At 44.5% G+C, this 55,352-nt stretch overlaps 2 protein-coding genes across 3 annotated transcripts in view; both read right to left on the bottom strand.

Moving 5' to 3' along the window:
* Positions 1 to 5,020: 5,020 nt before the first annotated feature.
* LOC110522715 (protein mono-ADP-ribosyltransferase PARP6) lies at positions 5,021 to 33,166 on the bottom strand. Of its 2 annotated transcripts, XM_036969213.1 has the most exons (20): positions 32,763 to 33,166; positions 29,220 to 29,361; positions 26,585 to 26,734; positions 22,707 to 22,801; positions 22,455 to 22,515; positions 19,931 to 20,088; positions 18,478 to 18,627; positions 18,061 to 18,199; positions 14,481 to 14,612; positions 12,532 to 12,627; positions 11,973 to 12,065; positions 11,756 to 11,881; positions 9,548 to 9,613; positions 9,327 to 9,443; positions 9,047 to 9,159; positions 8,893 to 8,965; positions 8,206 to 8,355; positions 8,002 to 8,065; positions 7,709 to 7,793; positions 5,024 to 7,445 (listed from the first exon to the last, which is right to left on the bottom strand). In XM_036969213.1, the coding sequence occupies exons 2-20, from the start codon at positions 29,220 to 29,222 to the stop codon at positions 7,349 to 7,351; spliced, it is 1,968 nt and encodes a 655-aa protein (XP_036825108.1). In that variant the 5' UTR covers positions 29,223 to 29,361; positions 32,763 to 33,166; the 3' UTR covers positions 5,024 to 7,348. The 2 variants fall into 2 exon arrangements, with proteins under 2 accessions (XP_036825109.1, XP_036825108.1); XM_036969214.1 differs by lacking the exons at positions 7,709 to 7,793; positions 8,002 to 8,065; positions 8,206 to 8,355 and having other exon boundaries at positions 5,021 to 7,445.
* A 12,580-nt stretch (positions 33,167 to 45,746) lies between these two features.
* LOC110522714 (potassium/sodium hyperpolarization-activated cyclic nucleotide-gated channel 3-like) overlaps positions 45,747 to 55,352 on the bottom strand; it is a 55,762-nt gene continuing 46,156 nt past the window's right edge. The window contains exon 8 of the mRNA XM_036968570.1: positions 45,747 to 47,436. Coding sequence (XP_036824465.1) covers positions 45,827 to 47,436 — 1,610 coding nt within the window. The 3' untranslated portion in view covers positions 45,747 to 45,826. The remainder of the gene's footprint in view (positions 47,437 to 55,352) is intronic.

Raw genomic sequence — 55,352 nt, 5'->3', positions numbered from 1 at the left:
GACATTAGACCGGTGGAAATCTGTCCTTTGGTCTGATAAGTCCAAATTTGAGATTTTTGGTTCCAACCGCCGTGTTTTTGTGAGAAGCAGAGTAGGTGAACAGATGATCTCCGCATGAGTGGTGCCCACCGTGAAGCATGGAGGAGGAGGTGTGATGGTGTGGGGGTTCTTTGCTGGTGATACTGTTGGTGATTTTATTTAGAATGCAAGGCACACTTAACCAGCATGGCTTCCACAGCATTCTGCAGCGATACGCCATCCCATCTGGTTTGCTCCTATTGTACTATCATTTCTTTTGTTCGACAGGACAATGACCTAACACACCTCCAGGCTGTGTAAGAGCTTTTGACCAAGAATGAGAGTGATGGAGTGCTGGATCAGATGACCTGGCCTCCACAATCACCCGACCTCAACCCAATTGAGATGGTTTGGGATGAGTTGGACAGCAGAGTGAAGGCATTGCAGCCAACAAGTGCTCAGCCTATCTGGGAACTACTTCAAGACTGTTGGAAAAGCATTCCAGGTGAAGCTGGTTGAGAGAATGCCAAGAGTATGCAAAGCTTTCATCACGGCAAAGGCTGGCTACTTTGAAGAATCTCAAATATAAAATATATATTTGTTTAACACTTTTTTGTGTTACTACATGATTACATATGTGTTATTTATAGTTTCGATGCCTTCACTATTTTTCTACAATGTAGAAAATTGTAGAAATTAAAGAAAACCCCTTGACTGAGTAGGTGTGTCCACACTTTTGACTGGTACTGTATATATATATATAAATACACACTGACCCCAAACTTTTGAACTGTACTTAGAAATGTCCTTGTTTTTGAAAGAAAAGTTTTGTCCATTAAAATAACATCACATTGATCAGAAATACAGTGTAGACATGGTTAATGTTGTAAATGACTATTGTAGCTGGAAACGGGGTATGTACATACATACGGTCACTGTGAGGACGACATCATCGATGCACTTATTGATGAAGCCAGTGACTGATGTGGTGTTCTCCTCAATGCCATCGGAGGAATCCCGGAACATATTCCAGTCTGCGCTAGATACCCAAAACAGTCCCGTAGTTTAGCATCTGCTTCCTCTGACCACTTTTTTATTGATTTAGTGTGAGTTCAAGCCCTGGTCAGGATGGAATATGAATTTTGTCAGATAGGGTAATTTGGGGATTGAACCCAAGAGGTTGGTACCCTGGGTGGTGGTACCCAAAATCATGCAGGGTTTCTGTGCAAAACAGTCCTGTAGTTTAGCATCTGCTTCCTCTGACCACTTTTTTATTGATCTAGTCACTGGTGGTTTCTGACTAGTTTTTACTTGTAAGCAGGAATCAGGAGGATACAATTATGGTCAGATTTGCCAAATGGAGGGCGAGGGAGAGCTTTGTACGTGTCTCTGTGTGTGGAGTAAAGGTGGTCCAGAGTTTTTTTCTTCTATGGTTGCACATTTAACATGCTGATAGAAATTTGGTAAAACAGATTTAAGTTTCCCTGCATTAAAGTCTCCGGCTACTAGGAGTGCCACCTCTGGGTGAGCATTTTCTTTTTTGCTCATGGCGGAATACAGCACAGTCTTAGTGCCAGCCTCTGACTGTGGTGGTATGTAAACAGCTACAAAGAATACAGATGAAAACTATCTCGGTAGGTAGTGTGGTCTACAGTTTATCATGAGATACTCTACCTCAGGTGAGCAGTAGCTCGAGACTTCCTAAGATGTCGTGCACCAGCTGTTGTTTACAAAAATACATAGATCGCCGCCCCTTGTCTTACCAGATGCTGCTGTTCTATCCTGCCGGTGCATCATATAACCAGCCAGTTGTATGTCGATGTTGTCGTCGTTCAGCCACAACTCCATGAAGCATAAGATGTTACAGTTTTTAATGTCCCGTTGGTAGTTTAATCTTCCGCAGAACTCATCTATATTATTCTTCAAAGATTGCACGTTTGCTAGCAGAATGGAGGGAAGTGGGGGTTTATTTGATCGCCTACAAATTCTCAGAAGGCAGCCCGACCTTTGCCCCTCTTTCTCCGTGTCCTCTTCACGCAGATCACGGGGATCGGGGCCTGTTCCCGAGGAAGCAGCGTGTCCTTCGCGTCGGGCTCGTCAGTGTCGTGAAAGGAAAAAGAGGATTCTGCTAGTCCGTGGTGAGTAATCGCAGTCCCGATGTCTAAAAGTTATTTTCGGGTCATAAGAGACGGTAGAGGCAACATTATTAACATTACATTAAGTTATGGTCTCGGTAATCCCCTTGCCTAACCCGGTAAAACTACCTGACTCACTCTAAGCCCTGTACGGCCCAGACGATCACTATCCATGATTCCCTGTCCTTGCCTTAGCCCCACCAGGATTGTATTTTTCCCTGCATCAAATCAAATCAAAGTGTATTTGTCATGTGCGCTGAATACAACAGGTATTTTACCTTACAGTGAAATGCTTACTTACAGGCTCTAACCAATAGTGTAAAGTAGGTATTAGATGAACAATAGGTAAGTAAAGAAATAAAACAACAGTAAAAAGACAGGCTATATACAGTAGTGAGGCTATAACAGTAGCGAGGCTACATACAGACACCGGTTAGTCAGGCTGATTGAGGTAGTATGTACATGTAGATATGGTTAAGGTGACTATGCATATATGATGAACAGAGAGTAGCAGTAGCGTAAAAGAGGGGTTGGCAGGTGGTGGGTGGGACACAATGCAGATCTCATTGGCTAACCGGGCTCACTGGTTGGTCGGCCCAATTGAGGTAGTATGTACATGAATGTATTGTTAAAGTGACTATACATATATGATTAACAGAGAGTAGCAGCCTTCAGCCTTGTCGTCCGACCACTGTCCAAGAGTCCCTCTTCCTCTCCCTGCCCTCAGCCATGTCGTCGGACCACTGTCCAAGAGTCCCTCTTCCTCTCCCTGCCCTCAGCCTTGTCGTCTGACCACTGTCCATGAGTCCCTCTTCCTCTCCCTGCCCCCAGCCTTGTCGTCTGACCACTGTCCAAGAGTCCCTCTTCCTCTCCCTGCCCTCAGCCATGTCGTCTGACCACTGTCCAAGAGTCCCTCTTCCTCTCCCTGCCCTCAGCCATGTCGTCTGACCACTGTCCAAGAGTCCCTCTTCCTCTCCCTGCCCTCAGCCATGTCGTCGGACCACTGTCCAAGAGTCCCTCTTCCTCTCCCTGCCCTCAGCCATGTCTTCTGACCACTGTCCAAGAGTCCCTCTTCCTCTCCCTGCATGTGAGCCATGGCGAATCCAAAGAAGTTTCAGAACTTGCTCCCCTCCTTCACTCGCATTTCAAGAACGCCTGCTGCCAGTCCAGGGATAGTACGGGGATAATACCTAGTCATTTATTACAAAGTCGCTCAAACGGCGTGTCAAAAGATATACACAGACACCTGGCTGGAGGAACCTGAAATTGAGTAGTTCAAGGCAAGTTCAGAGAGGCATTGTGTATTTCCTTTTCACAGGTTTGGCAGCAAGATAACATAAGATCATTTTGGATTTAGACAACATTTTGTATCGAGGCCATTATTAATATCAACAGCCCACATAGCCTATGGCTCGTAGGTCTACTTGTCTCCCGAGAGAGGGCCATCTGGTGTTGGGGAAATGGCTGTCTGGAGGCTGTGTTTTTGAGGGGAGCGGGACGCAAGGTGAGCGTGGTGAACAACTCAGCAGTCCCCATCCTCATCACACCTCATGTCCCTCACTGTGTGAGTGACCCAGAAAAGGAAAGGGATTTGGCACATTATCAATTAGTAAGATGATTGTACTCAAGTTCTTCATTTTACTTGGTTAGTAGTAACATACTGGAAAAACGTAGTTTGATATTTGTCAGAACATACGAGTCTTTCATCTTTCTCTTTTCTGGTGAGGAACCACACTCTTAGAAATAAAAGGTACTAAGTAGAACCATACAGGGTTCTTCAGTTTGTACCCATAGGGGACCTCTTTTTGGTGCTGGGTAGAACCCTTTGCACAGGGTTATATCTAGAACCGTCTATGTAGGGTTCTTCAAATAACCCCCTGTATATGGTTCTACCTAGAACCCTCTATGTAGGGTTCTACCGAAAAACCTTTAATCTTTGGAGGGTTCTTCCTAGAACCTTTTTTTCCCAAAGAGTTCAGCTATCACTTCACCTTTAAGGGCACTGTTCTAGTTCAGTTATCACTTCACCTTTAAGGGCACTGTTCTAGTTCAGTTATCACTTCACCTTTAAGGGCACTGTTCTAGTTCAGCTATCACTTCACCTTTAAGGGCACTGTTCTAGTTCAGCTATCACTTCACCTTAAAGGGCACTGTTCTATAGCACAGCCAAAAAATTCATAGATGTTATGTCTCCACTTATAACCCATTTGATGTCTTTATCTACAATATCGCCAAGCTATTGTTCTGCTTCCTTATCCAATAGTATGCAATACTCGCTAGAGTAGTAGAGTGATTTGACATGAAGCAGTTGCTGTGGCCCTCATATGGAAAAGGTACAGTGTTATAATGCTGAAATTATTCCTCACAGAATACACACACACACACACACACACACACACACACACACACACACACACACACACACACACACACACACACACACACACACACACACACGGCTAACTACGTGTCTGTATCTCCTCCTTGTGGACATTGATGACACTCCACTGTCCTGTGAAATGGGAGCACCTGGTATATGGCACGTACTGTACACTATCTCCATGGCAGCCTGCAGTGCTGAGCATCCCCACCTTGTGGCAGAGCACTGAAATGGTTCAGTCCATAGGTTAGAGCATCCTGGTCCTGGGGGACCCGAAGGGGTGCACATTTTAGTTTTTACCCTAGCACTACACACCTGATTCAAATCATCAAGGCCTTTTGATGAGTTGATGATTTGAATCAGCTGTGTAGAGTTAGGGCAAAAACAAAAATGTGCACCCCTTCGGGTCCCCCAGGACCAGGGTTGAGAACCAGTGGGTTAGAGAGACTGGGTCTGAGTAGTGATTAAATGGTTCAGTCCGCAGGTTAGAGAGACTGGGTAGTGTAGTGATTAAATGGTTCAGTCCGTAGGTTAGAGAGACTGGGTAGTGTAGTGATTAAATAGTTCAGTCCGTAGGTTAGAGAGACTGGGTAGTGTAGTGATTAAATGGTTCAGTCCGTAGGTTAGAGAGACTGGGTAGTGTAGTGATTAAATGGTTCAGTCCGTAGGTTAGAGAGACTGGGTAGTGTAGTGATTAAATGGTTCAGTCCGTAGGTTAGAGAGACTGGGTAGTGTAGTGATTAAATGGTTCAGTCCGTAGGTTAGAGAGACTGGGTAGTGTAGTGATTAAATGGTTCAGTCCGTAGGTTAGAGAGACTGGGTAGTGTAGTGATTAAATGGTTCAGTCCGTAGGTTAGAGAGACTGGGTAGTGTAGTGATTAAATGGTTCAGTCCGTAGGTTAGAGAGACTGGGTAGTGTAGTGATTAAATGGTTCAGTCCGTAGGTTAGAGAGACTGGGTAGTGTAGTGATTAAATGGTTCAGTCCGTAGGTTAGAGAGACTGGGTAGTGTAGTGATTAAATGGTTCAGTCCGTAGGTTAGAGAGACTGGGTAGTGTAGTGATTAAATAGTTCAGTCCGTAGGTTAGAGAGACTGGGTAGTGTAGTGATTAAATGGTTCAGTCCGTAGGTTAGAGAGACTGGGTAGTGTAGTGATTAAATGGTTCAGTCCGTAGGTTAGAGAGACTGGGTAGTGTAGTGATTAAATGGTTCAGTCCGTAGGTTAGAGAGACTGGGTAGTGTAGTGATTAAATGGTTCAGTCCGTAGGTTAGAGAGACTGGGTAGTGTAGTGATTAAATGGTTCAGTCCGTAGGTTAGAGAGACTGGGTAGTGTAGTGATTAAATGGTTCAGTCCGTAGGTTAGAGAGACTGGGTAGTGTAGTGATTAAATGGTTCAGTCCGTAGGTTAGAGAGACTGGGTAGTGTAGTGATTAAATGGTTCAGTCCGTAGGTTAGAGAGACTGGGTAGTGTAGTGATTAAATGGTTCAGTCCGTAGGTTAGAGAGACTGGGTAGTGTAGTGATTAAATGGTTCAGTCCGTAGGTTAGAGAGACTGGGTAGTGTAGTGATTAAATGGTTCAGTCCGTAGGTTAGAGAGACTGGGTAGTGTAGTGATTAAATGGTTCAGTCCGTAGGTTAGAGAGACTGGGTAGTGTATATGGATTTTTACTGATTTAACAAGTAATGGTTAAACAATCCGCCAAACTTTAATACAAAAATATGGTCATAAGAAATGATTATAAAAGTATTGCACGAGAATAGTCATGTTCTTATACAAACCACTGTTCGCTGTATTGTGATATATGTTTTAAAGGCAAGTCAACTCCATTGTTTGTTTTTTTTAGAGGCAGTTGCATGATGACCAATGTGCAAAGCCTAATCGTGTTATAATCACATTATAATATTCATAAGGGAAAATCCCTCCACATCTGTCACATAGCAAATCCTATTGCCTCTAATGACAATGAAATATGACATTCCCTTGGAGGTCAATAGTGATCAGGTCTCCATGTGAAATTTGTGTGACTGCCTTTTGTAAGGACACCTTTCTTTCTTTCTGTGTGGAGCTCCCTATTGGTCCATGCAATATTCTGAGGTCTCCCCATTGGTCCATACGATGTTCCAAGTTCCCCATTGGTTCATATGATATTCAGAGTTCCACATTGGTTCATATGATATTCCAAATTCCCCATTGGTTCATATGATATTCAGAGTTCCCCATTGGTCCATACGATATTCCAAGTTCCCCATTGGTTCATATGATATTCAGAGTTCCCCATTGGTTCATGTGATATTCAGAGTTCCCCATTGGTGATATTCAGGGTTGGTCCATATGATATTCCAAGTTCCCCATTGGTTCATATGATATTCAGAGTTCCCCATTGGTTCATGTGATATTCAGAGTTCCCCATTGGTGATATTCAGGGTTGGTCCATATGATATTCCAAGTTCCCCATTGGACCATATATGATATTCAAAGTACCTCATTGGTCCATACGATATTCAGATATCCTGATTTATGTGGTCCATGTGTAACCAGGCCAGGGCAGCCCAGCTCTGCGGCATTGTAGTAGTGTTTCAGTAGTGTTTAAATGGTAAGAGTCCCCTATCCTCACTGGGTCCATCTGTGTATCCCCAGCCAGACCCATACTGTACATATAGCTGTCTCCAGCCAGACCCATACTGTACATATAGCTGTGTATCTCCTGCCAGAGCTATACTGTACATATAGCTGTGTATCCCTGGCCAGAGCTCTACTGTACATATAGCTGTCTCCAGCCATACTGTACTTAAAGCTCTGTCTCACATGTCCTCCTCAGATAGGCTTAGTCTCAATCGCCCGTATTATCTCTTGCTCAATCCTTATGTCCTGGGTGTTGATGTCGGCATCTCCCACCTGGCCGTTCTCATACCTAAAGAGAGAGAGAGAGAAAGAGAGAGAGCGAGATAGAGAGAGAGAGAGATTTTGGGTTGTGTTCATTAGGGCACGAAACATTTTTAAACAGAAAATGTGTTTTTGGACAAGTCCATGGTAGTCGCTCCCTGTTTCAGTCTGTTTTCTTTCATTTGGTGTCTAATAAACACAACCCTGATGTATGTAGTCCTAATAGCTGTGTTGTGTTTCAGTGAAAGGGGATTGAAAGGTCAGTTTAGTTTACTGAAGCTCCATGCTCACACAAAGAAGAATCGTGTACAGACGTGGTCGGATATTGGACACACCCACGTGTCCCCATGTTTCTGAAGGTCCTTTGATGTTATCACTGAGGAAACAATAATCAATCTATCAGTCAATCGATTGCTTTATACATTTTATAGACCGGGGGGGGGGGGGGGGGGGGGGGGGGGGGGGGGGGCTCCACGACAGACTATTGGGAAAAACCTGATTCATAGACCAATCAAATAAGCTTCAGGCTACAAATGCAGGACAGTCATGTCTGTTTATTTTGATGATTTTGATGTTTTCTGTACCTTCACAAAGTGCGATGCAGTTTAAATTCCTGCTCTGAAGAAACCTGGACTGGCCCTGTCTTTCCTGGAAGGACAAAGAGTTACTGTAAAAACACATTCAATATAACTTGGAACAAAATCATTTCTTTACTTAGATGTGCCTGTATGTAATTCTGTTCCAGTAGTCTGTTTTGTTGTACAGTATGTCAATGTCTTCAGATGTACCTGTTGTACGGTGTTGATACGGTTGTAACGTTTGCCCAGCTCCTGTTTGGTGGTCACGTGGTGCTGTCCTTTACCCATTCCTGAGTATCCATATGAGACGCTAGAGACAGGACTCAGGTAGATACCCTTCCCGTACGTAGCACCATGCAGCTTGTACAGGACATTTGAACAAAGGGTGAACTGAAGGACATTTGAACAAAGGTTGAACTGAAGGACATTTGAACAAAGGTTGAACTGAAGGACATTTGAACAAAGGGTGAACTGAAGGACATTTGAACAAAGGTTGAACTGAAGGACATTTGAACAAAGGGTGAACTGAAGGACATTTGAACAAAGGTTGAACTGAAGGACATTTGAACAAAGGTTGAACTGAAGGACATTTGAACAAAGGGTGAACTGAAGGACATTTGAACAAAGGTTGAACTGAAGGACATTTGAACAAAGGGTGAACTGAAGGACATTTGAACAAAGGTTGAACTGAAGGACATTTGAACAAAGGTTGAACTGAAGGCAACCATTTTATCAGAGTTGAAGGGAAAAAAAAAAGTTGTTCTTTTCTTTTTTTAACGTTTTAAAAGACTACCATATCAGATAGACAGGAGATCTAGAATTGTCGTCCCTTGGCACAATTATCTACGATTACATTTTTTAGAAATGAATGCGTTTGTTACTTTGAGTGTTACATACCTGCAGTTTTGTGCATGAGGCGTTGACAAGTCCATTTCTCAGAATAGAATGCCAGTTCTCTATGTGGGAACCACTGGAGAAACAGAATGACAGAGATGTTCGAGTGACTATAAAATGGTGTGTGCATGTGTGTGTGTGTGAGTGAGAGACTTACTGGAATGCGAAGGTGCTGCCATATAGTTTCCTAGCGACCCGGAAGTGTGCTTCTTTAGCAGGAGGGCTACTGGTTAATAGGAACTGATGTGGAGTGTGCATGAACTTCAGTTGCTATGTAGGAGGCGGAACAAAAATAATTAGGGAAAAGAAAAACGCACGAGAGAATGTTCGGTGTATAAGGGTGAAGCTGGACATGTGGCTGACACTTTGAGCAGAACAAAATCTGACTTGAGTACAGTCAGGGGAGCAACTTTCACAGCGGTATTGTCCCAGCGTACCCTGTTCAGCGGGAGCTTGACAATATGTGATCTGTTGCTTGATGTGATCCATTGAAGCAGAGGGTGAGCAAGAGGATCTATGGAGTCCATCTGTTTCTTGATTGATGAATACGGACCCTGAAAAACAGTTTGTGATCATACATAGTAAAGTGAATGAGTCGGTAGATGAAGAGACATTTGAAAACGTTTGAATGTGTGACTTCATTGGTTGCGTTAGTCACCTGGGTCATCTCCCTGATGGTCATGATGCTGTCCAGAGCTTTCTGCAGTCGATCGTAGCTCTTCTTCTGTGACAGAAGTAAACACGTTATACAGGTTAGTTTCAGTAAAAAGGAAGACCTGTAAGAGATACTTTTAATGGTCAGACATTCGGTGCGCACTGTAAAGTCTGCTTCATCAGCCAGGTCTCACACCACTGTAAAGTCTGATTCATCAACCAGGTCTCACACCACTGTAAAGTCTGATTCATCAGCCAGGTCTCACACCAATCAGCCAAGTCTCACACCACTGTAAAGTCTGCTTCATCAGCCAGGTCTCACACCACTGTAAAGTCTGCTTCATCAACCAGGTCTCACACCACTGTAAAGTCTGATTTATCAGCCAGGTCTCACATCACTGTAAAGTCTGCTTCATCAACCAGGTCTCACACCACTGTAAAGTCTGATTCATCAACCAGGTCTCACACCACTGTAAAGTCTGCTTCATCAACCAGGTCTCACACCACTGTAAAGTCTGATTCATCAACCAGGTCTCACACCACTGTAAAGTCTGCTTCATCAACCAGGTCTCACACCACTGTAAAGTCTGATTCATCAACCAGGTCTCACACCACTGTAAAGTCTGCTTCATCAACCAGGTCTCACACCACTGTAAAGTCTGATTCATCAACCAGGTCTCACACCACTGTAAAGTCTGATTCATCAGCCAGGTCTCACACCAATCAGCCAAGTCTCACACCACTGTAAAGTCTGCTTCATCAGCCAGGTCTCACACCAATCAGCCAGGTCTCACACCACTGTAAAGTCTGCTTCATCAGCCAGGTCTCACACCACTGTAAAGTCTGCTTCATCAGCCAGGTCTCACACCACTGTAAAGTCTGATTTATCAACCAGGTCTCACACCACTGTAAAGTCTGCTTCATCAACCAGGTCTCACACCACTGTAAAGTCTGCTTCATCAACCAGGTCTCACACCACTGTAAAGTCTGATTTATCAGCCAGGTCTCACACCACTGTAAAGTCTGATTCATCAACCAGGTCTCACACCACTGTAAAGTCTGCTTCATCAACCAGGTCTCACACCACTGTAAAGTCTGATTCATCAACCAGGTCTCACACCACTGTAAAGTCTGCTTCATCAACCAGGTCTCACACTACTGTAAAGTCTGCTTCATCAACCAGGTCTCACACCACTGTAAAGTCGGATTCATCAACCAGGTCTCACACCACTGTAAAGTCAGATTTATCAGCCAGGTCTGCAGTGAGTTGATGAGGTCATGTGGCCTGAACAGTGTGCTAGTCCAGTACCTTGGGACTGAAGGCCAGAGACTTGGTCGTTGTATGGGTCGACCTCAATACCTTGGGACTGAAGGCCAGAGACTTGGGGTTGTATGGGTCGACAACAGTACCTTGGGACTGAAGGTCAGAGACTTGGGGTTGTATGGGTCGACAACAGTACCTTGGTACTGAAGGCCAGAGACTTGGGTTTGTATGGGTCGACCTCAGTACCTTGGGACTGAAGGCCAGAGACTTGGGGTTGTATGGGTCGACCTCAGTACCTTGGGACTGAAGGCCAGAGACTTGGGGTTGTATGGTTCGACAACAGTACCTTGGGACTGAAGGCCAGAGACTTGGGGTTGTATGGGTCGACAACAGTACCTTGGGACTGAAGGCCAGAGACTTGGGGTTGTATGGGTCGACCTCAGTACCTTGGGACTGAAGGCCAGAGACTTGGGGTTGTATGGTTCGACAACAGTACCTTGGGACTGAAGGCCAGAGACTTGGGGTTGTATGGGTCGACCTCAGTACCTTGGGACTGAAGGCCAGAGACTTGGGGTTGTATGGGTCGACAACAGTACCTTGGTACTGAAGGCCAGAGACTTGGGTTTGTATGGGTCGACCTCAGTACCTTGGGACTGAAGGCCAGAGACTTGGGGTTGTATGGGTCGACCTCAGTACCATGGGACTGAAGGCCAGAGACTTGGGGTTGTATGGTTCGACAACAGTACCTTGGGACTGAAGGCCAGAGACTTGGGGTTGTATGGGTCGACAACAGTACCTTGGGACTGAAGGCCAGAGACTTGGGGTTGTATGGGTCGACAACAGTACCTTGGGACTGAAGGCCAGAGACTTGGGGTTGTATGGGGTCGACCTCAGTACCTTGGGACTGAAGGCCAGAGACTTGGGGTTGTATGGGGTCGACCTCCGTACCTTGGGACTGAAGGCCAGAGACTTGGGGTTGTATGGGTCGACCACAGAGGGGTATGGCTCGAAGATGATACTCTTCCGGGAGGACTCCAGAGCTGCCCGGCACATGGCTACCAACAAGTCCACTACCTGGAGGTCAAAACCCAGTACAGTAGTTATAATCACTGGTGTGTGTGTGTGTGTGTGTTTATGTGTGTGTGTGTGTGTGTATTTGTCTTACCTCTGCTCCATTCGACACCTCCTCTGCAGCTCCTGCCATCACTCCCAAGGTGTAGAAAGAAAACACGCACAGTTCCCTGCTACACACTGCAGGCTGTAAACACACACAGTTCCCTGCTACACACTGCAGGCTGTAAACACACACAGTTCCCTGCTACACACTGCAGGCTGTAAACACACACAGTTCCCTGCTACACACTGCAGGCTGTAAACACACACAGTTCCCTGCTACACACTGCAGGCTGTAAACACACACAGTTCCCTGCTACACACTGCAGGCTGTAAACACACACAGTTCCCTGCTACACACTGCAGGCTGTAAACACACACAGTTCCCTGCTACACACTGCAGACTGTAAACACTCAGATAAAATTAAACTATTATAGTAACTACTATATTTCTGTAGTAAAGCCATCCAGTTAACATAATCTTTGAATTAACTTTACTTATATACTGCATGTATAATTCCTTGTTATGTGGTTGTAGTAAGCATGTATTGTCCCCCAATAATGTCTCAGAATTATCCGGACTAAATAACAGACGTTTTAAGAGAGCATACCTTCAACATAGAGGCGTATTGAAAGATGTGTCGTTCGTCACAGACCACACAGTATTCATTCAGAGTGGGGATTCTCTGTTCTGCGTATTTCATTACCTACAATCCACACAGAAAGGAATGAGTCAATGTTATGACGTATTACTATAGCAGATGAGAAAATGATAATATCCCCCGTTACTGTGGTTATATTTCTGCCTCAGTAAACACATCTGAAAAATGGCCTTGCCTCAAGCCGTTCAAGGGTTTGTTTTGCCGTCTGACAACATGAGATTAACCTGAGTACTGTATAAAACCTGAGATTAACCTGGATACTGTATAAAACCTGAGATTAACCTGGATACTGTATAAAACCTGAGATTAACCTGAATACTGTATAAAACCTGAGATTAACCTGGATACTGTATAAAACATGAGATTAACCTGAATACTGTATAAAACCTGAGATTAACCTGGATACTGTATAAAACCTGAGATTAACCTGGATACTGTATAAAATCTGAGATTAACCTGGATACTGTATAAAACCTGAGATTAACCTGGATACTGTATAAAACCTGAGATTAACCTGGATACTGTATAAAACCTGAGATTAACCTGGATACTGTATAAAACCTGAGATTAACCTGGATACTGTATAAAACCTGAGATTAACCTGGATACTGTATAAAACCTGAGATTAACCTGGATACTGTTTAAAACCTGAGATTAACCTGGATACTGTATAAAACCTGAGATTAACCTGAATACTGTATAAAACCTGAGATTAATCTGGATACTGTATAAAACCTGAGATTAACCTGGATACTGTATAAAACCTGAGATTAACCTGGATACTGTTTAAAACCTGAGATTAACCTGGATACTGTATAAAACCTGAGATTAACCTGGATACTGTATAAAACCTGAGATTAACCTGAGTACTGTATAAAACCTGAGATTAACCTGGATACTGTATAAAACCTGAGATTAACCTGGATACTGTATAAAACCTGAGATTAACCTGGATACTGTATAAAACCTGAGCTTAACCTGAATACTGTATAAAACCTGAGATTAACCTGAGTACTGTATAAAACCTGAGATTAACCTGAGTACTGTATAAAACCTGAGATTAACCTGAGTACTGTATAAAACCTGAGATTAACCTGAATACTGTATAAAACCTGAGATTAACCTGAATACTGTATAAAACCTGAGATTAACCTGGATACTGTATAAAACCTGAGATTAACCTGGATACTGTATAAAACCTGAGATTAACCTGGATACTGTATAAAACCTGAGATTAACCTGGATACTGTATAAAACCTGAGATTAACCTGGATACTGTATAAAACCTGAGATTAACCTGGATACTGTATAAACTTGAGATTAACCTGGATACTGTATAAAACCTGAGATTAACCTGGATACTGTTTAAAACCTGAGATTAACCTGGATACTGTATAAAACCTGAGATTAACCTGGATACTGTATAAAACCTGAGATTAACCTGGATACTGTATAAAACCTGAGATTAACCTGGATACTGTATAAAACTTGAGATTAACCTGGATACTGTATAAAACCTGAGATTAACCTGGATACTGTTTAAAACCTGAGATTAACCTGAATACTGTATAAAACCTGAGATTAACCTGGATACTGTATAAAACCTGAGATTAACCTGGATATTGTTTAAAACCTGAGATTAACCTGAATACTGTATACAACATGAGATTAACTTGAATACTGTTTAAAACCTGAGATTAACCTGGATACTGTTTAAAACCTGAGATTAACCTGGATACTGTATAAAACCTGAGATTAACCTGGATACTGTATAAATGCTCTCAACAAAGTTTCAACAAGAGCCCATTACATCATTCACTCACTCATTCACTAAATTTGCTGACGGTTCAGGCAGAATTGCATATTATGTCAGTTAGAGCAAAAGTATTGGTCCTTACCTGTACTAAGAACCCATGTTGCAGGGTGGGGGCTGACTTGCACTGAATAAAGGCTTGGGATGAGAACAGCAGCTCAATCAGCTGTTTAGTTGTGATGTGAGCCGGAGACTTGACAGCAGACACCGCCACCCTCTGAGGAGAGAAGAGAGGACGTGATGTCACATGGGATGGATAGAAACCAAAACATGATGAAAATAATGTGGACACTGAAGATGGCTAATTTGAATGAGCAAATACACAAACAAGTTACAACAATTTCAAGCATTTTAGTAACCATATATGGCATTAGCTCGGTTCTGTATTTATTTGTGTTTTGTTGCCACAGCAATCATAGGAGTACAGAAACCAGGCTAACATGGCATTAATGAGACCTGCACTCAGAAAAAAATATGCTATCTAGAACCTAAAAAGGTTCTTCAGCTGTCCCAATAGGAGAACCCTTAGAAGAACCCTTTTTGGTTCTTTGAGGAAAAGATTATGATTATTAGAAAGCAAATTACGGACTCCTCCTTAAATCTGCGTATTCCTTCAAAGCTCAGTTGTCCTGAGTCTGCACAACTCTGCCAGGACCTAGGATCAAGAGAGACGCTCAAGTGTTTTAGTACTATATCTCTTGACACAATGATGAAAATAATCATGGCCTCTAAACCTTCAAGCTGCATACTGGACCCTATTCCAACTAAACTACTGAAAGAGCTGCTTCCTGTGCTTGGCCCTCCTATGTTGAACATAATAAACGGCTCTCTATCCACCGGATGTGTACCAAACTCACTAAAAGTGGCAGTAATAAATCCTCTCTTGAAAAAGCCAAACCTTGACCCAGAAAATATAAAAAACTATCGGCCTATATCGAATCTTCCATTCCTCTCAAAAATTTTAGAAAAGGCTGTTGCGCAACAACTCACTGCCTTCCTGAAGACAAACAATGTATACGAAATGCTTCAGTCTGGTTTTAGACCCCATCATAGCACTGAGACGGCACTTGTGAAGGTGGTAAATTACATTTTAATGGCATCGGACCGAGGCTCTGCATCTGTCCTCGTGCTCCTAGACCTTAGTGCTGCTTTTGATACCATCGATCACCACATTCTTTTGGAGAGATTGGAAACCCAAATTGGTCTACACGGACAAGTTCTGGCCTGGTTTAGATCTTATCTGTCGGAAAGATATCAGTTTGTCTCTGTGAATGGTTTGTCCTCTGACAAATCAACTGTAAATTTCGGTGTTCCTCAAGGTTCCGTTTTAGGACCACTATTGTTTTCACTATATATTTTACCTCTTGGGGATGTTATTCGAAAACATAATGTTAACTTTCACTGCTATGCGGATGACACACAGCTGTACATCTCAATTAAACACGGTGAAGCCCCAAAATTGCCCTTGCTAGAAGAATGTGTTTCAGACATAAGGAAGTGGATGGCTGCAAACTTTCTACTTTTAAACTCGGACAAAACAGAGATGCTTGTTCTAGGTCCCAAGAAACAAAGAGATCTTCTGTTGAATCTGACAATTAATCTTAATGGTTGTACAGTCGTCTCAAATAAAACTGTGAAGGACCTCGGCGTTACTCTGGACCCTGATCTCTCTTTTGAAGAACATATCAAGACCATTTCAAGGACAGCTTTTTTCCATCTACGTAACATTGCAAAAATCAGAAACTTTCTGTCCAAAAATGATGCAGAAAAATTAATCCATGCTTTTGTCACTTCTAGGTTAGACTACTGCAATGCTCTACTTTCCGGCTACCCGGATAAAGCACTAAATAAACTTCAGTTAGTGCTAAATACGGCTGCTAGAATCCTGACTAGAACCCAAAAATTTGATCATATTACTCCAGTGCTAGCCTCTCTACACTGGCTTCCTGTCAAAGCAAGGGCTGATTTCAAGGTTTTACTGCTAACCTACAAAGCATTACATGGGCTTGCTCCTACCTATCTCTCTGATTTGGTCCTGCCGTACATACCTACACGTACGCTACGGTCACAAGACGCAGGCCTCCTAATTGTCCCTAGAATTTTTAAGCAAACAGCTGGAGGCAGGGCTTTCTCCTATAGAGCTCCATTTTTATGGAACGATCTGCCTACCCATGTCAGAGACGCAAACTCGGTCTCAACCTTTAAGTCTCTACTGAAGACTCATCTCTTCAGTGGGTCATATGATTGAGTGTAGTCTGGCCCAGGAGTGGGAGGGTGAACGGAAAGGCTCTGGAGCAACGAACCGCCCTTGCTGTCTTTGCCTGGCCGGTTCCCCTCTTCCCACTGGGATTCTCTGCCTCTAACCCTATTACAGGGGCTGAGTCACTGGCTTTACTGGGGCTCTCTCATGCCGTCCCTGGAGGGGGTGCGTCACCTGAGTGGGTTGAGTCACTGATGTGGTCATCCTGTCTGGGTTGGCGCCCCCCCCCCCCCCCCCTTGGGTTGTGCCGTGGCGGAGGTCTTTGTGGGCTATACTCAGCCTTTTTCTCAGGATGGTAAGTTGGTGGTTGAAGATATCCCTCTAGTGGTGTGGGGGCTGTGCTTTGGCAAAGTGGGTGGGGTTATATCCTTCCTGTTTGGCCCTGTCCGGGGGTGTCCTCGGAGTGGGCCACAGTGTCTCCTGACCCCTCCTGTCTCAGCCTCCAGTATTTATGCTGCAGTAGTTTATGTGTCGGGGGGCTAGGGTCAGTTTGTTATATCTGGAGTACTTCTCCTGTCCTATTTGGTGTCCTGTGTGAATCTAAGTGTGCGTTCTCTAATTCTCTCCTCTCTTTCTCTCTTTCGGAGGACCTGAGCCCTAGGACCATGCCCCAGGACTACCTGACATGATGACTCCTTGCTGTCCCCAGTCCACCTGGCTGTGCTGCTGCTCCAGTTTCAACTATTCTGCCTTATTATTATTCGACCATGCTGGTCATTTATGAACATTTGAACATCTTGGCCATGTCCTGTTATAATCTCCACCCGGCACAGCCAGAAGAGGACTGGCCATCCCACATATGCTCTCTCTAATTCTCTCTTTCTTTCTCTCTCTCGGAGGACCTGAGCCCTAGGACCATGCCCCAGGAATACCTGACATGATGACTCCTTGCTGTCCCCAGTCCACCTGACTGTGCTGCTGCTCCAGTTTCAACTATTCTGCCTTATTATTATTCGACCATGCTGGTCATTTATGAACATTTGAACATCTTGACCATGTTTTGTTATAATCTCCACCCGGCACAGCCAGAAGAGGACTGGCCACCCCACATAGCCTGGTTCCTCTCTAGGTTTCTTCCTAGGTTTTGGCCTTTCTAGGGAGTTTTTCCTAGCCACCGTGCTTCTACACCTGCATTGCTTGCTGTTTGGGGTTTTAGGCTGGGTTTCTGTACAGCACTTTGAGATATCAGCTGATGTACGAAGGGCTATATAAATAAATTTGATTTGATTTGGTTTGGTTCCAGAACGCTTTTAGTTCCCTTTTGGGTTCCATGTAGAACCCTTTCCACAGAGGAACTTAAAAGGGTTCCACATGGAACCAAAAAAGGTCCTACCTAGCTGATGATGAGGTCCTGGCCATAATAGGTAGGTAGTTGAGGATAGCTGATGATAGGTCCTGGCCATACCTTGCCATTAGTTGTGTACGTGAGGAGTTCTCCTCTGGTGTTCTTGATGGTGTAAGCCATTGTCCGATTCATAAGGCGATTCACTTTCAGCTCCGGTCCAATCATCTTCACCTTCAGAACATGCTCCTGGCCACTGGACCTGGGTCACACAGGGAAGGGAGCAGAGAATGTGATGACACTGAGAACGAAAGATCCATGAAACTACAAGCCTTTGGAGAAACAACCCTTAGACCTAACATTAACCACTCTTGTATATCTGAGGATTTGATAGGTTTGTGAAATTTGGTAATTCCTTCACCTTGCCTTCTAATAGGTTGGATGGAATTGATGTCATATTGCTTAAACCTATTCAGAATACACCACTGTGCTAATGATACAGAAGTGCACTGAGGCTGAGTGTGGACTGCAGCTGTGTACTTGGACATGGGCGAGAGGATGCTGAGTCCAGCCCTGAACCTCTTGATGGTTCCTCCAGGTTTGAACCAAGTGTGTCTGGTCTTCTGTTGGGCCGTGAGGGTTTCATTACTCAGGTACTTCCACTGCTGGGACACAAAGCTAGAGATGACCCTGAGAGAGAGAGAGAGAGGAGAAGGAGGAGGAGGAGGAGGAGGAAGAAGGAGAGAGAGAGAGAGAGAGAGAGAGAGAGAGGAGAAGGAGGAGGAGGAAGAAGGAGAGAGAGAGAGAGAGAGAGAGAGAGAGAGAGAGAGAGAGAGAGAGGGGAGAAGGAGGAGGAGGAAGAAGGAGAGAGAGAGAGCGGAGAAGGAGGAGGAGGAAGAAGGAGAGAGAGAGAGAGAGGAGAAGGAGGAGGAGGAAGAAGGAGAGAGAGAGAGAGAGAGAGAGAGAGAGGAGAAGGAGGAGGAGGAAGAAGGAGAGAGAGAGAGAGAGAGGAGAAGGAGGAGGAGGAAGAAGGAAAGAGAGAGAGAGAGAGAGAGGAGAAGGAGGAGGAGGAAGAAGGAGAGAGAGAGAGAGAGAGAGGAGAAGGAGGAGGAGGAAGAAGGAGAGAGAGAGAGAGAGAGAGGAGAAGGAGGAGGAGGAAGAAGGAGAGAGAGAGAGAGAGAGAGAGGAGAAGGAGGAGGAGGAAGAAGGAGAGAGAGAGAGAGAGAGGAGAAGGAGGAGGAGGAAGAAGGAGAGAGATGTCATCACTGACGTCCATTGCTTTGCTTTTTGTTCTGTCCACTCCATTGCCTCCACAGATGTATCTTTTCACATTCTTAGTAGTTTTAATATTAAAACCTATGTACAGAGTGCGATTTGAAATCTCTAGACTAGACTAGACTAGACTAATCTAAACTAGACAAAATTAGACTAGACTAATCTAATCTAGACTAATCTAGACTAGACTAAACTAAACTAGATAAGACTAATCTAAACAAGACTAGACTAATCTAAACTAGACTAGACTACTCTAGACTAGACTAGACTAATCTAAACTAGACTAGACTAATCTAGTCTAGACTAAATTAGACTAGACTAATCTAATCTAATCTAGAATAGACTAATCTAGTCTAGCGTAGACTAGACTAATCTAGACTAAAACTAAACTAGACTATACTAATCTAGTCTAGACTACACTAATCTAGACTAGACTAAACTAAACTAGACAAGACTAATCTAAACAAGACTAGACTAATCTAAACTGGACTAGACTACTCTAGACTAGACTAGACTAATCTAAACTAGACTAGACTAATCTAGTCTAGACTAAATTAGACTAGACTATTCTAATCTAAACTAGACTAGACTAGACTAAACTAGACTAATCTAGACTAGACTAATCTAGACTAGACTAATCTAGACTAGACTAGACTAAACTAGACTAGACTAGACTAGAATAGAACTCTAGGTCTATAGGGAGTCTTATGATGCTCACTTCTGCAGCTGTAGTCCCAGGCTGAATCCTTCTCTGTTAGAAGGTTGGAACACCTCCACAGAAGGTGCTGGTCCATTCAGGTATTGGGACAGTGAGAAGCGCAGCCGGACAATAATAGGCTCTGTTGGGATGATCTTCCAGGCCCTGGCTACTTCATCCTGGAGACAAGACAGGAAACTGTGTCAGAAACATGGAAAGATCCCCAGGGACATCCTAGACAACATGGGAAGATCCCCAGGGACATCCTAGACAACATGAGAAGATCCCCAGGGACATCAACATGAGAAGATCCCCAGGGACATCAACATGAGAAGATCCCCAGGGACATCCTAGACAACATGGGAAGATCCCCAGGGACATCGACATGGGAAGATCCCCAGGGACATCAACAAGGGAAGATCCCCAGGGACATCAACAAGGGAAGATCCCCAGGGACATCAACAAGGGAAGATCCCCAGGGACATCGACATGGGAAGATCCCCAGGGACATTGACATGGGAAGATCCCCAGGGACATCAACATGGGAAGATCCCCAGGGACATCGACATGGGAAGATCCCCAGGGACATCGACAAGGGAAGATCCCCAGGGACATCAACATGAGAAGATCCCCAGGGACATCAACATGGGAAGATCCCCAGGGACATCAACATGGGAAGATCCCCAGGGACATCAACATGGGGAGATCCCCAGGGACATCAACAAGGGAAGATCCCCAGGGACATCAACATGGGAAGATCCTCAGGGACATCCTAGACAACATGAGAAGATCCCCAGGGACATCAACATGGGAAGATCCCCAGGGACATCAACAAGGGAAGATCCCCAGGGACATCAACATGAGAAGATCCCCAGGGACATCCTAGACAACATGGGAAGATCCCCAGGGACATCGACATGGGAAGATCCCCAGGGACATCAACAAGGGAAGATCCCCAGGGACATCAACATGGGAAGATCCCCAGGGACATCAACAAGGGAAGATCCCCAGGGACATCAACATGGGAAGATCCTCAGGGACATCCTAGGACAACATGAGAAGATCCCCAGGGACATCAACATGGGAAGATCCCCAGGGACATCAACAAGGGAAGATCCCCAGGGACATCAACATGAGAAGATCCCCAGGGACATCCTAGACAACATGGGAAGATCCCCAGGGACATCGACATGGGAAGATCCCCAGGGACATCAACAAGGGAAGATCCCCAGGGACATCAACAAGGGAAGATCCCCAGGGACATCAACAAGGGAAGATCCCCAGGGACATCGACATGGGAAGATCCCCAGGGACATCGACATGGGAAGATCCCCAGGGACAACAACACGGGAAGATCCCCAGGGACATCGACATGGGAAGATCCCCAGGGACATCAATAAGGGAAGATCCCCAGGGACATCAACAAGGGAAGATCCCCAGGGACATCAACATGAGAAGATCCCCAGGGACATCAACATGGGAAGATCCCCAGGGACATCAACATGGGAAGATCCCCAGGGACATCAACAAGGGAAGATCCCCAGGGACATCAACATGGGAAGATCCTCAAGGACATCCTAGACAACATGAGAAGATCCCCAGGGACATCAACATGGGAAGATCCCCAGGGACATCAACAAGGGAAGATCCCCAGGGACATCGACATGGGAAGATCCCCAGGGATATCCTAGACAACATGGGAAGATCCCCAGGGACGTCAACAAGGGAAAATCCCCAGGGACATCAACATGGGAAGATCCTCAGGGACATCCTAGACAACATGAGAAAATCCCCAGGGACATCAACATGGGAAGATCCCCAGGGACATCAACAAGGGAAGATCCCCAGGGACATCAACATGGGAAGATCCCCAGGGATATCCTAGACAACATGGGAAGATCCCCAGGGACGTCAACAAGGGAAAATCCCCAGGGACATCAACATGGGAAGATCCCCAAGGACATCAACATGGGAAGATCCCCAGGGACGTCAACAAGGGAAAATCCCCAGGGACATCAACATGGGAAGATCCTCAGGGACATCCTAGACAACATGAGAAGATCCCCAGGGACATCAACATGGGAAGATCCCCAGGGATATCCTAAACAACATGGGAAGATCCCCAGGGACGTCAACAAGGGAAAATCCCCAGGGACATCAACATGGAAAGATCCCCAGGGACATCAACATGGGAAGATCCCCAGGGACATCAACATGGGAAGATTCCCAGGGACATCAACAAGGGAAAATTCCCAGGGACATCAACATGGGAAGATCCCCAGGGACATCAACATGGGAAGATCCCCAGGGACATCAACAAGGGAAAATCCCCAGGGACATCAACATGGGAAGATCCCCAGGGACATCAACATGGGAAGATCCCCAGGGACATCAACATGGGAAGATCCCCAGGGACATCAACATGGGAAGATCCCCAGGGACATCAACATGGGAAGATCCCCAGGGACATCTATATATAGAACTTAAAATATATACTTGTATGTGATGCATATCATGATTATGGTGAGTAGTGTAGTCGACTCACATCCAGGAAGCTGACATTGATTAGCATGTCAACGTCCACATCGTCAATAGACCCATGCTCTCTGGAGAGGAGGAAGAAGAAGACAGGAAGAAGGTCATGAGTCATTTACACTCTAGTCCTTTACTCTCTAGTCATTTACACTCTAGTCACCCCCCCCCCCCCCCCCCCCCCCCCCCCGTTAACTCAAACCACATCCTACTATCTCTGTCAGTAAGTGAAGCAATGCCAAGGTTTCTATGTAACTTGTCGTACCTGACGGAGACAGCCGTGTCAGCGTAGATGGCCTTCACCGAATCTATGTCCATGTCCAGCTGAGGATGTCTGTAGAGGTCAGTAGCACAGCCCTCCTACAGAGAGAGACAACAACACATGTACCTTAGAGACAAACCCTGTTAGTTAACTACCTTAAACAGTACTAGACAGAATAGCTTCAAAAAGAACACAGAGAGAGAGAGAGAGAGAGGGGGGGGGGGGGGGGGGAGAGCGAGAGCGAGAGAGAGAGCCAGAGAGAGAGAGAGAGAGAGAGAGAGAGAGAGAGAGAAAGAGAGAGAGAGAGAAAATAACCAGTTAACACCACAGCATTGACACACAACCACACACACAACCACACCTAACGAACAAAACCAGATGGCCATGACAGAGAGTAAAATAGAATATTACACTGAACACAATACCTTCAAATACAACAGGGAGTACAACAGAGAGTACAACAGAGAATACAACAGGGAGTACAACAGAGAGTACAACAGAGAGTACAACAGAGAATACAACAGGGAGTACACCAGGGAGCACAACATACAACAGAGAGTACAACAGGGAGTACAACAGAGAATACAACAGGGAGTACACCAGAGAGCACAATATACAACAGAGAGTACAACAGGGAGTACAACATACAACAGAGAGTACAACAGAGAGTACAACAGGAAGTACAACAGAGAATACAACAGGGAGTACAACAGAGAATACAACAGGGAGTACACCAGGGAGAACAACATACAACAGAGAGTACAACAGGAAGTACAACAGAGAATATAACAGGGAGTACAACAGAGAATACAACAGGGAGTACACCAGGGAGAACAACATACAACAGAGAGTACAACAGGAAGTACAACAGAGAATACAACAGGAAGTACAACAGAGAATACAACAGGAAGTAACAACAGAGAATACAACAGGGAGTACACAAAATGCCACTAATGCGTTACAGTCCATGGGAAGTTCTGATCAGATGTTTCACGGGGTCAGTGCCTCCTAACAAACCTACAAAACAACGAAGCAGGCTACTAGTGTTTCTGTTACTAACGCTGATTTTGTACGTATGTCGAAGAAGATTTAGCTTGTAAGGATTCTGATGTGTGGTTATTTTTGCTACTTTAGCTGAATGGACTGATCGTGAGTGGCCTGCTAAATTACTTAAAATATGCATGTACTCTGAGGAGAGCTCAGGGGCTGTACTGTAGGATCAGCTGGCTAACAGAGTCAAGGGGCTGTACTGTAGGATCAGCTGGCTAACAGAGTCAAGGGGCTGTACTGTAGGATCAGCTGGCTAACAGAGTCAAGGGGCTGTACTGTAGGATCAGCTGGCTAACAGAGTCAAGGGGCTGTACTGTAGGATCAGCTGGCTAACAGTCAAGGGGCTGTACTGTAGGATCAGCTGGCTAACAGAGTCAAGGGGCTGTACTGTAGGATCAGCTGGCTAACAGAGTCAAGGGGCTGTACTGTAGGATCAGCTGGCTAACAGAGTCAAGGGGCTGTACTGTAGGATCAGCTGGCTAACAGTCAAGGGGCTGTACTGTAGGATCAGCTGGCTAACAGAGTCAAGGGGCTGTACTGTAGGATCAGCTGGCTAACAGAGTCAAGGGGCTGTACTGTAGGATCAGCTGGCTAACAGAGTCAAGGGGCTGAACTGTAGGATCAGCTGGCTAACAGAGTCAAGGGGCTGTACTGTAGGATCAGCTGGCTAACAGAGTCAAGGGGCTGTACTGTAGGATCAGCTGGCTAACAGAGTCAAGGGGCTGTACTGTAGGATCAGCTGGCTAACAGAGTCAAGGGGCTATATGTTAGCCTTGCTCTCCGTGAATCATTCCTAATCTCCACACAGTGAGAGTCACAACACATAGATGGAATCATTCCTAATCTCCCCACACTGAGAGTCACAACACATAGATATAATCATTCCTAATCTCCACACACTGAGAGTCACAACACATAGATGGAATCATTCCTAATCTCCACACACTGAGAGTCACAACACATAGATAGAATCATTCAGAGCCAAAGACGTACAAGCAAAGTTGCTTTGGGTCTCTGCTACATACTGTATAGCCCAATGGTGCTTGTGTTAGGACTTGTTTTGAAAGAGGACCTCTGTTGTATACAAACCAGAATACAGTGCTGTGAAAAGGGACTTGCCTCCTTTCTAATCTTCTCTACTTGACATATTTCTGATACTGAATGTTATCAGATCTTCAACCAAAACCTAATATTATATAAAGGGAGCCAGAGTGAACAAATAACAAAACAATTACATACTTATTTCATTCATTTCATGAAGCTATACAATACCCAATTCTCCCTGTGTGAAAAAAGTAATTGCCCCTTTACACTCAATAACTAGCTGTGTCATCTTTACACTCATTCTTTACACTACCACCCCCATGCTTGACCATTGGTATGAGGCGGCAGGTGCCGTTAGGGTCAGCAGGTAGCCTAGTGATTAGAGCGTTGGACTAGTAACCGTGAAGGTTGCAAGATCGAATCCACAAGATGACAAGGTCAAAATTTGTCATTCTCCCCCTGAACAAGGCAGTTAACCCACTGCTCCTAGGTCATCATTGAAAATAAGAATTTGTTCTTTATCTGACTTGCCGAGTTCAATAAAGGTTAAATTAAAAAATATGTACAAAATGAGGATCTTACTGTGCAGTGCTTGGTTTTCACCAGGCATAATGGGACCCATGTCGTCCATTACGTTATACTTTTGACTCATCTGTCCATAGAACATTCTTCCAAGAGTCTTGATGATCATCCAGGTGCTTTTTGAAAAACAGGAGTCTTTAAGGATGAGACGGGTCCCATTATGTCTGGTGAAAACCAGTCATTGCAGCTAAAGGTGGCACAACCAGTTACTGAGCGTAAGGGGGCATTATAATGTTCTCACACAGGGGAATTGGGTGTTGTATAACTTTGTTAATTACAAAAAAAAATTAAACTAAGTATACATGTTTTTGGAGTTATTTGTGAACTCAGGGGCGGCAGGGTAGCCTAGTGGTTAGAGCGTTGGACTAGTAACCGAAAGGTTGCAAGTTCATATCCCGAGCTGACAACCTGAACAGGCAGTTAACCCACTGTTCCTAGGCCGTCATTGAAAATAAGAATTTGTTCTTAACTGACTTGCCTTAAATAAATTATCTGATATTAGGTTTTTGGTTGAAGATCTGACAATGTCAGAAATATACAAAAATAGAGAAAATCAGAAATAGGACAAATACATTTTCACGGCTCTACATCAACCATTGTGAGCTACTGTACATCAACCCATATGGCTGGTTTTCGCCAGACATAATGGGACCCATTGAGAGCTATGGTACATCAACCCATATAGCTCCATTGTGAGCTACTGTACATCAACCCATATAGCTCCATTGAGAGCTACTGTACATAAACCCATATAGCACCATTGAGAGCTACGGTACATCAACCCATATAGCTCCATTGAGAGCTACGGTACATCAACCCATATTGCACCATTGTGAGCTACTGTACAACCCATATAGCACCATTGAAAGCTACTGTACATCAACCCATATAGCTCCATTGTGAGCTACTGTACATCAACCCATATAGCTCCATTGTGAGCTACTGTACATCAACCCATATAGCACCATTGAGAGCTACGGTACATCAACCCATATAGCACCATTGTCAGCTACTCTACATCAACCCATATAGCTCCATTGAGAGCTACGGTACATCAACCCATATAGCACCATTGAGAGCTACGGTACATCAACCCATATAGCTCCATTGAGAGCTACGGTACATCAACCCATATAGCATAATTGAGAGCTACGGTACATCAACCCATATAGCTCCATTGTGAGCTACTGTATGAACATTTTTACATGGATTTCGCATAAGAACTCCTCCAACTCCTCGGTCCAACTCTCCACTTCATCCGATTGGTTGTCCGTCCAGTCACACTCTTCTGATTGGTTATCAGTACAGTGGCACTCATCGGATTGGTTGTTGGTCCAGCGCTGACACTCAATGTCCTGTTGTTGGTCAAAAATGGAAGGACGCTTTGAGTCATACAGGTTAACTGAACTGTAGTCATACAGGTTAACTGTACTGTAGTTATACAGGTTAACTGTACTGTAGTTATACAGGTTAACTGTACTGTAGTTATACAGGTTAACTGTACTGTAGTTATACAGGTTAACTGTACTGTAGTTATACAGGTTAACTGTACTGTAGTTATACAGGTTAACTGTACTGTAGTTATACAGGTTAACTGTACTGTAGTCATACAGGTTAACTGTACTATAGTCATACAGGTTAATACAGGTTAACTGTACTATAGTCATATAGGTTAATACAGGTTAACTGTACTGTAGTTATACAGGTTAACTGTACTGTAGTCATACAGGTTAACTGTACTGTAGTCATACAGGTTAACTGTACTGTAGTCATACAGGTTAATACAGGTTAACTGTACTGTAGTCATACAGGTTAATACAGGTTAACTGTACTGTAGTCATACAGGTTAACTGTACTGTAGTCATACAGGTTAACTGTACTGTAGTCATACAGGTTAATACAGGTTAACTGTACTGTAGTCATACAGGTTAACTGTACTGTAGTCATACAGATTAATACAGGTTAACTGTACTGTAGTCATACAGGTTAATACAGGTTAACTGTACTGTAGTCATACAGGTTAATACAGGTTAACTGTACTGTAGTTATACAGATTAATACAGGTTAACTGTACTGTAGTTATACAGGTTAATACAGGTTAACTGTACTGTAGTCACACAGGTTAACTGTACTGTAGTCATACAGGTTAACTGTACTGTAGTCATACAGATTAATACAGGTTAACTGTACTGTAGTTATACAGGTTAATACAGGTTAACTGTACTGTAGTCACACAGGTTAACTGTACTGTAGTCATACAGGTTAACTGTACTGTAGTCATACAGGTTAACTGTACTGTAGTCATACAGGTTAATACAGGTTAACTGTACTGTAGTCATACAGGTTAATACAGGTTAACTGTACTGTAGTCATACAGGTTAACTGTACTGTAGTCATACAGGTTAACTGTACTGTAGTCATACAGGTTAACTGTACTGTAGTCATACAGGTTAATACAGGTTAACTGTACTGTAGTTATACAGGTTAACTGTACTATAGTCATATAGGTTAATACAGGTTAACTGTACTGTAGTCATACAGGTTAACTGTACTGTAGTCATACAGGTTAATACAGGTTAACTGTACTGTAGTCATCCAGGTTAATACAGGTTAACTGTACTGTAGTTATACAGGTTAATACAGGTTAACTGTACTGTAGTCATATAGGTTAATACAGGTTAACTGTACTGCAGTTATACAGGTTAACTGTACTGTAGTCATACAGGTTAATACAGGTTAACTGTACTGTAGTTATACAGGTTAATACAGGTTAACTGTACTGTAGTCATACAGGTTAACTGTACTGTAGTCATACAGGTTAACTGTACTGTAGTCATACAGGTTAATACAGGTTAACTGCACTGTAGTCATACAGGTTAATACAGGTTAACTGTACTGTAGTCATACAGGTTAATACAGGTTAACTGTACTGTAGTTATACAGGTTAACTGTACTGTAGTCATACAGGTTAATACAGGTTAACTGTACTGTAGTTATACAGGTTAACTGTACTGTAGTCATATAGGTTAACTGTACTGTAGTCATACAGGTTAATACAGGTTAACTGTACTGTAGTTATACAGGTTAACTGTACTATAGTCATATAGGTTAATACAGGTTAACTGTACTGTAGTCATACAGGTTAACTGTACTGTAGTCATACAGGTTAACTGTACTGTAGTCATACAGGTTAACTGTACTGTAGTCATACAGGTTAACTGTACTGTAGTCATACAGGTTAACTGTACTATAGTCATATAGGTTAATACAGGTTAACTGTACTGTAGTCATACAGGTTAACTGTACTGTAGTCATACAGGTTAACTGTACTGTAGTCATACAGGTTAACTGTACTGTAGTCATACAGGTTAACTGTACTGTAGTCATACAGGTTAATACAGGTTAACTGTACTGTAGTTATACAGGTTAATACAGGTTAACTGTACTGTAGTTATACAGGTTAACTGTACTGTAGTCATACAGGTTAACTGTACTGTAGTCATACAGGTTAATACAGGTTAACTGTACTGTAGTTATACAGGTTAATACAGGTTAACTGTACTGTAGTTATACAGGTTAATACAGGTTAACTGTACTGTAGTCATACAGGTTAACTGTACTGTAGTCATACAGGTTAACTGTACTGTAGTTATACAGGTTAACTGTACTGTAGTCATACAGGTTAACTGTACTGTAGTTATACAGGTTAACTGTACTGTAGTCATACAGGTTAACTGTACTGTAGACTACAGATGGAAAGAGGGAGGAGGCATGAGAAAGTAACAGACAGAGGGAGGAGGCTGTACATGACATATTTACACAATAGAAACATGGACTCGCCATCTGGTCAGTTCTTGGCTCCTCTTCAACGACAGTCTTCACTCTCCAGTCCAGTAGTGATCGATGATGTAAACCAGCAGGTTGTTGTGGTAGTCAACACATATGATCTTAAACACTTTACCTGTCCCCATGGTGATCGCATCTGCAACAATAAATTAGTGTACATTAGTACTTATATATACACTGAGTGTATATTAGTTCTCTCAGTACTTATATATACACTGAGTGTACATTAGTCCCCTCAGTACTTATATATACACTGAGTGTACATTAGTCCCCTCAGTACTTATATATATATACACTGAGTATACATTAGTCCCCTCAGTACTTATATATACACTGAGTGTACATTAGTCCCCTCAGTACTTATATATACACTGAGTGTACATTAGTCCCCTCAGTACTTATATATACACTGAGTGTACATTAGTCCCCTCAGTACTTATATATACACTGAGTGTACATTAGTCCCCTCAGTACTTATATATACACTGAGTGGACAAAACATTAGGAACACCTGCTCTTTCAATGACACAGACTGACCAGGTGAATTCAGGTGAAAGCTGTGATCCCTTATTGATGTCACTTGTTAAATCCACTTCAATTAGTGTAGATGAAGGAAGAGGAGACGGGTTAACTTGTTACTGCAGTGAGCTAAATCAGGATCACACAGAGTGTTTCCTGGTAATCTTTAACAAATCTATTTTAAGAACAAAAGGAAACACCTCACACACACATGGATATGGGCTTAAAGAAGAGAAGACACCTGGACCAAGTCAGATATAGAGAAATGTGTTACATTTTGAGTTTGCATCCCAATATTACACTTTATATACATCACAGAAGACTGAAATATAACAAAACTGTTTTGACATAGAAACACTGGATTTTCCATGTCATTTTAAAAATATTAATTATGAAATTATGAAAAATATGAATAACATTCCACCCATGAGGCCACTAGGTCATTTGATTGCAGGAAAGGGCAGGATAATGATTTTTAAGCATTGAGACATGGTATGCCATCCAGAGGTTGAATGGGCAAGACAAACTATTTAATTGCCATTGAACGGGACCTGGACAGCTGATGAAACTGAGGAGTATTTCTGTCTGTATTAAAAAATATAGAAAATCTAATTCTGATTGTGGGTGGGCCTTTGCCCTCCCAGGCCCAGCCATGGCTGCGCCCCTGCCCAGTCATGTGAAATCTATAGATTAGGGCATAATGAATATGGACTGATTTTCCTTTTTGTTCAGTATACAATATTTTGTTTGTTTTTGAAAATAAATATATTTTATTGCGGTTTAGATGGTGCAAGGATTCTCTACACTTGCTTGTTTTGTCACATACGGTATAGTGACATTTGGCAAACTATTAGAATTAGAATATTAGAATACTATTAGAATTAGAATATTAGAATACTATTAGAATTAGAATATTAGAATACTATTAGAATTAGAATATTAGAATACTATTAGAATTAGAATATTAGAATACTATTAGAATTAGAATATTAGAATATTATTAGAATTAGAATATTAGAATACTATTAGAATTAGAATATTAGAATACTATTAGAATTAGAATATTAGAATACTATTAGAATTAGAATATTAGAATACTATTAGAATTAGAATATTAGAATACTATTAGAATTTTGGCAACCATGAATTTGCAGAGCGATTTCTGCATTTTGACGATTTCCATTTTCTTTGTACCCTAGGTGACTTCTAGGAAGATTTTAACCCACTAAACCCCCCCAAAAAAACATTTCCTGAAGTTTCACCATCATTGTAAAGCCCTGGTTATTTTGTATCTTAGACAAAGTCATTTATGTAGATTATTGTGTATTTTAATGTGATTGGTGATTCAACCCTGTTACGTGAACTGAACTCTTATTTTAATACTGTAAAACTTTATAGATATATATATATATATATCTGTGTTCAATATTTCTTTCAAAAGAAACATTGAACATCTAATGGTCAATTCTGGTGTTTTGTGGGTAAAAACTGGGCGGGTTGAGCATAACACATCAACAATTTTACCCTGTTAGACAGGCTAGAAATGTATTAACAATGTCATTCATTTTGTTGTTGTGAATCTTGCATTCAATTTGCCCCTCCCTGCTGCACACAACAAGCCTCCATTCCCCTTGTGAGGATACATGGCTGATTTAACTAGTAATTACCAGTTGGGAGGGGGGGGGGGGGGGGGGGGGGGGCATATGGAGAATTCCCACTTCCCACTTGGTTACGAATGCACCAATACCACTGGTAACCGTCCACTGTTGGGCTGTATACTATCACTCATTGGAAGTAGAGGTCGACCTACACTTTTGAAAAAACTTTCTTTTTTTTAACTCACCCTTCACAATCAAAATTATACCACGGCCAAAGTTTTGGCTTTGTGGCCCCCCCCAAAAAATTCTCCCCTGATCGAAAATAAGAGTCATTTAGGAACCACTTTGGCCATCCTGTAGACTAGATGTTATAGCCATGCATTTCTGGAATACTGTCGGGCATTACCTGCATTTCTGGAATACTGTCAGGCATTATCTGCAATACTCTCGGGCATTATCTGCATTTGAGCAAAGATGGAAATGTATCTACGTGTATTTGACACAATGTTTTTTTGCCCCATACGGGATACCTCAACAAGTTCAACAAGTTGATTCTGATTCTTAGTCCACCTGTTGATTCTGCTAAGGGCTCTAATGTTTTTTATTTTACTAGGCAAGTCAGTTAAGAACAAATTCTTATTTTCAATGAACAGTGGGTTAACTGCCTGTTCAGGGGCAGAACGACAGATTTGTACCTTGTCAGCTCAGGGGTTTGAACTTGCAACCTTTCGGTTACTAGTCCAACGCTCTAACCACTAGGCTACCCTGCCGCCCCTAACCACTAGGCTCATATGTGATCAAGAAATACCAGGATTTAGCCTCTCGAGTGGCGCAGCGGTCAAGGCATTACTATAGACACGGTTTTATATCCTGGGCTGTGCCACAACCGGCCGTGGCCTGGAGTCCCATAGGATGATGCCCAATTGGGCCAGCGTCATCCGGGTTAGGGGAGGATTTGGCCTGGGAGGCTTTACTTGGCTCATCATAATCTAGCGACTCCTTGTGGCGGTCCAGGTGCCTGCAGGCTGACCTCGATCGCCAGTTGAACAGTGTTTCCTCCGACACATTGGTGCGGCTGGATTTGGTGTTAAGCTGGCGGGTGTTAAGGAGCGAGGTTTCTGGAGGACACATGACTCCACCTTTGTCTCCCCCGAGCCCGTTGGGGAGTTGCAGCGATGAGATAAGATTGAAATTGGGGAGAAAAAGGAGGGGTAAAATACCCCAAAATAAAAAATAAAAGACATGCCAGGATGTACTATAAAAGACAAGATAAACAGTCCACTGTCACTGTGGTGCATTTAAGGAATTATAGATTTTTATACAACGGGTTACCAAAATATTCAAATAAGGATGAATTTAACCAATCAGCATGCAGGATTAGACCCACCCGTTGTATAAATAACAATAATTCCATTCTTACCTTTTCGAGAACAGGAGAACCCGCAGTGTCCAATGGGTTAATTTATAAAAAGTCGCTGGAACTCCAATGTAAAAAAGAAAATAAAAATAAAAACTGAAATAGGAAAAAAAGGACAAAAAGAAAAGGCAAAGAAAAGTAATATGAACAGGATCCAATCAAAAGGAGTAACCCTTAACACATTTGTAAAGGCATCTGTTCCATTGTTCATAGGAAGCAGGTTCCAGTCCGTATGGAGCGACTGTCGGCGTGCAGTAATCCAGGTAATCCACACTAAACTGTATCTGTGACTCCCAATGGTAATACGAAAGGTCTGTGGGTGTCTGTCTGTCTGCTTGCTTGCCTGCCCTGCCCTGCCTGCCTGTCTGCTCGTCTGTCTGTCTGCCTGCATTCCTGCCTGCCCTTTCTTTCTGATTGTCCTTCTGTCTGTCTGCCCTTTCTTTCTGTCTGTCTGTCTGTCTGCCTGTCTGTCTGTCTGTCTGTCTGCCTGTCTGTCTGTCTGTCTGTCTGCCTGCTTGTCTGTCTGTCTGTCTGTCTGTCTGTCTGTCTGTCTGTCTGTCTGTCTGTCTGTCTGTCTGTCTGTCTGCTGTAGGTCCTGTAGGAGGCTGATCACAAAAAACTGACCCATGAGGAGAGGAGAGGAGAGGAGAGGAGAGGAGAGGAGAGGAGAGGAGAGGAGAGGAGAGGAGAGGAGAGGGTTATTAGGGAGATTGAGGTATCAAGAGAAAATAGATGTGATCAAAACACTTTAGGTCTCTCTGTTAATCTATTCAAGTCATAGTTAGTTTATTGTAAGGTTTGGATAGAAACCCATTTCAACACATACCTTCAATTTAGTTCAACGTGATTTGTATGTGCCATGTCGGAGACCTTCGTGTACTATAAATAATTTACAGAATGAGGGGTAGTCTGGTAGCCTGTAGCCTGGTCCCAAATCTATTTGTGCTATCTTGCCAACACGGGAGGGGCTAATACATGAATAGACATTGACCAGTTGCTAAGACAGCACAAACAGATCTGGGACCAGGCTAGGGCAGCTACAGTGTGGTGGGGAGGGGCGTGAAGAAACAGAGACAGATGCAGCCTCCAGTCTTAGTCTCCTTGGAGCTGATTGGTACTGTATCATGCTAATCTCAAAGGTCTGGCCATTGTTACAAGAGACACCACACAGTCAACTCAAAATAACATACAAAAATACTTAGTATCATCTCACACTTACATGGCGTGCAGGGAAGCTAAAGTAATTCCACTGCCTAATAGTAAAACACACTTTGCTGGCTCTAACCGCGCGTCCAATCAGTTTGCTACCTGCTCTTGGTAAACTGATGGAGAGGATTGTGTTTGACCAAATACAATGCTATTTTTTCAGAGAACACGTTACGTACTTAGTTTCAGCATGCATATAGAGGAGGGCAATCAACTTGTACTGTACTGACTCAGATGACTGATGATTGGTTAAAAGAATAGTAAGATGATAGTTGGAGCTGTATTGCTAGATTCCAGTGCAGCCTTTGATGTTGTTGTTACTTGTTATGGCTTTAGATCACCTGCCATCACATGGTTGGAGATGTATTTATCCAATAGAACCCAGAGTGTTCTTCAGTGGAAGCTTCTCTCACATCAGATATGTACAGTGCGGTCACAGATTTCACCGGATGTATAAATGTGAAGCATCCAGTTGGCGTTTCCACTTACTACCAAATATGGTGATGAGAGGAAGCCCACTGGCCAGCAGTGGGACAAGATGGAGCGAGATGGATTTTGGCTGACATTCTGCTAATTTTCTCATAGATTAAACATTTGATCTCCATACAGTTTTCCGTTTCCAGAACTAGAATCTGTAACAAACTGAGTGGATTGCGCTTTGCAGACTTTACCCATTGTCAAATTGTCAAAAATAATTGAGTGCAAGGGCGATTTTCAATTATTGCACACTCGCACGTCACAAAGCAGGCGTTCCCTAACGGAAATATGCAAATAAATGCTTGAACGCGCCAATAAGATCTCAGTCACTCGTGCTTGGCTCTGCCCACCTCCTTGGTTGTTCTGCCCACTCTGATTAATTTGCTCCCATTGGAAATGACAGGCTCTGGCCTATCTTGGTTTATAATTAAAACTCTTTGGTGAGGTGTCCCTCAGGGCACACGCCTTGGTCCGTTAACTCTTCTCTATTTTTATAAATGATTTGCCACTGGTCTTACACGAAGCTAGAATGACTATGTATGCGGATGATTGCACACTCTACATGTCAGCACCCAAATAAGGAGTTACAGTCAGTACCAGAATGGTTGATTAATAATAAACGGGTCTTAAATACATCTACAACTTAAACAATTGCATTTAGTTCAAAACATTCTCTAAGACCTAAACCTCAACTGGAGTTGTACATAAAGGGTATGACTGTTGCACATCCAGACATAATATCCTCAACAACGTGCCAGTCTTTACTGGTTGAGGGTTGATGAGAGATGAACTGCTTCTCTTCTATTTTTTTTATGAGAAATATTACTGTGGTGAAAATTCCAGATTGTTTGCATAAATCAAAATAACATTCAGCTCACACATCCATGCATACCCCACAAGACATGCCCCAGGGGTCTCTTCAGACACCCCTACATACTCCACAAGACATGCCACCAGGGGTCTCTTCAGAGTCCCATACATACTCCACAAGACATGCCACCAGGGGTCTCTTCAGACACCCATACATACCCCACAAGAAATGTCACCAGGGGTCTCTTCAAACACCCATACATACCCCACAAGAAATGCCACCAGGGGTCTCTTCAGACACCCATGCATACCCCACAAGAAATGCCACCAGGGGTCTCTTCAGACACCCATGCATACCCCACAAGAAATGCCACCAGGGGTCTCTTCAGACACCCATGCATACCCCACAAGAAATGCCACCAGGGGTCTCTTCAGACACCCAAACATACTCAGCAATACATGCCACCAGGGGTCTCTTCAGACACCCAAACATACTCAGCAATACATGCCACCAGGGGTCTCTTCAGACACCCATACATACCCCACAAGACATGCCACCAGGGGTCTCTTCAGAATCCCAAAGTTCAAAACGAATTCACGGCAGCAACGCACAGTTTTATACAGAGCCATGGTGGTGTGGAACTACTTTCCGTCCTCAATTACTCAAATAAACAGCTAAATTACCTTTAAAAACGTCTTTTAAAAACAACTTACGGAACAGCAGTGAAGCGACGCAAACATAGACACAGTCTAACGCACACATTATTTTGAGGTTGAATTGTTTGTATTATTTTTTTTAGTTGCATTGTTTTGTGTATCATTGTATTTTTTTCATTTGGGTAACTGTCCTTCAGTGTATCAGTGTTTCTGTTACTTGTCATGATTCGTGTGTTTTTTTTCTTGTGTGGACCCCAAGAAGATTAGATGCTGCTGCTTCTGCAAATACTAATGGAGATCCTAATAAACACACAATAAATATAGTACTGAACTCTGGCGCTTACAGCTACTCAACTGAATACAGCGTGTGCTACAGTGTCTCAGTAATAGCATTTGTGTATAAAACCAGGAAGAGTCCTAAGTAACTACTCGAAGGGACACATTTCCTATCCTACCTCCCTCCCCTCCCCCAGAAAAGAAAAAAGAAAGTGTCCTTGTCTGTGACTGTGAATGCATCCCAAAAGGCACCCTGTTGTCTTTATAGTGCACTACCTTTGACCAGGGCCAATAGAGCTCTAGTCAAAAGTAGTGCACTTCAAGGAGTAGGGTTCCATTTGGGACATAAGCACCCTGACCTTAATTAGCATTAGCCCTGTTAGCCGGTCGCCACCTGCTGTTGTTCTGATGCTCTGAGGGCTGACCAGCTTACAGACACTTCCATGACTGCATTGACCTGTGACCTGCAAGCAGGCACTCTTTCCAAAGCCTCCTATAGTACCAACAACTAGTGTCTTCAATGTAGGCCTAATCTACTTACTCCTGTGTGTGGGGGAGTAGTTCCCATTCAGTTCTCAGCAAAGGTGTTTCCAAATAACACTTTAAACTGGATTGGCATTGAATTCCCTTGGTTTGATTACTGTTATTTTGTCATTTAACATTATTAGGATGGAATAGAATATAATAAAATGGAATATATTAAAATAGAATATAATAAAATGGAATATATTAAAATAGAATATATTAAAAAGGAATATAATAAAATGGAATAGAATAAAATAGAATAGAATAAAATGGAATAGAATAGAATAAAATAGAATAGAATAAAATGGAATAGAATAGAATAAAATAGAATGGAATAGAATCATATAGAATATATTAAAATAAAATAAAATAAAATAGAATATATTAAAATGGAAAATAATAAAATAGAATAGAATAAAATAGAATATAGTAAAATAGAATAAAATGTAATAGAATAAAATAGAATAGAATATAGTAAAATAGAATACAATAGAATAAAATAGAATATAAGAAAATAGAATATAAGAAAATAAGAATAGAGCCCTGCCCTACTTGGCTGTTGCTGTCCGTATTAGTTTATTATTTTAAGAGGTGGGGCAGTGATTTTGCATTTTTATTTGATAGGACAGTGAAAGACTGACAGGAAAAGTAGGAGGAGGGGGTATGCCAGAGGCTTGGATTTGAACGCACACTCACACAGGTATTTTTGTGTGAAAATGATTGCCTGTCTGTCTATGGATAACAGGGTTGAGGTGTTACAGTATATGTATTGAGATCTGGACACCGCTGTGAGAACCACTGAAGCTAGCCAGCTTAACTACCAGCTATCAGTCAGCAAACCATTGCTAGCGGTCATCAGCTAACCTTTAGCTTGGAAAGCTCTCGCCAGTTCGAACAACGTGACTCAAACCAGAGCATAACGGACCTATTATTATTATTATTTTTTTCCCACCATATCCCCGGATTCCTACCGCAAACTCTGAACATTTTCCTCTGGATCTTCGCAACTAGCTAACCACAATCTCGGGTGACTACTCCTGGCTAGCGTTTCCATCAAGCACCAATTAGCCTGAAGCTAGCCCGGCCAGGGCTCCTGTGCTACCACCAAAGCCCACTCCTGGGCTACAATATCCGGACCCCTTCTACTGCCGGTATGGGGCACGGAACCACGCTGATCCTCTACGACTGGAATACCGACAGAATCTGGCCGAGGATTCCAACAGGCCCCTCAGGCGCGAGGTCCGCTGAAGGTCCATTCTGCTAACCGCGGCCTACTAGCTACCTAGAGCTATTTGGAACCCTACTAATTCCACGACTGGTCTATCGATGTCACCGCACGAAGAGGCAAAAACAGACTTACCCCCAAAGGCTAACTTGCTAGCCCCGGTCTGTTAACTGCTAGCTTGCTTTCCCCGGTCTGCTAACTGCTAGCTTGCCTGCCCCGGTCTGCCAACTGCTTGCTTGCTGCCTAACTGCTAGCTTGCCAGCCCCGGTCTGCTAACTGTTAGCTTGTTTAGCCCCGGCCTACTAACTGTTAGCTTGTTAGCATCGGCCTGCTAACTGTCTGAATCGCCGTGTCCCCAGTCAGCCCAACCACTCACTGGACCCATATGTTCATATGTTCACTTGGCTACGCATGCCTCTCTCTAATATCAATATGCCTCGCCCATTACTGTCCTGGTTAGTGATTACTGTCTTATTTCACTTATTTCACTGTAGAGCCTCTAGCCCTGCTCAATATGCCTTAACCAACATTACAGCTGGTAAAGGTTACAGTTGGTTACAGTTGGTAAAGGTTACAGCTAGTAAAGGTTACATCTGGTAAAGGTTACAGTTGGTAAAGGTTACAGTTGGTAAAGGTTACAGTTGGTAAAGATTACAGCTGGTAAAGGTTACAGCTGGTAAAGGTTACAGCTGGTAAAGGTTACAGTTGGTAAAGGTTACAGCTGGTAAAGGTTACAGTTGGTAAAGGTTACAGCTGGTAAAGGTTACAGCTGGTAAAGGTTACAGTTGGTAAAGGTTACAGCTGGTAAAGGTTATCCTAAAGACATTCTACCCACCTGCTACTTTCCACTCTTCTTTCATAACATTATCTGGCTATCAAAACCTGCACCTCCATTATCTTCTTATCTAGTGATTTTCAATGATGTTTCTGCTAGTTTGGATTTTCTACGGCCTTGCTGCGGCTTTGGGTTAGTACAGTATGTCTCTAATGCATGGCTGAAGGCTGGCAGGATATATATGCCTCATTCTCCCCACTCCTCTTCTGACATCTACCAAGAGCCCCCTTCTGGTTGAAGAGTCTTTGAAGAACCTTTGGCAAAACGTTCCTTTTTATCAGAATGGTGAATAACTTGTGTAGGTTATTCATAGTATGGTAGTTTGAATCACCTTGTTATCCCACTGCTCACAGCTCATCCAATCTCTGTACTCTTCAAGCCGGATACATCACCACAATGCCAAGTGATACGCACGTCACTAACACACCTCCACACCTCCACACACACACACACGCATGCACGCACACGCACGCACGCACGCACGCACGCACGCACGCACGCACGCACGCACGCACGCACGCACGCACACACACACACACACACACACACACACACACACACACACACACACACACACACACACACACACACACACACACACACACACACACACACACACACACACACACACACACACACACACACACACACACCTTTATGACTGGGGAGCCAATCATCAGGGAGAAGACAGTTCAGTAGGCCAGTAGAAGTCCTGCTTTATGACTGGGGAACCAATCATCAGGGAGGAGACCTGCTTTATGATTGGGGAACCAATCATCAGGGAGGAGACCTGCTTTATGACTGGGGAACCAATCATCAGGGAGGAGACCTGCTTTATGACTGGGGAACCAATCATCAGGGAGGAGACCTGCTTTATGACTGGGGAACCAATCATCAGGGAGGAGACCTGCTTTATGATTGGGGAACCAATCATCAGGGAATGGACTTGATTAACTAGCCAACCTACTACTATAACTTTTCCAATCCAGTATACTGTGCACTGAAGACTATAGAATTGTTAGACCACTGTATGTAATATGTAAACTACAATCGTCACGTGCATCAATCTATCGCGCATCTTGCATCTCTTAGTTGTAAGTCTAAATAGGTCAAGTATGACTGAGGATTACAGGAATGTTTGAAGAGCAGTGACAGACAATGGTTTGAAGGAAAATGAAAATTGTTGTCTTCCATAGTGTGTCTTCCATGTATTATGTTTATCGACAGCAATGCTATTTCATTAACGCAGATTACGGATGGAGTGCTTGTTTCAGGAATGCAGATTTGGGTAGCTCATATGATGGGATATGACAACACAGACAGGAATATCAGGAATCTGTCTGTGTAGTTGGGAGATCATACATTTTGTTTTTCAATGGTTAAAAAAAACAAAAAAACACTTTGAACATCTGTCCACTTGTAGTGGGCATCGTGTACGAAAGGCATCAATCGAGCATAAGCAACATGATCACACCATCTAGTGGCTGTTTGTAGAAGTACCAGAGCAGCTTTCAACCCATCTGGCTGACGATAATCAAAGCCACAGAGGGAAATATAATAGAGTGTGTATGCTAGCGTGTTAGGGACACACGACCTTGATAACCACATGGTATGGTACGTTCTGAACTGGTCTAACAGCTGCCTTACAGGCACAGGATTAGAGAAAATGGTACTAGCAATCACACAATTACCTAAGGTCATCAAACAATAGCATACTTTATGTTGGACAGAAACGAATCGCTAAAGTACGGAACCATAAAAATAAAAAAATTCAGTGATGTATATGTCAGATCATTCTCTTTTATATCACATGACAGAAAGAACAGCCTGCAACACTAGATAACAGTTATAAACATCATTATAATCCAGATTAAAGCTCTGTGACTTTCCAGTGGCATTTCAACAGATGTTAAAATCTCACGTCATAACCACGACTCACATTCATACCCGAGAAAACAATCACGACAGCAAAGACAGCCGCTAGTCGTTCACCAGAAGTGGGATTTTATTATTGCATCCAATACAATAACACCCCCCCCCCCCCCCCCCCCCCCAAAATTAAAAAAATAATAATAATTAGATACATATTTATGATTTTGTTCAACATTGGTCATCATGGAATTATGAGGTACGGGAAGCCAAAAGCAACAAATGAAATAATAATTAATGATTTAAATCACACTGCAACACAGTAAAGCGTCCATCTTAAAGGTACAATCTGGGATCACGATGGGAATCTGTTCAATAGGCTTTCTACATTCATCATACAGCCAATGGCTCTTAGAACACAATATAATGAATCCCAGATTGTAGCCTTAATAACCAGACAGAGTGCACTCAAGGCTGAGACCTGGTCTGATATTCAATCCAATGCTGCGCGACACCTCTGTTGTAGGGCGTTGTAGTGGAGAGGAGAGGAGAGGAGAGGAATAGTAATGGAAGATTGTTCCACCACCAGTATCAGTGACTGGATAAGTGACTGTTGCTATCTATATCCCCTGGAAGATTGATCCACCACTGTGTGTGTGTGTGTGTGTGTGTGTGTGTGTGTGTGTGTGTGTGTGTGTGTGTGTGTGTGTGTGTGTGTGTGTGTGTGTGTGTGTGCGCGTGCAAATGCGTGCGTGCATACACCTGCCCCCCCCAGGACCCAGTAACTAGGCAACTGAGGCCTTTGGATTGGATTCTCACGGGCATGACCTTATGAATAGTTCAATCTAAATCACAAGGTCATGCCCAGGTCAGAGGTCAGATAAAAAGGTCAGAGGTCAGTTAAAAAGGTGAGCGGTGCAGATAAATACAAGTCAAACATAAATACATGAAATGATATACACAACAAGCAGGATGTATAGATATGCAGAGATTGGGGGAAATCGAAGGGCCTAGGTTAGTCAAACTTTTCAGAACAAGAGTCCCCTTTTCAAAATAAGAGTCAATTGTTGATAAACTCTTGATCAATTCAATAGATGTCTCATTCCTATGTCGGTGGACAATATGATTTACAGAACGTTGTCAAGAAGACCAGAACAATCTTTTCATCATAAGGAATATAGTAAACCTTGTACGAAAATACATGACAATAAGACAGCAAAATGACCCCCAGGAGATTTATCATATCATCTCAGTGTTCTCAAAGTAACAGACTCTAGCCCATCGGCAGGTCAGTACCAGCGCATCGTTGATCTCAGACATTTTATTCAATGACCTCATGTCGCTGAACCTGGGTCTTGTACATTAGGGCACGCAATGGAAAACGGTTAAAAACAGAAAACAAAAATGTGCTTTTTTTTGGGGGGGGGGGGACAAATCCAGGTTGTCCCTCCAAGTTTCAGTCTGTTCTCTTCTGTTTAGTGCCTGATGAACAAACTACTATCTCCGGTTTATCTTGTGTTTAGGTCTGGCGAACACCTCTGGCGAACACCTCATTTACCCATCTATCCATGTTGTTATGGACGAAGAGCTGCAATTCACTGTGCCTCTGTCTGTACTTTCTGTCTACCCACACACACACACACACAGGTTGTGTACAGTACAGTCACTACACCAATCACACAGACCTCAGTTTGACGTCTGTATATTCTCTGTGCCCATTGGGGAAACAAGGTGATCGTTCTGTGACTGATGTTCAGGGAGTCATGTTTAAAAAAAAAGAGAATGGCTTGAAAACTGTGCGCAGTACATCTCTGTCAACAAGCCTTTCACTGCCATGTCGGCCAAGGTCGGGTGAAGCGGATGTGTGTTTGCTATGGCCTGTTCTCCCTAAGGACTGGCTGACTGGGGAGGGGCGTGTGTTTGCTATGGCCTGTTCTCCCTAAGGACTGGCTGACTGGGGAGGGGCGTGTGTTTGCTATGGCCTGTTCTCCCTAAGGACTGGCTGACTGGGGAGGGGCGTGTGTTTGCTATGGCCTGTTCTCCCTAAGGACTGGCTGACTGGGGAGGGGCGTGTGTTTGCTATGGCCTGTTCTCCCTAAGGACTGGCTGACTGGAGAGGGGCGTGTGTTTGCTATGGCCTGTTCTCCCTAAGGACTGGCTGACTGGAGAGGGGCGTGTGTTTGCTATGGCCTGTTCTCCCTAAGGACTGGCTGACTGGGGAGGGGTGTGTGTTTGCTATGGCCTGTTCTCCCTAAGGACTGGCTGACTGGAGAGGGGCGTGTGTTTGCTATGGCCTGTTCTCCCTAAGGACTGGCTGACTGGGGAGGGGCGTGTGTTTGCTATGGCCTGTTCTCCCTAAGGACTGGCTGACTGGGGAGGTGCGTGTGTTTCTGGTGCTCCTTAATTTAATGTGATGCTATTAATTTCTTTTAGTTGCTACCAATGAAAAATTACAATTTAGAGCCCAGTGTGTAGGCAGAGGAGGTGCCTACATGACAGACTATCAATAGCCAAAGCTGTTAACATTTTCTTCCCCCTCTATCCTCACAAGGTTTACTGTATTCTCACTATATTTTTGTTTTACCTTTATTTAACCATGCAAGTCAGTTAAGAACAAATACTTATTTTCAATGACGGCCTAGGAACAGTGGGGGTTCAGGGGTAGAAGGACAGATTTGTACCTTGTCAGTTCAGCGGTTTGAACTTGCAACCTTCCGTTTACTAGTCCAACGCTCTAACCCTGCCGCCCCAGGTATTCTCACAAGGTTTACTGTATTCATTTCCAAACTGTTACTTTAAAATCCAGTCATTTGTCAAAAATATACATTCATGTCTTTTGATAAAATAATATATTTGATAACTAGGCTAGCAAAAACATTTTGTATATAGTAAGCGTAAATATTCATGTAAAACATACACAAGGATCCATCCAATATGGCTGAAACAAGATAGTAGTAGACATACCATCGACATCTTTCAGTTAATCTCTGAAATTACAACATGAAAAGTGCAGTTCAGTCAAAGTTCTTTAGCTTGTTACCAAGTCTCTTTGGGAGGCCTCACGTTCACCACACCTTTTATCTAACTAGGCAAGTCAGTTAAGAACAAATTCTTATTTTTAGTGACGACCTAGGAACAGTGCGTTAACTGCCTTGTTCAGGGGCAGAACAACAGATTTGTACCTTGTCAGCTCAGGGATTTGAACTTGCAACCTTTCGGTTACAACTCCAACGCTCTAACCACTAGGCTACCCTGCCGCCTTATCACAATACACTGACAGAAAATATAATAATATAAATAAAAGGAAAAATATTGTTGGTGTTATTCTGAATTTAAAAATAATCTCTATTGGGTAAAATGTTAGATGAATACACTACATGATCAAAAGTATGTGGACACGCTCGTCAAACATCTCATTCCAAAATCATGGGCATATGGAGTTGGTCCATTCCTTTTTACTGCTATAACAACCTCCACTCTTCTGGGAAGGCTTTCCACTAGATGTGGGAACATTGCTGCTATAACAGCCCCCACTCTTCTGGGAGGGCTTTCTACTAGATGTTGGAACATTGCTGCTATAACAACCTCCACTCTTCTGGGAAGGCTTTCCACTAGATGTGGGAACATTGCTGCGGGGACTTGCTTCCATTCAGCCACAAGAGCATTAGTGAGGTCGGGCACTGATGTTGGACGATTAGGCCTGGCTGCGTTCCAATTCATTCCAACGGTGTTCGATGGGTTTGAGGTCAGGGCTCTGTGCAGGCCAGTTTTTCCACACCGATCTCGACAAACCATTTCTGTATGGACCTCACTTTGTGCCTGGGGGCATTGTCATGCTGAAACAGGAAAGGAGCTTCCCCAAACTGTTGCCACAAAGTTGGAAGCACAGAATCAACTAGAATGTCCCTGTATGCTGTAACATTAAGATTTCCCTTCACTGAAACTAAGGGCACTAGCCCCAACAATGAAAAACAGCCCCAGACCATTATTCCTCCTCCACCAAACTTTACAGTTAGCACTATGCATTCGGGCAGGTAGCGTTCTCCTGGCATACGTCAAACACAGATTTGTCTGTCAGACCACTCTTGGAATTGCGCATGGTTATCTTAGGCCTGTGTGCAACTGCTCGACCATGGAAACCCATTTCATGAAGCTACCGACAAACACTTCTTATGCTGACTTTGCTTCCAGAGGCAGTTTGGAACTCTGTAGTGAGTGTTGCAACCCAGGACAGATAATTGTTATGCGCTACGTGCTTCAGCCGTTCTGTGAGCTTGTGTGGTCTACCACTTCGCGGCTGAGCCGTTGTTGCTCCTAGACGTTTCCAGTTCACAATAACAGCACTTACAGTTGACTGGGGAAGCTCTAGCAGGGTAGAAATTTGACTGACTTGTTGGAAAGATGGCATCCTATGACGATGGCATGTTGAATGTCACTGAGCTCTTCAGTACGGGCCATTCTACTGCCAATGTTTGTCCATGGAGATTGCATGGCGGTGTGCTCGATTTTATACACCTGTCCGCAACAGGTGTGGCTGAAATAGCCAAATTCACAAATTTGAAGGGGTGTCCACATACGTTTGTATATGTAGTGTATGTCTGAACAACAGCTTTTAAACAAATACCTTAACACAAAATTACAATGTGAGGATATAGGCTACAATAGATATTGTACATTATTGGAAATTGATCAGTATACTTTCTTGTAGTTTAACATTATCAAACAATCCACATTGGTACAGTACCTCCACATTCAACATTGTACTGTAGAAAAATACTTAACCCAGCGGGCAAAGATGGCTGAAACGACGTCATTACCACTCGTTTACAACCAGAACTGGTTTTGCCCGCTGGGAACTCTGTCCTTTTACGTTAGGTCATTCACGCTGCATTAAAAATACATCTCTGTCCTAAGTTTTTTTTCCTCCAATATGGATATGCACTCATTCACACCCTCCTTGAATAAAAAAAAAAAAAAACGACACTAGCGATTAAAAAATACAATGCCAATACCGAAGACAATTTCCCCATAGTTTAGACATCGCAGGAGGGTGTGTTTCAACCTCACAGGTTGGAGGGAAGTTCGGGGAGTCTGTACTCTGCCTCGGATGTCTTGGCCGGGGTAGCAGGATGACTGGGGTTGGGATGTGAAGAGGTCGGTGCTCCTTGGTTCACAGGAGTTGGAAGTTCAGATCCCGAGGGAGTGTAGTGACTCAGAGGTGTGACGTGGGAGTTTATTACTGCTACCCTCTGTCATGGGAGGAGAGGAGAAGTGAGAAGAACCAGACCCCCCTGAAGGTATGGAGAGAGACGGTCTGGATAGAGACCCTTCTTGGGGCAGGTAGCTGACTGAACCAGAGGTGGAAACAGTGGAGATAGTCCTGACATCCTGGGTGAAGAGGTCCACTAAGGACTCTGCCCTCTGCCCTCTTTCGTCTACCCTAACGGGGCATGACGTCTGTGGGGTGAGGGAACTGTGAGAGCCCATGGCGCTGGAGGGTTGGCTGTGGAGCTGGCTGAGTTGGCTGTGGTGATGATGGTGAAGCACCGTCCTTCCTGTCAGTGGGCTCTGGATGGTGGGACTGGGTGCCACCGGTGGGGTGCAGGACGGGGAGCCATCCCCTGATCCGTACTGGGCCAGCGAGGCGAGGGCAGAGTGGGATGAATGGGCAGAGTCCACCGGGAGAACCTGAGGGAGGAGGCCGGCGTGGAGGCCAGGGTGGAGGCCAGAGTGGAGGGTGGGATGGAGGCTGGACTGCAGACCCGCCAGACTGTGATGCACCAGGGAGGATGAGGCTCCACCACCTCCAAGGCTGGCCTGTTGTGGGATAGGTATTGATAGAAACCCACTGGAGCTGTGGTTTAGGGTGGTGTAGCTAGGGCTGGTGCTGGCGTAGGAACAGTGGGAGTATGCTCTCTCCTGATGTTCACCAGAGCCCATCCCCCTCTGGACCTGCTGAGAGCTGGTAGCGTGAGAGGAAGAGGAGTCGTGTTGCTGTAGCTGGCTCAGGATGGGGCTGACAGAGTTACAGATGAGAGGGCTTAGGGTGGAACCAGAGGGGGCTGAGAACCTTCCCGAGTCCATGGTGGGTCTTCCTGATGCCCCCTGCTGTTGGGAACTTGGTGAGCTGTACGGGTGGTGGTGGTGGTGGAGCTGGGCCGCGTAGGAGGAGGAGGACGGATACCCCTGGATTGAGGCCTGGCCCAAGAGGAAGGGAGAGCCTCCGCTGGGCTGGGCCTGGAAGTTGGTGGTGGTGGTGGGCTGGTACATGGAGGTCATAGGTGACAGAGGAGACATGGAGGAGGAGGAGGTGGAGACTAGATGTTGCGCCCGAAACGAGGCTAATATCGGAGTGTCCACTCCAGAACGGAACTTCACAGAACCGGCCGGAGATGCAGCCCCGGAGCCACAGCTGGGAACGCCCATACCTCCAGCTGCAGACACGCCCACAAACACACCCCTTTCCAAACGGTGGCCTCCTGGATCCTTGAACGACCTGGAGACGGGGAGCGGATGGTGGAAGAGGATGGGAGGGAGCTGGGCTTGGAGCTGGGAGTGAGAGAAGGCCAAAGCCAGGGATGTGGTGGCTGCAGCGGCCTGGAGGGGGCCCTGGACCAGGGGAGCCCAGATGACCCCTGAGGTGGAGGATGGGAGGTTCAGGGAATGGGGAGAGATGTTGCTCTGGATAGCCATGTCACGGTCATGCTGTACGATCCTCTGGATGATCTCATTCTCCTGGAGGTTCACAGTTCCTGAGTTCTGGGCGACTTTGTGTTGGAGCACAGAGTTCCTCTTTCCTGTAGAGAAGAAGAGAGAGTAGTGGTATGTGAGGAAAGGCAAAGGGTTAGGGTTAGAGTTAGGGTCTGTCTTGTGCAGTCTAAACCTTCTAAAGCACCCAGAGAGCAGATTTTATGACCTAAGTCGACTGTTGCAGTCATCTTTGGGTGTTGCTGTCATATTAGAACCAGAACTAGAGAGAGTTCCTGCTGGTAAGGCTATATTAAACCCTGCTTGTCATCCATTAAACCACAGCTAAATGAGGGTCTTTTTAACACAATGCTTTCACCTCAGGGCAGTGAGATATAACATTCCCCTTCTGAAATTAAAAACGGTTGAATACTAATCCAATATAAGACTTGAATTCTCACACTTTTCTTTCCACATATTCAGCCAGTTTAAATCCTTCCAGGTTCTAATTCACCTGCATTTGGTTCATTCTATAACTAGAGGACACCTGATAGGTCCAGGAGTGGTTAGTATCATGTGTGTCTTTATCTTTTGTGGTCTAGTACTGTTTGTTTTGCTTGCTGGGGCCATTTACTTTAAGTGCTGTCTGTCTTCCCAGTAGCTTAACCTGTTGTGTGAACTGCTGACTGCTCTTACCTAGTTATTTTCAGATCTCATTTTGCTTGTTTTGTAGCTTTGACAACTACACTGAGTATACAACAGTGGAGGCTGCTGAGGGGAGGACGGCTCATGATAATGGCTGGAATGGAGCAAATGGAATGGCATCAAACACCTGGAAACCATGGAAACAATGTGTTTTGTGTATTTGATACCATTCCACTGATTCCACTCCAGCCATTACCACGAGCCTATCCTCCCTAATTAAGGTGCCACCAACCTCCTGTGGTATACAAAACATTAAGAACACCTGCTCTTTCCATGACATAGACTGACCAGGTGAATCCAGGTGAAAGCTATGATCCCTTATTGATGTCAATAAGGGAAAATCCACTTCAATCAGTGTAGATGAAGGGGCGGAGACAAGTTAAAGAAAGATTTTAAGCCTCGAGATGATTGAGACGTGTGCCATTCAGAGGGTGAATGGGCAAGACAAAGATTTAACTGCCTTTCAACGGGTTATGGTAGTAGGTGCCAGGTGCATGGTTTGAGTCAAGAACTGGAACGCTGCTGGGCGATTCAGGCTCAACAGTTTCCAGTGTGTTTCAAGAATGGTCCACCACCCAAAGGACATTAAGCAATATGCTTGACCTAATCTTTACTCTACTAATCGCACTGCAACCCCCCTCCAGGTCTCTGATCAATACTAATCTCACTGCAACCCCCCTCTAGGTCTCTGATCAATACTAATCTCACTGCAACCCCCCTCCAGGCCTCTGATCAATACTAATCTCACTGCAACCCCCCTCCAGGTCTCTGATCAATACTAATCTCACTGCAACCCCCCTCCAGGTCTCTGATCAATACTAATCTCACTGCAATCCCCCTCCAGGTCTCTGATCAATACTAATCTCACTGCAACCCCCCTCCAGGTCTCTGATCAATACTAATCTCACTGCAATCCGCCTCCAGGTCTCTGATCAATACTTTGTTTCTTTCCCGTCTCCTCCAACCCAACCCAGATGGTTATGTGCTGTCACAATCTTCACACTCTCTCTCCCACTACTCTCTCCTCTTCTATCCTATCATCTCTCCCTTCTGCTAAATCCTTCTCCCTCCTGTCTCCTGATTCTGCCTCTTCGACCCTACTCTCCCCCCTTTCCGCATCCTATGACTGGCACTGTCTCCTTTCCTCCCGGTCGGCTCGGCCCTCCTCTCCTGCTCCGTGGCTGAGTGACTCCTTGTGTGATTACAGAACAGGGCTGTGGGGAGCTGAGTGAAAATGGAGGAAAATGTAACTTTTAGAGGACCTATCATCCTTTCACTACCTTCTCCTCCCTCCTTAATCCTTCACCCCCTCGCCCTCCCTCCTCCCTCTCCGTTGACAACTTTTTCAAACACTTTCACGATATCCGCTCCTCGTTCCCTCAGCCTCAAGTCCACTTTCCCACACACCCGAGCTACCCTACGCCTTGACCTCTTTCTCCCCTCTCTCTCCAGAGGACATCAAATCAAATCAAATCAAGTGTATTTATATAGCCCTTCGTACATTAGCTGATATCTCAAAGTGCTGTATAGAAACCCAGCCTAAAACCCCAAACAGCAAGCAATGCAGGTGTAGAAGCACATCCTGTGACTAGTGAGGTCCGGCCACCAAACAACCTGCCCACTCGACCCCAACCCCTCCTCCCTTCTCCAGGTCATCTCTGGAGACCTTCTCCTATTCCTCACTTCCCTCATCAACTCATCCCTGACCACTGGCTGCGTCCCCTCTGACTTCAAAATGGTCAGAGTCGCTCCACTCCTCAAGAAAACAACACTCGACCCCTGATTGGAAGTGATGCAGACAATTACATTGATGGAAGCTACATTCTATCTGCAATATTAAAGCTGATCTCCCACCTAAAAAAAAATATATAATAAATAAATACATCTGACGTCAAAAACTACAGACCAGTATCCCTTTTTTAAATTATTTCCGTCTCTGACCAACTCTCTTGTTATCTCTCTCAGAACGATCTTCTTAACCCTAACCAGTAAGGCTTCAAGACGGGTCACTCAACCCAAGACGTCTCTTCTCTGTGTCACAGAGGCTCTTTGCACTGCCAAATCTGACTCGGTCTCCTCTGTTCTCATCCACCTAGATCCATCCGCTGCATTTGACACCGTGGACCATCAGATCCTCCTCTCCACCCTCTCAGAGCTGGACATCTCAAGCGCTGCACACTGACTGCATCCTACCCAGCAGGACACTCTCAGGGCTGGGGTTCTCAGGCTCTATCAGATCCTCCTCTCCACCCTCTCAGGGCTGGGTGTCTCAGACTCTATCAGATCCTCCTCTCCACCCTCTCAGGGCTGGGTGTCTCAGACTCTATCAGATCCTCCTCTCCCCCCTCTCAGGGCTGGGTGTCTCAGACTCTATCAGATCCTCCTCTCCACCCTCTCAGGGCTGGGTGTCTCAGGCTCTATCAGATCCTCTCCACCCTCTCAGGGCTGGGTGTCTCAGGCTCTGCACACGTTTGGATTGCATCCTACCTGGCAGGCCGCTCTCTACCAGGTGATGTGGAGAGGATCTGTATCTGCACCACGTACTCTCACTACTGGTGTCCCCCAGGGCTCGGTTCTAGGTTCTCTGCTCTTCTCTCTATTTACCAAGTCACTCAGCTCCGTTATATCCTCACATGGTCTCTCCTATCATTGCTATGTGGATGACACTCAATTTTATTCCCCCGCACATTGACTCAGTACCGGTACCCCCTGTATGTAGCCTCGGTATTGTTATTTTATTGTGTTACTTTTTATTACATTTTTAACTTTAGTTTATTTATTAAATATTTTCTTAACTCTATTTCTTGAACTGCATTGTTGGTTAAGGGCTTGTAAGTAAGGATTTCACGGTAAGATCTACACTTGTTGTATTCGGAGAATGTGACAAATAAATATGATTTGATTCCTGATACCCAGGTGGTGACACGCATCTCTGCGTGCCTGGCATATATCTCAGCTTGGATGTCGACCCACCACCTCAACAACACGGAGCTCCCTGAAAAGGCATGCTCGCTCAAAGACCTCTCCATTACGGTTGACAACTCCACGGTGTCCCCCTCCCAGTGTGCAAATAACCTTTGCATGACCCTGGACAACACCCTGTTACTCTCTGCAAACATCACAGCAGTGACTCGCTCCTGCAGGTTCATGTTCTATAATATCCGTAGAGTACCACCGTACCTCACACAGGAAGTGGCGCAGGTCCTAATCCAGGCACTTGTCATCTCCCGTCTGGACTACTGCAGCTCTCTGTTGGCTGGGCTCCCTGCTTGTGCCATCAAACCCCTGCCTCACCTGGTGTTCAACCCAAGTTCTCCCTTGTCGCCCGCTCCTCACCTCACTCCACTGCCTTCCAGTCGAAGCTCTCATCCACTACAAGACCTTGGTGCTTGCCTACGGAGCAGCAAGAGGAACTGCCCCTCCCTACCTTCAGGCTATGCTCAAACCCTACACCCCAACCCTACACCCAAACCCTACACCCCAACCCTACACCCCAAACCTCCACCCAATCCCCCCACCCAAACCCTTCACCCCAACCCCAACCCTCCACCCCAACCCCAACCCTCCACCCCAACCCTACACCCCAACCCTCCACCCAAACCCTACACCCAAACCCTCCACCCCAACCCTCCACCCCAACCCTACACCCAAACCCTCCACCCCAACCCTACACCCCAACCCTACACCCCAACCCTCCACCCAAACCCTCCACCCCAACCCTACACCCCAACCCTACACCCCAACCCTCCACCCCAACCCTCCACCCAAACCCTCCACCCCAACCTTCCACCCCAACCCCAACCCTACACCCCAACCCTACACCCCAACCCTTCACCCAAACCCTCAACCCAAACCCTACACCCAAACCCTCCAGCCCAACCCTACACCCCAACCCTCCACCCCAACCCTACACCCCAACCCTACACCCCAACCCTACACCCCAACCCCAACCCTCCACCCCAACCCTTCACCCCAACCCTCCACCCCAACCCTCCACCACAAACCTCCACCCCAACCCTCCACCCCAACCCTCCACCCTACACCCAAACCCTCCACCCCAACCCTTCACCCCAACCCTCCACCCCAACCCTCCACCCCAACCCTACACCCCAACCCTACACCCCAAACCTCAACCCAACCCTCCACCCCAACCCTCCACCCCAACCCTACACCCCAACCCCAACCCTCCACCCCAACCCTCCACCCAAACCCTCCACCCAAACCCTACACCCAAACCCTCCACCCCAACCCTCCACCCCAACCCTACACCCCAACCCTCCACCCCAACCCTACACCCCAACCCTACACCCCAACCCTCCACCCAAACCCTACACCCCAACTCTTCACCCAAACCCTCCACCCAAACCCTACACCAAAATCCTCCACCCCAACCCTACACCCCAACCCTCCACCCCAACCCTCCACCCCAACCCTCCACCCAAACCCTCCACCCCAACCCTCCACCCAAACCCTCCACCCAAACCCTCCACCCCAACCCTCCACCCCAACCCTCTACCCTACACCCAAACCCTCCACCCCAACCCTTCACCCCAACCCTCCACCCCAACCCTCCACCACAAACCTCCACCCCAACCCTACACCCCAACCCTCCACCCCAACCCTCCACCCTACACCCCAACCCTCCACCCCAACCCTACAGCCCAACCCTCCACCCCAACCCTCCACCCCAACCCTACACCCCAACCCTTCACCCCAACCCTCCACCCCAACCCTACACCCAAACCCTCCACCCCAACCCTACACCCCAACACTCCACCCCAACCCTCCACCACAACCCTACACCCCAACCCTACACCCCAACCCCAACCCTCCACCCAAACCCTCCACCCCAACCCTCCACCCCAACCCTCCACCCCAACCCTCCACCCCAACCCTCCACCCTACACCCAAACCCTCCACCCTACACCCAAACCCTCCACCACAACCCTCCACCCCAACCCTACACCCCAACCCAAACCCTCCACCCCAACCCTCCACCCCAACCCTACACCCCAACCCTCCACCCCAACCCTCCACCCCAACCCTACACCCAAACCCTCCACCACAACCCTCCACCCCAACCCTACACCCCAACCCTCCACCCCAACCCTCCACCCCAGCCCAATCCAAGCTGATAGCTACTTTATCCCTCTAGAGTCTAAGCCCTGGGGAAGGGGGGGTTCTACTAAGCTAACATATTGAATTGTTTTAAGATGGTCATACCAAGGATCATTTAGTTATTTCATTTAGTATTTTACGACCCCTTAAGGTATCAAAAAATATATATGAAAAACAATATTTGATGAAACATTGAGTTTGTCATTACTGCTATTAGCCAATAGAAACACATTGAATAACATATTCGTTACATGGAACAACAGATAGACCCGAAAAAATCTAAAGGAAGTTTTTTTAAAAGTGTCTTTCCTAAAACTGAGAGATATAAGAAATATGAGGAAACTATTCTTTATTATGTATTTATGCCCTTATTTTTGGCACTAAACTATCTCCATATATACCTCCATTAATTTTTTAAAATTGATACGGGGACCTTGAGAAGAGTCCATGTTGGCTTGTACGTGCTCGTGAGAGTCTCACCTTTCCTCATATTAATGTGTAGCCATAACTGTTCAGATGCTACACACAGACGTCGGCAGAAGAGGCTGTACCAACTACAGACGAGTCCCGTGACACAGTTCGAACGATACAGACGTTTTTGTGAGAAGACCGATTTTCAGGACGTCTCATTAATGAATACATTAACTGTAAGTGGCTCTGGATAAGAGAGTCTGCTAAATGACTCACTACTGTAGTGATTCTGGATAAGAGAGTCTGCTAAATGACTCACTACTGTAACTCTCTCTGGATAAGAGAGTCTGCTAAATGACTCACTACTGTTAGTGACTCTGGATAAGAGAGTCTGCTAAATGACTCACTACTGTAAATCTCTCTGGATAAGAGTCTGCTAAATGACTCACTACTGTAAATATCTCTGGATAAGAGTCTGCTAAATGACTCACTACTGTAAATCTCTCTGGATAAGAGAGTCTGCTAAATGACTCACTACTGTAAGTGACTCTGGATAAGAGAGTCTGCTAAATGACTCACTACTGTAAATATCTCTGGATAAGAGAGTCTGCTAAATGACTCACTACTGTAAATATCTCTGGATAAGAGAGTCTGCTAAATGACTCACTACTGTTAGTGACTCTGGATAAGAGAGTCTGCTAAATGACTCACTACTGTAAATCTCTCTGGATAAGAGTCTGCTAAATGACTCACTACTGTAAATATCTCTGGATAAGAGTCTGCTAAATGACTCACTACTGTAAATCTCTCTGGATAAGAGAGTCTGCTAAATGACTCACTACTGTAAGTGACTCTGGATAAGAGAGTCTGCTAAATGACTCACTACTGTAAATATCTCTGGATAAGAGAGTCTGCTAAATGACTCACTACTGTAAATATCTCTGGATAAGAGTCTGCTAAATGACTCACTACTGTAAATATCTCTGGATAAGAGAGTCTGCTAAATGACTCACTACTGTAAATATCTCTGGATAAGAGTCTGCTAAATGACTCACTACTGTAAATCTCTCTGGATAAGAGAGTCTGCTAAATGACTCACTACTGTAAATCTCTCTGGATAAGAGAGTCTGCTAAATGACTCACTACTGTAAATCTCTCTGGATAAGAGAGTCTGCTAAATGACTCACTACTGTAAATCTCTCTGGATAAGAGAGTCTGCTAAATGACTCACTACTGTAAATATCTCTGGATAAGAGAGTCTGCTAAATGACTCACTACTGTAAATATCTCTGGATAAGAGAGTCTGCTAAATGACTCACTACTGTAAATCTCTCTGGATAAGAGAGTCTGCTAAATGACTCACTACTGTAAATATCTCTGGATAAGAGAGTCTGCTAAATGACTCACTACTGTAAATCTCTCTGGATAAGAGAGTCTGCTAAATGACTCACTACTGTAAATATCTCTGGATAAGAGAGTCTGCTAAATGACTCACTACTGTAAATATCTCTGGATAAGAGTCTGCTAAATTACTCACTACTGTAAATCTCTCTGGATAAGAGAGTCTGCTAAATGACTCACTACTGTAAATATCTCTGGATAAGAGAGTCTGCTAAATGACTCACTACTGTAAATATCTCTGGATAAGAGAGTCTGCTAAATGACTCACTACTGTAAATATCTCTGGATAAGAGAGTCTGCTAAATGACTCACTACTGTAAATATCTCTGGATAAGAGAGTCTGCTAAATGACTCACTACTGTAAATATCTCTGGATAAGAGAGTCTGCTAA

This window comes from Oncorhynchus mykiss, chromosome 30, assembly GCF_013265735.2.
Source record: "Oncorhynchus mykiss isolate Arlee chromosome 30, USDA_OmykA_1.1, whole genome shotgun sequence".
NCBI classification, from domain to species: domain Eukaryota; kingdom Metazoa; phylum Chordata; class Actinopteri; order Salmoniformes; family Salmonidae; genus Oncorhynchus; species Oncorhynchus mykiss.
This window is presented reverse-complemented; position numbering and strand designations above follow the sequence as displayed.

Bases quoted from the DNA above. Each gene is read 5' to 3' on its own strand.
- LOC110522715 (XM_036969213.1), bottom strand. The intron at 12,628-14,480 runs GTAAGGACCAAT...TGTGGATTGTAG, and splicing joins AACATGGGTTCTTAGTACAG to GTAATGAAATACGCAGAACA. The intron at 9,444-9,547 runs GTGACTAACGCA...ACTGTTTTTCAG, and splicing joins CCATCAGGGAGATGACCCAG to GGTCCGTATTCATCAATCAA.